The 68,529-nt window shown below is 59.0% G+C and overlaps 2 protein-coding genes across 2 annotated transcripts in view; both read left to right on the forward strand.

Annotated features, from left to right (window-relative positions):
• The first annotated feature begins 26,384 nt into the window (after nt 1-26,384).
• Nucleotides 26,385-50,718, forward strand: ARL8B (ADP ribosylation factor like GTPase 8B). Its single transcript, XM_056129656.1, has 7 exons — nt 26,385-26,587; nt 44,513-44,593; nt 45,822-45,895; nt 46,238-46,331; nt 47,565-47,632; nt 47,874-47,944; nt 48,853-50,718. The coding sequence occupies exons 1-7, from the start codon at nt 26,465-26,467 to the stop codon at nt 48,900-48,902; spliced, it is 561 nt and encodes a 186-aa protein (XP_055985631.1). The 5' UTR covers nt 26,385-26,464; the 3' UTR covers nt 48,903-50,718.
• Nucleotides 50,719-57,499: 6,781 nt separating this feature from the next.
• Nucleotides 57,500-68,529, forward strand: part of EDEM1 (ER degradation enhancing alpha-mannosidase like protein 1) — a 14,913-nt gene continuing 3,883 nt past the window's right edge. Inside the window, exons 1-9 of the mRNA XM_056129272.1 lie at nt 57,500-57,506; nt 57,740-57,913; nt 58,418-58,859; nt 61,857-61,929; nt 63,594-63,697; nt 64,482-64,653; nt 65,173-65,356; nt 67,266-67,561; nt 68,394-68,529. The exon at nt 68,394-68,529 is cut by the window's right edge and continues 35 nt beyond it. Coding sequence (XP_055985247.1) covers nt 57,500-57,506; nt 57,740-57,913; nt 58,418-58,859; nt 61,857-61,929; nt 63,594-63,697; nt 64,482-64,653; nt 65,173-65,356; nt 67,266-67,561; nt 68,394-68,529 — 1,588 coding nt within the window. The remainder of the gene's footprint in view (nt 57,507-57,739; nt 57,914-58,417; nt 58,860-61,856; nt 61,930-63,593; nt 63,698-64,481; nt 64,654-65,172; nt 65,357-67,265; nt 67,562-68,393) is intronic.

Here is a 68,529-nt window from a genome sequence, read left to right on the forward strand (position 1 = left end):
ATTATCTCATTCCTACTTTGGACAAACTTGCAGGCTATCGAATGTAGCCTGCCCACAGGGCAGATTAAATATTGATAGAAATAATTCATCTTGGGCTTGGAGAGATGGTACAGCAGGGAAGGTGCTCGCTGAGCACACGGTCGACCAGGTTCGATCCCTATCATCACATATGGTCACTCGACTCCGGCCATAAGTGACCATGAGCACAGAGCGAGGAGGAAGCGTTGAGCACTGCCAGGTGTGCCCCAACAAAAATCCAAATAAATACATAAATAAATAAGAAAATAAATTCCAGCTTAAAAGAAGTTTCACCTTATAGTCGAAGTGACATCTGCAATTGTTTGTTCACTGCAGCACTCTTTACAATAGCCAGAATCTGGAAAAAACCTGAATGCCCAAGAACAGATGACTGGTTAAAGAAACTTTGGTACATTTACACAATGGAGTACTATGTAGCTGTTAGAAAAGATGAAGTCATGAAATTTACATACAAGTGGTACTACATGGAAAGTATCATGTTAAGCGAAATGATTCAGAAAGAGCGGGACAGACACAGAAAGATCGCATTCATCTGGGGAACATAAAGCAACAAAATGGGAAAATAACACCCAGGAGTGGCTGAGATTTGTACCAGGAATTTTGCTCCATGAATGGAAGGCCAGCCACAGGCTCTAGGTGAAAAGGAAGCTCAGATAGAGAAGAGAGCACCAAATGAAGGGTGTTGTGAGGGCCCTCCCAGGGTGGGAGAAGCATGCTAAAAGTAGTCGATAGACCAAACATGATTGCCACTCAAAGCCTCTCTTGCAAAACACAGTACCCAAAAGAAGAGAGAGAGAACAAAGGGGAATACCCTGCCACAGAGGCAGGGTGAGACGGGGGGGATGACGGTTGGGGGGGGATGCTGGGACCCATGGGGATGGATGTCGGGCACTGGTGGAGGGATGGACACTTGATCGTTGTATAACTGAAACCCAAGCACAAAATTTGTAAGCCTATAACTGTACCTCTTGGTTTTTCACTAATGAATTAAAAAAAAAGAAGAAGTTTCACCTTGGGGTGGACAGCAGGCTCAGAGGATGGAGGTCTGCGCCTTATGGATTCAATCCCCAGAACCAACAGGTACAAATGAGCACTGTGCCAGGAGCATCCCTGAGCATGATGTTCCAAGCAGGCCTTAGAGGGTGACTTTCCTTAAGGCTGAGCCAGTGTCCCCTCAGGGCAGCCACCTGCACACCCAAGTTCCTCCCCACCCCGGGAAACTTGGCATAGAATAAAAAGCAGAAAAACGTCTCTAGCAGATGAGCCCCACTGGGCTGGACAGTGCCCCGGAGGTGGTGCCAGTAGCCCAGTGCCCCTGAAGGAATCCGGAGAATGCATCCTTGTTGGAGTACAAGGAGCTTAGGTATATCAGGTTGCACCCATCACAGTGCTCCCGAGTCATTCCCATTACTTTGTGCTCTCGTCCCCAACCAATTTGTAAGGTCGGATCCTTCTAGGACACTGAACTTGTCCTGTAAGTTAATATTGCCTTTCTCCTCTCCTTATGTCTTTTGAATAGTTTGATGCAATGTCCTTTTTGTAGAGATACAGGAAGACAATATTATGCTTTGTAACTTAGGATTTAGTTGGCTTTGAATATTATTCACTCCCGGGCATCTGCTTTCTCAACTTAAGCCTCAGTTGCTCTCACTTCCTAGCGCCCCCAAAAGCAGGGTCCCGACTTTCCAAGCAGTGGGACTGGATGGAACCAGGGCAAGCCGGTAAGTTATGTGCTACCCTGGCATCGAGATGGACCAGGCCAAGATGCCATGATTCTTAACTACAGATTAAGAGTTTGATCATAGGCAAATGCGGTCATGATCCAAAAGTAACGACGAGACTAGGACCCTGCTAGGAATAGGAAAGATATCTGGCCTGAGCACTGCAGTCTGAGATCGAGATGGATGGCCCTAGGAGAGCAACTCTATAAGCTTAAAGTATTTCTTACTGTGTCATACAAATGATGTATATTATGTATGCTTATATGTTGGTCGGACAAGGAGAGGAGAAACACACCCAGGGAATTCCGTTCTAGGGTGGGTTGATCTGCTAAATGAGAATCTATCCTAGAAGCAGCTTTCCCGGGTGTCCTGACTAGCTTGGATGAGACTGAACCTTTCTCCCCTTCAAAATAATTTCAGTATATTCTAAGAGGCAGTTTCCCTTTTGTCTCAGTAATCTCAGGTGCTAGCCAGGCCTGATCTTTGGGATGTAGATTCCAAGCCCTAGCAGACTGGTCTTTGGGTTGCAAATCCAAGCGCTTCTAGCTTGTGAAAGGTTTCAGTCTTGGTTTTGTATCTTCTTCCCAGAGACCAAAATTACTGGCCTGCAGATGTAAAGAAACAATGTCTGTTTTGCCACCTCAATGTTCCTTCTGTAACTCCTTTTGATGACATCACTGTATCGCGCCCTTTAGAGGTATCACGATCTATATAAGGGAGACTTCAGGGCTCTCTGGGGGAACACGTGCCTGAGAGAATGGGGAACAGAGGCTGAGAGAATCTGGAACACATGCCTGAGAGAATGGGGACAGAAGCTGAGAGAACAGGGAACACGTGCCTGAGAGATCCTGGGGCCTCCATGACGTACATTTTTTCCATGTAGTTAATTGCTACTAAGACCAACCGGCCTGGCCCTCGTTTCCTTCCTTTGCCTGACCATCGCCATCGACCTCCCTTGAGTGGGGAAACGGCCTGAGACTACCAAATGCGGGCGGCGGGAGAGATAGGCCGCTGCCGTCCCTTTGCCCGTCCTTTTTTTGTGTGTTTACACACATCCTGACAGGTGCCACTCTGAAGCAGGTCACACCTGAGGGTTATGCCCATTTTAAAGACAGAGAAACCAAGGTCCAGAGAAATCCTGTGGCTCGTCCGGAATACAGAACTAGCTGAGTATGAAAATGGACTTCAGGGGGTCGGAGAGGCAGCACAGGGGCGGAGGCGCCCGCTTTGCATGCAGCTGAACTTAGCCATGACCCTGAAGTTCTCTGCAACGCCTGGCCCTGAGTGCCACCAGGGGCCACAGAGCTAGCAGGAGCCCACGAGCACCCTGGGGGTGGCCCCAACTCCGCCCCGTCTGCCGCTGAGACCGAAACCCCGAAGCGCGAGCTCTCATGCCCCCCCCCCTCCGTCCCGCGAGCAGTGGGTCACTGGCAAGGGGAGCTGCCTGGGACGCTCCTGTCGTGTCCAGTGCCACTGACAGAGGAAGGAAGGCCGCTGCGTGTCCACGCTCTGCAGAGCTGAGCAGGCCTGAGGCCTGCACACAAGGACAGGGCGGGCAGAGGGGCAGCTCCGCCCACTGGGAAGATCATGGTGCTCGGCCCCATGATTGTGCATGATTGCCCAGGACTGTCACTGCACGGCCCTGCCTGGCTGGCAGGGTCACTGACCTTGCGGGATTGGCCAGGGCCACATGGTCTTGTGTGATTTAGCTTATGCCGTTACGTGGCCTTGTGTGATTGGCCAGTGTGAGTCACATGGTCTTGTGTTTTTTTTTAGCCAGTGCCGTCCATGGCCTTGTGTGATTGGCCAGAAGAGTCACAAGGCCTTGGGTAATTGGCCAGTGCAGTCACGTGGTCTTGGATGATTGGCCGGTGAAGTCACATGACCTTGTGTGATTTTTTTTTTTAGCCAGTGCAGTCACATCACCTTGTGTGATTGGCCAGAGGAGACATAAGTCTTTGTGTAATTGGCCAGTGCAGTCACATGGTTTATGTGATTTTTTTTTGGCTTCTTGGGTCACACTCAGCGATGCTCAGGGGTTCCTCCTGGCTCATGCACTCAGGAATTGCTCCTGGCGGTGCTCAGGGGACCATATGGGGTGCTGGGAATTGAACCTGTGTTGGCCATGTTGGCTGCGTGCAAGGCAACCGCCCTACGCGCTGTGCTATTGCTCCAGCCCCCATATGTGATTTTTTTTTTAGCCCGTGCAGCCCATGGCCTTGTGTGATTGGCCAGCAGAGTCACAAGGCCTTGTGTAATTGGCCAGTGCAGTCACATGGTTTGTGATTTTTTTTTTAGCCAATGCAGTCACATGGCCTTGTGTGATTGGCCAGTGAAGTCACATGACCTTGTGTGATTTTTTTTTAGCTAGTGCAGTCACATGGCCTTCTGTGATTGGCCAGTGTGAGTCACATGGTCTTGTGCGGATTTTTTTTTAGCCTGTGCAGCCCATGGCCTTGTGTGATTGGCCAGCAGTCACAAGGTCTTGTGTAATTGGCAAGTGCAGTCACATGGTTTATGTGATTTTTTTTTAGCCAGTGCCATCACATGGCCTTGTGATTTGCCAACGCTCTCCCCATTTTGCAGCCATATCTCTCCACCTGCTCTGTGCCATGGGAGGGCTGGGGGTGTGTCGGTGGTGGGGGACGCCCCCAAGCACAGGAGATATATGGAAAAATCCATTATTCTTGCCTGGCCTCTCTGACTGTAGCTCCTCTGTGTCGGAGGTCTGGGCCTCGTGATTTCATCCTTGTGGAACTCACGGGGCTTTGGGGAGGCCGAGGGACCCTTTCCTGGGCCTGGGGTCTGGGGAGGCCGAGGGACCCTTCCGAGACCTCAGTGGGGCCGGCTTGGGGCCTCGGGAAGAGTCGCCCTGTCCTGCCCCTCCACGGGCACCAGCGCGGGACGGCAGCCGGAGCCTGGAGAGACGCTCAGACAAGGCCTTTCAGAGTGTTTAGGAAGAAGCGTCTGCGGAGTGGGGAAACACACCGTCCTGGTTTACTCAGTTCCATCGCCGCATGCTGGTGTTACCTCCATCTGCTGAACGTGGAAGTTGTCTGAGAATGAGTCACCTGGCAGCGAACCCCTCCTGCACAGAACCCCCTTCAGCCTCCTCGCGTCAGCGTTCCAAGGAGCTCAGTGAGAATGCGTCATCCCCCCAAGTGTGATTTGGTGCTTCAGCCCCAGCCCCAAGGCATCTGCTACGGCCAGCACTGCCCTCGCTTGCTTCTACAGCAGGTGCCTGGACACGTGTGATAGCGTTTCTCAGTTCCGATGAGTGCAGGTGGGAGCCAGGCCCTGGCTCTCCCATCACCTGCTCAGGAATTGTGGAGACCTAGCAGATTCACCCCTGAGAAACAGCGGAAGCTTCTCCCTAACACACAAGCGTGCCGACCACTCCCTGAAGCACCCACACCCCTTTATCCTTGTGGCATGGGGTTCATGTGCAGTAGCTGAACTGGAGCACAACAAGAAGCCGTCTTCAGCCGGAGAGAGAGTAGAAGAAGTAAGACCCTTGCACTGCACGTGGCCTGTCCCAGTTTGAGTCCCCAGCACTGCGCCTGGTCTCCCGAGCACAGCCAGGAGTCACTCCTGACGGCAGGAATAGCCCGTGTACTGCCAGAGGCGGCCCAACGCCCCAAGTAAGATGAATGCCTCATTTGAGTTCACTTCGGTTGGATGGTTGGAGCGATAGCACAGCGGTAGGGCGTTTGCCTTGCACGCAGCCAACATGGCCGACCCGAGTTCGATTCCTCCACCCCTCTCGGAGAGCCCGGCAAGCTACCGAGAGTCTCTCGCCCGCACGGCAGAGCCTGGCAAGCTCCCCGTGACGTATTCGATATGCCAGACACAGTGACAACAAAGTCTCCAATGGAGACGTTATATTCGATATGTGTCATATTCGATATGCCAAACACAGTAACAACAAAGTCTCCAATGGAGACGTTACTGGGCCCGCTCGAGCAAATCAACTTACTTACTTACTCGGTTGGATGGTAGCTGGGCGACAGGAGAGGCGGAAGTGACCGGAGAGAGCCGGTCCAAGCAGTCCCGCTCAGGAAGATGGCAGTGTGGCACAGCCAACTGCCAGGTGAGTCCGCCTTCCCAGAAGACAAGCCACTGGCTTCATTTGTACCCCAAAAAGTCTTCCACAGGTCCCCAAATTTGAGAAGATGGTGCTTCAAGGCCAGGCGCTAAGCCATGGGCACACCTGGTAGGGGAGGGGGAACTTCCATGGCGGCTGCTGACGGACTCACAAGTCACAGCCGTGCATGAAGGCACATGGCTTCATCACAGTAGGACCGCAGCGGGGCCAGGAGCTGACGGGTGGGGGGCTCAGCAGCCATTTACACCTTCAACCTTGACTCTGTAGTAGGACCCAGGATGCCGTCATGCCTTGCTTGCCTGGAACCTGGGTTCGAGCCCCGGCACTGCAAAACGCAAACCAACCAACCCACAAGTGTTAAGCAACGGCCGCAGAGGATCGCTGATGTGGGGGCAGGAAGACCAGGCCAAACGGGGATGCTGAGAACTGTTTGCTGTGGGAGCCCAAGTTTGGGTTGTCACAGTCCTTCGTGGAGACATGCAGAGATGGACCAACCCACCAAGTGACCGCTGCGCGCCTGGTCCTCCTGAGGGAGAAGCACAACACGTGTCTGGGGCAAGAGTCCGACCAGCTGCATCACCAGGATTTCTGTCCAGTTTGGGGCGAGGCCTGCGCTTCATCCTCCTGGGGCTGCCCACCAACTGGGCCAGCCGGTGTCCACCCTTGTGAGCAGTGAAGTGGACCACTGCTTCCCGATGTGGACAGGGCGAGTTTGATCACCTGCTCCATGGAGAAGTTCATTTCCTCTAACAGACTCCAAAATGATGCTGTGATTAAATGCTTCTGCTAAGGCTTCCCATGCCAGTGAGTACTCACACAGAACTTCTAGCTCGTTCTTTAATGTTCTAATATGCAGGTGTCAGCGGGGGTGGTGGGTGGGAGCGGTAGGCGGGAGGAGGGCATTTGCACTGTCTCCCAAACGTATCATAAATGAATATATACTTTTCACACAATATAAATACAAGCCCAGATGGCTAAAGCCCCTTTTCATTGCAGGCATCTGTTCTGATGAACTTCCACGGACTCTCTGTGCCCTACGAGAGCAATCTACTCCTAGGATTGATATGTCCAGTGTCTGGATACACATGAGCATTTTTATCAAACATGGATCTAAGCTAATATATATTAATATATACATATTAGCTTAGATATATATAAATATCTATGTATATAATAACATATATTAGAGATCTCCAAGCCTGCTCGGATCGGGGCTGAGCATCCTCCACCCAGCTCCTCCATATTCCAGTAGGCAGGGGTCACACCCACCACCTGGCCCCCTGGCGCCATGTAATCCCATCAATGGCCAAGACCCAGAGACTATAAAACCCAGCTCCCGGAAGTGCACAGCCGCAAATGACATCTTATTATCTCATTCTTACTTAGGACAAACTGGCAGGCTACCGAATGTAACCTGCCCACACGGCAGAGTCTGGCAAACTCCCCGTGGCGTACCCAATATGCCAAATACCAGTAACAATGATGGGTCTCATTCTCCTAACCCTGAAAGAGCCTTGAATATGGCACTTTTTAAAAAATCTCAGGACTAGGACCAAGGAGATGTTACTGGGGACTGCTCGAGGCAATCGACGAACAACAGGATGGTCGTGATCGCGAATTATGTATCATATGTAATTATATGTTATTATAATACATAGATTCTATTACCGAGGCTAGAGAAGTATCTCAGTGGGCTTAGGGCAGGCTCTGCACACGGGGGGCCTGAGTTTGATCTTCAGCTTCGCATGGTCGCTGAGCACCCGTGGGAGTGACCCCAGACCCCACAGTCACAGAGTTGGGGCTGGTCCCCAGCACAACTGGATGTGGCCCCAATGTTAAAAAAAAATCATGCACGTGTGAATATTCATGACTGTGAGGGAAATCAGTAATTTTACCGTACTTAGATAGAAGGTGGGTGGAGCTTCAGAAACGTGGGTGTGTGTTTCTGAATACTGAAGCCACTGATGGACCATTTGATAAATTAAGTTTTCAGGTGCGGACGGAAGAGGGTGAAGAAGAAAGGCCCTTGGCCCCGGGGTCACTTGCTGGAGAGACTTTTCTGGCTGCGTAGTGGCCTCCCGGCTCCTTTGTCATTAATTAACTGGGTCCTTTCGATCCTGTTCCACTGAGCTGTGTGTCTGCCTCTAGTCGGGCCCCTGCCCTCTTGATCCCCGCAGCGTGGCAGCACGGTTTGGACTCAGGGAGCGTGAGGCTGACTCCGTACTTGTTCTTTTTACATTTCTCTTTGGCCCGTCTTGAAAGAAGATGACACAGACGCTCGAGAAACACTGACCGAATGTTCTGGCGCGTTTGACAGGCCTCACAGCGACACAGTCCCACGCACAAGCCCTTTTCCTCCTGAATGTGCAGACAGGACGGACTTTCCCTGGTACCTAGCTGTGGGCAGAGAGGCCCGCGCGCCTGACCGCTGCGTCCCCTGCTCCGCCACAGAGCAGCACCTGTCCCCGGGAACATGTGCCCGCCTGGTCCCTCACCGCAGAGGGACCCACGTGTCCCCCCCCCCACCCACCCAGCCGAGTGGCTCTTTCTGCAGAGCTTCAACAAAGCTCGGCTGGGCGCTGGGCACGTGCGCTGAGCCTCGAGGACAGCACTGCTGGCCCCAGAGGGTGTTGCGACGCACCCACAACACTCACCCGGCGCCTACAGGGTGCTGGTGTTCGCTGTGCAGGCGAGGTGGCCGGTGGCTGGCGCGACTTCCCGGGGTCCCTCGGCTGCCCGGGTCCGCCTGGGCTCCTGCGATCACAGACCAAGCGCTGGTCACCTGCCCAGCCCTCCTGGGCCTCCCGGGCTGCGCCCGACTTGATCCGTGATCAGCCGCCTCCAGGGGCGAAGCAAACGACCCCGACCCGCTGCAGCCCCGGGCGGTCCCCGGCACCCACCGACGGTCACTCCCAGCACCCACGGGTGCGGCCCAAACGGCCCCCGCACCCCAGAACCTTCTGGAGAAGAGAAGCCCGGCCGGCGGCGAGGCTGGCGGAGGGACCCAGAGGCGTCCCCCAAGGCCTGTCCCTTCCGGTCACCCAGACCCAGCGCAGGACGCCCGGGGTGGGCGACCGGGGCCACCCAGTGTCCACCCGGCGCGGCGCAAAGCAGCTCGCGGGGACTGCGCAAGACCGCCACGCGGGGGCGCTGGCGAGCACTGTGGGGCAGCTCCCGGCCAGGTGGTCTGGGCAGTGGTCAGTGCTGTCCCCGGCTCAGGGGCGGGCCGCTCCTTTGCAGACCCTGCAGCCCGCCGGCCGCCCCCGAGGGGTCACTCTAGTCTCGCGGGCCCGGAGGGGGCGGCCCCGCGGACAGCGACACGGGAAGGTGCCCGACTGGCCGCCGCCGACGTCACGGGGGGACAGGGTGACGTCACAGGGGACAGGCTGACGTCACGGCCCGCGTCCCCCAGGACCTGCGCAGCCTCATGCATATTCATGAGGCGGCAGGACGCTTCTGCAGTAGGGGCCAGCTGGCCGGAGGTCACGCCCTGCTGCTCTCCCCGCCGCTGTGGACCTGCGGGTGCCCGCGGGCCTCAGTGCACAGTGCTCTGAGGTTCCGCGCCGGCCAGTGGCGGCCGGTGGACCCCGCGGCGCCCCCGGGAGTTCCCCTCCCCCTTCTGAACGGGAGGGGCCGGGGTGGGGGGTGACACGGGGCTTCCCTCCACATTCCCGCTGCCCGCTCTCCCGGGTCTACCCACAGAAACCCCTCCTGTGACCCCAAGACAAGAGGGAGGGATACTGAGCACTGAGCCGGGAGTGGAGTGACCCCGAGCACAGATCCGGGAGTGACCCTGAGCACAGGGCCTGGAGTCAGCCCCGAGCACTGAGCCGGGAGTGGAGTGACCCCGAGCACAGATCCGGGAGTGAGCCTCGAGCACAGAACCAGGAGTAACCCTGAGCGCAGAGCCGGGAGTGACCCTGAGCACAGGGCCTGGAGTCAGCCCCGAGCACTGAGCCTGGAGTGACCCTGAACACAGGGCCTGGAGTCAGCCCCGAGCACTGAGCCGGGAGTGGAGTGACCCCGAGCACAGATCCGGGAGTGAGCCTCGAGCACAGAGCCAGGAGTAACCCTGAGCGCAGAGCCAGGAGTGACCCTGAACACAGGGCCTGGAGTCAGCCCCGAGCACTGAGCCAGAAGTGACCCCGAGCACAGATCCGGGAGTGAGCCTCAAGCACAGAGCCAGGAGTAACCCTGAGCACAGAGCCGGGAGTCAGCCCCGAGCACAGCAGGGGGAGCAGAGGGCCAGGAGGGAGTCCCGGACCCCAAAAACCAAGCAAAGCCGATGTTGGGTGACATGAGCCTGCCCCCCCCCCCCACCCGGCTGGTGGTGGTGACACTTTCTCATGCGGCACATCTCACCCGCGGGTGGTTTCTGGGGACTGATTCAGGAGGAGCGCGGTGTGACGCCCATCCTGTGGTGGGCTCCTCCCGGCTCTGTGCTCAGGGTCACTCCGTGTAATCCCATCTGAACCCTTCACCTCATAGATAAGGAAGCCCAGCCCGGCCGGGTCGCAGGGCTCGTCTGCGTTTGCAAAGGCGGCAGGAAGGGTCTGGGGTTCCTTCTGTTTGCTTGGGGGCCACGTCCAGCAGTGCTCCAGGGCCACCCCAGGCCTGCGCTGGGGTTGTTGCTCCCCAGGTGCCTGAGAGAACCAGGCGGCTCTGGGCTGGAACCAGGCAGGCCTCACGCGGGCAGAGCTCACGGGGGGGGGGGGGGGGGCACACGGTGTGTAAGGCAGGTACCCTACCCACTGTGCTGTCTCTCCGGCCCCCTAGGCTTCCTCCTCGTCTCTGTCTGTCTCTGTCTCTCTCTGTCTCTCTGTCTCTCTCCTCTCTCCCTCCCTCCCCCCTCATCCCAGACAGGCTTTCCTTCCCCTGCACAGCACTTCCACTCTCTGTCCTCTCCTCCCAGCCTTCTGTTCTGAGCCTTTGGACATCTCACCTTGGGACTGGGGTGCAGCCAGGGGTCTTGTGCAATGGGGGATGGCCCCAGGCAGAGGACAGGAAGGACAGGGCAGCACCAGGAGGGCAGGGGGCACTTCCTAAGGCAGGGAGCCCCCACCCAGGCTTGCCTCCGCCCAGCCCAACTTCAGAGCTTGATGGAGGAGGCTTTCAGGGGTTCTGGGAGCTCCCAACACCCCAACAGGACACACTTTCCAGGCTGGTCCTGGGCAGTTTCTGGGAAAGCACATGGGGGTGTGGGGGTAGGGGGCAGGGGCCTCCTATGCCCAGCTCCGGACCTTCCCCATGTCCCCCAACACAGGGCTTTGGGGCTTTAGGAAAAGGCGGGAGCAGGTGAGGCCCCTCCCTGCCCCAAAGGGACCCAGCCCAGACAGCTGAAAACCTCTAGAACTCCACCACATGGTGCTCAGGGCTGCTCTCCACACACTTGGGCCAAGCCTCACCCACGAGTGAATTCAAAGAAAACCCAGGTATGCGGGACTTGTGACTGAAAACTCCAGGCTCACCGGGACAGGGAATGGGTGACCTTCCCCCATCTCCCCATGTTTCTGGCAGCTTGGCTGTCACGCCACAAACCAGGTCTGCCTGGTGCCAGATAATCCCACCAACGTCCATAGTCCAGAGACTCAACAATGTCTCTCAGAAGGGAGCATGGATGACACGCCATAGCCATGCCTCCAGACCCCGCACCAGGCTGTTTCGTTCAGGGCAACCCGGTGGGGGCCAGGTGAGTTCTTCCTGCCCCAACAGAGCCAGCCCTTCCCGGGCAGCCGAAAACCTCCAGAACTCACGGCTGCTCTCCACACGCGCGGACAAGCCTCACCCATGGGTGAATCTATTCCCGGATCTACGTCTGATAGTTGACACCGCCATGGGCCAAGAGTAGCCCACCACATTGGATGGGGGTTAAAAAGCAGAAGGCAACGTGTATTTTCACAGACTTAGGTGTAAGCACACACGGCTCAACCTTTAGCAACATGTTAGTGATCTCTTACAGAAGGGCTTAATGACCCCTGGGCGAAATACAATCTTCACACACTTTCCTCTGAGAATCCTCTTTTGGATCATCTTTCAATGGATTATTCAGAACAAATAATACAAAATGCATTATTTCGGTTCTGCTTCGGGGGCAGGGGTTGGGGTTCGGGATGGAAACATCCAAAATATGGTGGTGGGAACGTGTAATGGTGGTGGGATTGGAGTTCGAATATTAAGTGTAAATGAATATTATAAGGTAAAGGTAAAGGTAAAGGCCCTCCCGTTGATCATCGATTTGCTCGAGCGGGCCCAGTAACGTCTCCATTGGAGACTTTGTTGTTACTGTGTCTGGCATATCGAATACGTCACGGGGAGCTTGCCAGGCTCTGCCGTGCGGGCGAGATACTCTCGGTAGCTTGCCGGGCTCTCCGAGAGGGGCAAAAGAATTGAACTCAGGTCGGTCATGTTGGCTGCATGCAAGGCAAATGCCCTACCGCTGTGCTATTAGAAAAAGAAAAAAGCAGGAATGTGCCCTTGCCCTGCTTATCCCCTGGTGGAGTTGGAGCTGACCTCATTCCAGGGGCCTGTGAGACATTTCGTTTATTCATTTACTTACTGTGTTGCTGGTGACTCAGTAGAGCGGGGAGGGAGGGAGGGAGAGAGGGAGGGAGGGAGGGAGGGGGCTGATGTTTCCACCTCTGCTGACCCACCGGACCAACGTCCAGGAAATGTCCAGCCTTGGCCAGTCCTAACCCGGCATGGTTTTTGTCCATCACCTTCCCTCAGAGAAAAGAGTTTCAGGAGGAGGCGAAACGGCCAAGCAAGAGAGTTTTTATTGACACTTAGAACGCAGTCTTTCCCTCTCGGAAAGACTGGCAAGCTACCGAGAGTATTCCGCCCGCACGGAAGAGCCTGGCAAGCTATCCGCTGTGTATTCGATATGCCAAAACCAGTAACTACAACTGGTCTCATTCACCTGACCCTGAAGGCTTCACCGACATGGCAGCACTGAGAAGGATGAGAAAGGAGAGGCCGACAAAATCTCAAGGCCGACCTAGGCTGCCACAATGAAGGAAGACAAAAATGATCGTCTGTACTTTCAATGCACGTACGCTAGCATCAGATGCATTCATCGAGGACCTGATGGTACAAGCGCGAATGATCAAGTACGACATCATTGGTCTGACCGAGACAAGAAGACACGAATCTCACCATGCTGTTTTCGACACTGGAGAAGAATTGTTCCTCGGAACATGCGATAAAAGAGGTGTTGGAGGCGTCGGTGTCCTTGTCAACACAAACTTGGCCAAGAGCATTGATTCATTCGAATGCCTAACAACCCGAATCGGACGTTTACATTTGAATAGATGTGGCTCACTGCCTGCAGTTTCTATCTTCGTTGTCTACGCACCAACATCTCATTATGATGAAAGAGAAATCGAGAAGTTCTACATGGAGCTAGAGAAGTTCTATAAAGAAGACCACACCTTCTACAAGATCATTGTGGGTGATTTTAATGCCAAGATAGGACCGAGAAGATCAGCTGAAGAACTTCACATCGGAACCCATGGCCTAGAATGGAACGAACAGGGTGAGAGACTGTCTGAGTTCATCATGTCGACCAAGACCATTCATGGTAACTCACAGTTCCAGAAGGCAGAATCTAAACGATGGACATGGGAGTCTCCCGGTGGACGATTCCACAACGAAATAGACCACATCATATTCAATCGACGGTTTTGCCTGACTGATGTCGCTGTTGTCCCAAAATTTCGAACGGGATCGGACCACCGTCTCCTTCGTGCAAAATTCTACTTCACAGAGCGGGGAGAAAGGGCTGCAAAGTTCAAAAAGAGAACTCCCAGAACGACCACCAACTGGGAACTCTTTGGTACTATTGCGGCAACATGGGAAGATGCCATTGTTGACAACATTGACGAGGAATACGATCGACTGGTTCAGCACCTCCATGAATGTGCGAGGAACGCCAAGAGAGAGATAGCTACAAAAAGTCGCCTATCTTCGAAAACTCTTGAGCTAATTCGCCAGCGTGGTTTGGCGCATGCCTCAGGCAACCGCAAGCTAACGTCCGAGCTTGCAAAGCAGTGCAGAGATGCGATCAAGGAAGACCTCAAAGAGAGAAGAGCAGAAGTACTGGTAGATGCGGCAGAAGCCGGGAAAAGTATTCGTAACGCCCGCCTGTCCTTCGCCAACTATAAGACCAAGATGACTGCCCTCCGATGTCCTGATGGATCCATCACATCCTCCAGAACGGCAATGGAGAAGATTATCCATGACTTCTACTCAAATCTCTTCGATAGCCATGTCCACTTGCCAACATACCAAATTCCACAGGATGGGTATGTCGTTCCCAACGTTCTCCCTTCCGAAATCCGACACGCCATTTCGTCAGTAAAGAAGCAAACAGCACCCGGCCCAGACAAGGTCAGACCTGAACACCTGAAGAACCTGCCATCAGTACTCATCAATACACTGGCTCGGCTCTTCACTCGCTACCTGTCTGAATGCAAGGTTCCATCTCAATGGAAAACCAGCAGGACCGTACTACTGTTCAAGAAGGGAGACATCCATGACATTGGCAACTATCGCCCGATCTGCCTATTGTCTGTCATCTACAAGTTGTTCACTCGAGTCATCCTGAATAGGATTGGCAGAACACTAGATGAAGGACAACCATGTGAGCAAGCAGGGTTCCGCAAAGGATTCAGCACCATCGACCATATCCACACGATAACCAAACTCATTGAGGTTTCTCGGGAGTTCAAGATGCCGCTCTGCTTAACGTTCATTGATTTAAAGAAGGCCTTTGATTCTGTTGAGACGGAAGCGGTCATTGAAGCCCTAGCCAATCAGGGCATTCAAGCCCAATACATCAGGATCCTCCGTGAGCTGTATTGCGGATTCACTACCAGGATCTCACCATTCTACAAAGAAGTGATCGTTGATGTCAAGAGAGGGGTGTGGCAGGGTGATACCATTTCACCGAAACTCTTCAGTGCCACCCTCGAGAACATCATGCGACGACTGGAATGGGAAGGAATGGGAGTGAAGATAGATGGTCGGCAACTACACCACCTCCGCTTTGCTGATGACATTGTTTTAATAACACCAAACATCAGCCAAGCGGCACAAATGCTGGCCGACTTTGACCGTGAGTGTGGAAAGGTAGGACTACAGCTGAATCTTACGAAGACAATGTTTATGAGAAACAGCCTTGTTCCTGACGCCCCATTCGCTCTCAATGGAACGACCATCTCCGAATGCAACAGCTATGTGTACCTAGGTCGAGAGGTCAACATGACAAATGACCTGGCACCCGAGCTGCGCAGGAGGAAGAGAGCGGCTTGGAACGCCTTCAAGAACGTCGAAGAAATAGCTAAGAGGACGAAGAACCTCCGGCTCCGGGCACATCTCTTTGATTCCACTATTCTTCCTGCATTAACATATGCCTCAGAGACCTGGGCCCTACGCAAACAAGATGAGAACGCCATTCAGGTCTCCCAAAGAAGAATAGAAAGAGCTATGCTTGGAATATCACGTTTCACTCAAATGAGAGAACGAATCCGGAGTTCTGACATCCGTCGACGATCAAGGATCAGGGACGCTGTCTCATTTGCCAAGGTGTCGAAAATCAGATGGGCTGGTCACGTAATGAGATTTAAAGACGACCGTTGGACTAGAGCTGTTACTGATTGGATTCCACGGGATGTCAAGAGACCGCGTGGCCGCCCACCTACCAGATGGTCAGACTTCTTTGTCAAGGTCATGAACGATCGGTTTGAGGCCCTCCATGTTCCCGGAGCGAAGAGATGCCATTGGGCTACACTAGCACGCGACAGGGACAAATGGAGACGTTACTGGCGCCCGCTCGAGCAAATCGACGACTAACGGGAAGTTAAGAACGCAGTGCAGAGAGAGAAGTGTGTGTTTGAGACAACGCAGCCTTCTCAAGAGGGAACTAGGACAGCAGAGATACAGACGCCAGCAAGCGAGATAGGGAGAACTCGGGCTTCCAGGGGGAGCTTCATAAAAAATCGCGTGACGATTCTTACAAATGGGTTTTCCTGGAGTTTTGCGTACAGAAAAAAGTCATCTGATGGGCAGGGTGGGCATTGCCTCGCACAAAGTCCACCCAGGTTCCATCCCCAGCACCCCATGTGGTCCCCGGGGCACTGCCAGCACAGAGCCAGGAGAAAATCCTGAGCATCACCGGGCACAGCCCCCAAACCACAACAGGAGTATCAAGTGGGACATTGGCCGGTGTGTCGCAGGGGAGCGTGAGGGCTGACCACGGTCCCTCACAGTCTCATAGATTCTTCCAGAGCTTCTCCCTTCTCTGGGGTGCCTCGGTTTCTCTTCTCCAAAGAGCTCAGGATCTGTGTTGCCAAGGGCTGTCTGTGTCTGCACAGCCTCGGATGCTTCAGGGCTGGGCAATCTCTGCTGATCTTTGATTCTTTCACAGAAAGTACGTTTCTAGGCCCTGCCTGTCAGCCTGCGACTCACTCACGCTGTGATAGGTCAGGGTCGAGCTGAACTTCCACTTGCCCTGCACCCTAGGAGTGAAGAGACGCCTCATCTTCATGTACTGTTTATTTTTGTTGTTGTTATTGTTTTCTCGGTGTTTTTTTTTTCTTTTTGGGTCACACTCGGCGTTACATGCTCAGGGGTTACTCCTGACGGCACTCAGGACTTACTCCTGGCGGTGCTCAGGGGACCATATGGGATGCTGGGACTCGAACCCGGGTTGGTCGTGTGCAAGGCAAACGCCCTGCCTGCTGTGCTGTCACTCCAGCCCCTCATCTTCATGTACTGTTGCAGTGATGGGATATCAGGAACATGGGCAGGAACTGAGCGCAGGGAGGAAGCGGTGGCGGGAGCTCTGAGCGTCCCTTCTGGGAACCGGGCAGGGAGGACGGGGTCACCGATCCTAAATTACGACTCAGAACAGGACAGAGGGACCCCCAACCCACCTGGTTCCGGGTGGGAAGGGGGCGGGACCACCGAATCAGTTATTAATCATCATCTCTAGGGACCTGGAACAGGACGTGTCCACCACAGAGATTCCCAACAACAAGGTCCCCCAGGCCCCGTGTGTGCCCCTGCCTCAGGGTTCCCCCGTGGATGGTGGGGAAGCAAGCAGTGGAGGAACCCCAGTCATTTTGTTTCGTCAGTGCTCGGTTTGCCAGAAAAACTCCTACCACAGTGCTCCTGCTCACGGCCTCGACTTCAATAATGTCATTTCTTTATTGACATAAAATAATTCAATCTTGCTTTCTCGCTGAAAGATGGTTTTGGCGTGAGCGAGCCTACTGTCTGTTTTTAACATGAATGTCCCATTTGGGGCCGCATCTGGCTGTGCTCAGGGGTCACTCCTGGAGGAACTCGGGAGGCTCTTATGGTGCCCGGGATCTAATTCGGGTTGGGTGCGTGCCATCCATGTGCCCTCCCCGAGGTGCTCTCTCGGATGTGCCCCTAACGGATGTCTCTCTGTTAGCAGAGAGCCACGGATGGAGAAGGGCCCCCACTGGCACAGTTACTTGATGCAAGGAACCCCGTACTCCACGGCATCAGGAGAGCAGGACGCGAGGGGACACGAGGCACGGGGACGCGAGACAGGCAGGTAGTTGGGGTCAGGGGGAGCCCTGGCGATGAGTTCTTGGGACTAAGAACCAAGAACGGGGTCTGAAGCAGAGACTCTGCCGCCAGCCCTGGGGGCGTTATTGCCAGCCCCTCTCTGCGGCCACAGGGCTGATGAGACTAACTGCAGCACGGCAGGCCCAGAAGAGGCCGGAGCCTTCCAGAAAAGCTCCAGCGGGAACAGAGGGTCGTGATCAGGACAGGGAAGATGGTCAGCTGCTCCCTGCTCCCTGCAAACCCCCTAGCAACACGCTGGCCGGGGGGATGCGGGCGCAGACTGGGCACGTGTATCCGTCAAGGAGGACAAAGGGAGACTGTGCATGTGGTCTAGCCTGGACTGCTGTGCGCCCAGGCTAGACCTCCTGAGCTGTGGACCCTCAGCGAGCACCGCTGCCCATCTGGGGGTGGCCCGTGTCTCCACTCTGCCTCTGGAGAAGGCCGTAGTGCATTACACAGTCTCTCTGTCTCTGTCTCTGTCTCTCTCTGTCTCTCTCTCTCTCTCCCCCCCACCTCTGTTTCTCTGTCCTCATGTAGCTACATAAAAGCTAATTTACTCTCGAAATTCTTTTCTGTGAGGACAAGACAACGGAGCTGAAAGGCTGGAGAAGGCCTGCCTCTGACTTTCCTCTTCCACAAAGAGCAGTTCCTCACTCCGGCCCGAGTCCATGGTCCCCAGGAAATCGGAGGTGGGGACCCTCCCCCGGGCCCCGCAGAGCAGGCGGCCTCAGGCGCGGGGCTGCACCGTCCCACCGTCCGGGCTCATCACAGGCTCTCCAGCTGGGTCCCTGAGACGGGGTGGGAGTGAGGGGTGGGGGGTGGGGGTGCAGTGATTCTCTGGACACTGCCGCCTCTCCCCTCCCGAGTCACCCGGGGAGTCTCCGCCGGCTTCAGACTCTAGTGCTCAAGCAAATGGTTTTGTTGAGTGAAAGCAACGGAAAACGTCATTTAAAAAGAATAACCGGGGGCTGGGGGGAAGGTCAAGAGGGGACAGTGCCTGTCCCGCAGATCCCAACCCCCCAGGCCCCCCAGGAGTGATCCCTGAGCACCCTCGGGTGTGGCCCCTGCAAGGATAACATTGGTTTGTCCTTCCTCGTTTGCCACAAGGAGCTTAGGGTTATCGGGTCACACCCATCACCGCTGGAGCGATAGCACAGCGCAGGGGGTTCGCCTTGCTCAGCCAGCCGGGTTCGATTCCTCCGCCCCTCTCAGAGAGCCCGGCGAGCTACCCATGATGTGTTCGACATGCCAAAACACAGCAACAACAAGTCTCAACATGGAGACGTTACTGGGCCTGCTCGAAACAATCAATGAACAATGGGAGGACCCATCGCAGTGCTCCTGAGTCACTCCCATTTCTTGTTTATTTGTAAGCTCTTTCTTTGTGCTCTGCTTCCCCAACCGTCTATCACCTTTTCCCCCTAACCAGACTCTGTTACCTTGTAAGGTCAGATCCTACTAGGACACTGGACTTGTATTCATAAGTGAAATATTGCTTTTCTCTTCTCCTTATGTCCTTTTTACTTCAGAGCAATGTCCTTTTCGTATGGACACAGGAAGACAGTTAATGCTGTGCTTTTGTAACTTGGGAGTTAATTGACTTCGAATGATATTCACTCCTGGGCGTCTGTTCTCTTGATTTAAGCCTCAGTTGCCCTTACTTCCTAGCACCCCAAAAGCAGGGTCCCGACGAGGGACTGGATGGACCCAGGGCAAGCTGTGAGCTACCCTGGCATCGAAATGGGCCGGGCCAAAGCGCCACGATACTCAACTCTAAGTTGAGAGCTTGATCATGGACAAATGTTGTCATGATCCAAAAAGTAACGACGAGATTAGGACCCTGCTAGGGTTAGGAAAGATTAATCTGGCCTGAGCACTGTAGTCTGAGATCTATAGCGAGATGCCCCCTTAAAAGCCATCCTATAGGCTTAATGTATCTCTACTGATTCCATACAAAATGACTAATATTTGTATCATCACTGTCATCCTGTTGTTCATCGATTTCCTCAAGCAGGCACCAGTAACGTCTCCTTCGTCCTAGCTCTGAGATTTTAGAAAGTGCCACATTCGAGGCTCTTTCAGGGTCAGGAGAATGAGACCCATCCTTGTTACTGGGTTTTGGCATATCGAATATGCCAGGGAGTTTGCCAGACTCTGTCATGTGGGCAGGACATTCTAGGCAGCCTGCTGGGTTCTCAAGAGGGCTGGAGCGATAGCACAGCGGTAGGGCATCTGCCTTGCACGCAGCCAACATGGCCGACCCGAGTTCGATTCCTCCGCCCCTCTCGGAGAGCCCGGCAAGCTACCGAGAGTATCTCGCCCACACAGCAGAGCCTGGCAAGCTCCCCGTGACGTACTCGATATGCCAGACACAGTAACAACAAGGTCTCCAATGGAGACGTTACTGGGCCCGCTCGAGCAAATCGATGATCAACGGGAGGGCCTTTACTTTACTTTACTTTTAATAAGAGATCCGGGAGCTGGGTTTTATAGTCTCTGGGTCTTGGCCATTGATGGAATAACACGGCACCGGGGGCAGTTGTTGGGTGTAACGCCTACATACTGGAAGATGGGGGATCTGGGTAGAGGAGGCCCCAGTCCCAATCCGAGCAGGCTTGGAGATCTATGTCCTGGGTCCCGCACACCTGAGCTCCTCTGCTGGTTCCTTCATGTGTGAGGCTCATCGGAACATGCGGAGAGTGGTCTCAGCATGGCTGTGGCTGGGTCCGGAGGTCTTCGGCTGCCGGGGCTCTGCTGAGGGGGGGAGGGAAACTCAACCTGCCCCCCAGGCTCAGGGACAGAGACTCTGCACTGTTCTCTGTGCTGACTAATGTTATGTATGTTTATGTTTGTTGGACTAAGGAAAGAAGAAACACACCATAGATGGTATTTGGCTCTTGGGTGGGTCATCCTGCTGAATGAGAGTTTGTCCTGGAAGGAGCGTTCCCTGAGGGTAGGACTTTCCCTCTGTTGAAAGTATGACCACACCTACGTGTAATCCTCAACCCCTCCTGCTTTGGGATATAACTAAGCCTGTAAGGGCAGGCAGGGGGGTCTGGAAGGAGCATGGAAAAGAGTGAAGGGGGAGGAACGGGGGAGGAGTGAGGGAGGATCGGGGATCAGGAAGAGAAGGGAGACGAGATTGGAATAAGCTGCAACTGACACCGACCGCCTGGCCCTCGTTCCCTCCTTCGTCCCCCCATCGCCTTCGGCCACCTGTAAAATCTTATCACGCCGAAGGTTGTATGTTCACGGGCTCACTGGACGGCACTGTTTCACCGCCTGCGTTCGGTGCTCTTGAGCCGCTGTGTGTGGCCTGGATCGGAACGGCTGTTGGCCAAGGGCAGACGGAAGAAAAAACGGGGGCCAGGCTGGTCTATATCAATAGTAGTTTATTCCAATCCTCTTCACTCCTGTCTTTCTCTGCCTCCTTCTCTCCTGTGCCCCAGTCTTGGAAGCTCTCTCCTTCTGGCTCTGACTCTGGATCTCTGGAGTCCGAGCTCTCTCACTTCTGACCCCTTTTCCGAGCTTACGTCTTAGTTTATATAGCAGTCACATAAGGCGGTGACATAAAGGTGGGTTGAATACTGACGAATCAACAAAGAGAGGTAAGACCACTCCTCCAAGAGATTAACTCAAGGATAAAATCTCATCTACAGAGATTACTTCAGATTACTAGGAGATCCACCCAAGGGTGGGATCCCCACAAGGGTGTGTTCTTCCCTCAGTTAGTAATCTACTTAAATAGTTGTAATAAATCTACTTCTAATATTTCTAGCAATGTCATCCTGTATGAGCACAGTAAGAGATATAAACTTCGTTTGGTTCTTCCTGAGAATATCTCACTATACATTTCGCAGTCCTCAGGCCAGGTTAATCTTCCTAGCTCCAGCAGGGTCCTAGTCTCGTCGTTACTTACTTTTGGATCATGACAGCATTTGTCCATGGTGGGGAAGCGGCCGGAGACCACCAAGTGCAGGCAGCGAGAGTGGCAGAGCCGCAGCCTTTCACATTTGTTTTTTGAACACACAGCCCCCAAACAGCAGCAAGAGCGACGCCCACAAGATGTTTGAAACCAGTTTATGACTAACTTCTTCCCTGTGTGCCCAGCAGCACGGACATCTGGGAGGCCAGTCCCCGGGTGCCCGCAGGTGTGGCCCCGGCCCTCGCTCCCCCCCTTGAGTTTCCTGGGTCTTCCCCCAAGTGCTGCCCAGCACGGTGAGGGTCAGTCGGGGAAGCCACAGCCTGAGGTCTGAGCCAAGGTCGGGCAGGGCCGGGTCCTGGAAGTCCGGGAGTTGGGGCTGTGCCCTGGGTCCCACTGACAGTGTCCTCCCTGACTCCCTGCTCACTCCCTCCACCTCCCCTCCCCTCCCCTCCCCCTCCCCTCCATGTCCCCATCTCCTGGTGAGCTTGATGCAGGGCCAGGATTTAAACCAGGTCATGGCTGCAGGTGCGTGCCAGACAGGTGCCTTGGTGGGTGAGTTTTTTTTTTTTTAACGTGGGAGTACTGCTATTTATTCGGCCATTGATTAAGCTGATTGAATCGGGCATGAACTCCACATTGCTTGAAACATTTTTTTAATTTAAAATCTGTGAGATAGACCCTTACAAAGCTGTTCATAGTTGGGTTTCAGTCATACAGTGGTCCGGCACCCATCCCTCCACCAGTGTACATTTCCCACCCCCAGTGTCCCTCAGCCCCCAGCCCCCACCCCCATCCTCCCTCTATGGGAGGCACTTTTCTTTCTCTCTCTCTCTCTCCTTTTCCTTCTGTGCAATACAGGTGCCAAGAGGTTATGGTGTTTGTTCAGGGAATTCTGTGTTTTTTATCAGGACAGTAAGGCTGGAGAAGCTTTTCAATTGGGTGGCAGCTTTGCGGTGTGGATGTGATGGCCGAGGCTTCCAGAAGTACAGGGAGGTGGGGGGAGGTAGCCCATCCCCACCCTGAGAAAGCCTGGAGATTTCAGTCACAAAACCCGCAAACCTGAATTTTCAGCAGATTCTATCTTGGTGAAGTCTGTCCTGAGACAGTGGAGTCAGGCTGGGGGTATGGAGGCAATTTTGGACTGTGGACGCAAGTGGCTGCTGGGGGCTCTGCTTGGGCGGGCACCAAGCCAACCTGCCCTCCTCCAATTTACTTACGTCTATTCAGCCAAGCACGGGTCCGAGATTAACTGGGCCTTTGATCTCTTTTGAGTTTTATGGGTCTCTGAAATAAGGAGAGCCCGGCAAGCTACCGAGAGTATCTCGCCCGCACGGCAAAGCCTGGCAAGCTCCCCGTGATGTATTCGATGTGCCAAGCACAGTAACAGAAGTCTCACAATGGAGACATCACTGGGCCCGCTCAAGCAAATCGATGAACAACGGGACGACAGTGTTTGGACAGACAGGACAGAAATAAGGCCAATAAATGAGCTTGCATGCCTCAGTCAGAGGTGGTTTGTGGGTATGGCTCCCACATACCTAATTTTGGCCATTTAGTTTCTTTGTAAACTTGGCCCCAAGTTGTTGGGGTCCATCCAAAGGCACAGCGACAATTTTGGGGTATCAGGGAGCCTGAAGGCACCATCAGGCTGCCGATGCGCTTGCCCTGCAAGTACAGGTTGACCTGCTGGCAGCTCCACAGCCCCTGGTTTTTGTTTTTGTGCCACACCCGGCTGTGTTTCCAGCTTTCTCCTGGCTCAGTGCTCAGGGGACCATTTGGAATTCCAGGGATCCAATCCGGGTCGGTGGTGTCCACGGTAGCATCCTGCCCATGCCTCTCCCTTGGTCCTGTCTCTGCCGGCCTCTGCTGCGAGGGACGCCTGGCACCAATGCCAGCTGGCACCCCCAGGCTGCCACGGCCCAGTCTCCACAAGGCCACTCCCCCAGTTCTGGGGTTAAGGCTGCAGCGGGACTAGGGGAGCCCGGGAAGGTCCCTCGACCTGCAGCCACCCTTCCCCCCACCCCCACAACATCTGGCTCTTCCTTTCCCCCTGCACTGTTGGGGGGGGGGCGCGGCCACATCTTGCGGTGCTCAGGGTTACTCCTTGCTTGCTGCACTCAGGTAACTACAGGGGGTGCCGAGGATCGAACCCAGGTCAGTCGTGTGCAAGGCAAGACCCCCCCTGCCCGCCTCACCCCCACAAGAGCCCCAGCCCCTGCTTCCCCAGAGTCACCTCTTCCTCAGTGAGCATGAAGCCCTCCTGCACCCAGGGCTGCTCTGATGTCGGTGGGGCCCACGGGCGACTTATGTGAAGTGGGGAGGAGAAGGACGGTCACCTTCTCCTGATCCACCTCTGCCACCTGGGACCCAGGGTTACTGGAGTCTTGTCTCGCCTCGCAGAATTGAATTTCAGGAGTAGACAAGCAGTCAAGTCAATAGATTTTATTTGGAGGGGTTTTTTTTTGAAAGTGTGGAGAGAGAGAGAGAGAGAGAGAGAGAGAGAGAGAGAGAGAGAGAGAGAGAGAGAGAGAGAACAACGTGCTCAAGAGAACACAGACTTCTCCAGGGGCAGAGAGAACCCCGGACACATCCCAGCATTAGACAGGAAAGCATGAAGGTACACATCGCAAGAGGGGAGATGCAGGCAACACCTGTGCTCAGGTGACATGTTCAAGGTGGCTTTTATAGGCTCTTCTCGGGTTGTCTTGGTCCAGAAGTTCTGGAGTCTTCTCGGGGCTGGATCACATTTTGATCAGATTAAGGGAGAGGTTCGAGGGTTTGAGGAACTTCAGGGGGAGGGGGCCCAAGCTCCTCAGAGTCTGCTGCAGGTCTTACCAGGTCTGTTTTCTGTATCCACTGGGTGGATCAGTCTTAGGATTTTCCTCCCAGAAGTTCTGTTGACCTGAGTTTCGTTGCCCAGACTTGCCAGCACTCGTCCAGCCTCGGGTGCTTCTGAGGGGGCGGTCACCCCTAAGAGGGAAGCCCCTGAGACAGCAGCTGTTTGCTGTTTTCTAGCGGGAAGCCCAGAGGCTGGGACCCAGCAGGGGTTGAGTTGGGGGGGGGGGGCTGCTGCTCTGTCCCCGCCCGCAGCTGCTGGCTCGACCCCCGATACCTCACGCAGCTGGGACTCCCGAGCACAGAGCGTCAGCGGGCGTGTGCGCTCACAGCAGAGCCCTGCATCCATACGTCGGCCTGGCTTATGGTCACAGCACTCGGGGCCTGTTCTGGTGTAGTGCCAAGGGTCACCCCCAGTGGTCTCAGGGTACCCCCCAGTGAGTGCCCTGTGGGGAATGAAGCCAAGACTCAGCCCCTGGGCCCTCTGAGCCCTCTTGATGGCTCGCCTGAGTTACTAGGATGGGGGCCCGGGGCCCCGGGGTGGCTTGAGAGACCAGAGCACACATGCGGACCCCAGCCCTGGTGCTGCACAACCCCTCACTGTCCCCCAAACCGCAGGAGTGGCCCCTGGGCAGGGAGCGGAGGGCACCGCCCCGTGTGGCGGGGGTCATCGCGCGTGGCCCTGTGGGACGGGGGGCCATGTGAGTGGCCCTGTGTGTGGGGGCGTGCCATGTGTGACCCTGTGGTATGGCACCTACTCTGCAACCCTGTGGCCTGGGCTGCCGTTCCTGGCGCTGCAAACACCAGGACAGTGTGCACAGATCCACCCCTCTCTAAGGAGCACTGTGAGGAAGAGCCTGGAGCCAGCTCAGGGAGGGTCCTGGCTTCAATCCCGGGTGCCACACGCTCTCCTGAGCACCCGGTGTAGTCCCCACCAATCCCCCCAAGGGCATAATGGTATCAAAAGTTCCCTGGAGGAGGGGCGAGGGAGGAAGAGCTAAGGGACGTGGGCAGGACCAGGGGCGGCACTGGGGGTGAGGGCAGGACCAGGGGCCCGGCCCGACCCCACCCGGCCCGACCCGCTCCCTCCTGGTCCGCAATCCCGGGCACGGAGCCTGGTGGCGAGAGCTGTCGGGAACCCCCAAGCCCCCCTGGGCATGGCCTTGGTGTCCCGGGCCCCGCAGGCCCCGCTCACTGTCATGTCTGGGGTGCCCTGGGTGACAGGTGGCCGGTTCCAACCCCCGGAAGGGTATCAGTTCGCTCTGGGCTCCTTCGTTGGTGCCGTCTCTGTCCTTCCACAAGACCCCCACGCAGAGCCGCACCTTCTCACTCTCCCGGCTCGGGCTCAACCCCACCTGCTCGGGGTCTGCGCCTTACAGGCAGGTTTGAAATCCTGGTGTTTCACCACTATGAGGGCACAGAGGACTTCCTCCTTCTTCCCTCCTTTCTCCTGGCTTGATTTTTCTCACCAGCTGGTGATGGTCAGGGGTCGAGGGAAGGGCAGCTCCGGGCCAGGAACGTTCCTGAACGGGCTGCTCTCTGCTCCTTCATGTGTGCTCTTTCTTGGGGGTCATACCTGGCTGGGGGGCTACTCCTGCCTTAGTGTGGGGGGCGGTGCCAGGGTGTGAAGCCCAGGGGCCCTGGAGAGCACGTGCTCCGGTCATCTGCCCGCATCCCTTTCCTTTGAGTGTTTATGGGGGGCGGGGGGTGTGCTCTGCGCTTAGCCCTGGCTCTGGGCTCAGGGGTCACTCCTGGCGGTGTTGGGAACAGGATCGGGGTCAGCCACACGCAGGGCAAGGGAGGTATGTGGACAGACGCTGGACTGACGCTCAGGCGTCCTGCTCTTTTTGACAACCGCGTAGCATCCCTCCACGCAGAGGGGGCGTCGAGTCCGCGCGTTCTGCTGCCCTGATCAACTCGGGCTCCCGACTGCGGCCACCCCCCAAGAGGCCTGCCCCGCCTTGGCCCTGGCCTGTCCTGGCCCTGGCCCTGGCCCTGGCCCTGGCCTGGCCCTGCCCTGCCCTGCCCTGCCTCGCCCCGCCCCGCCGGCAGGGGCCGCTGCGCGCGGCGGGCGCGGGCCGGGCCGGGCCGGGCCGGGCCGCTCTCGCCGGGCGCGGCGCGCGGGGCGGGCGGTCACATGACGGCGGCGCTTCCGGCCCCGGCGCCGCCGCCGCCCGCCGCCGTGTCCGCCGCGTCCGCCGGCGCCGCCAGCCGTTGGCCCGGCCCGACCCGCCCGGCCGCACGATGCTGGCGCTCATCTCCCGCCTGCTGGACTGGTTCCGCTCGCTCTTCTGGAAGGAGGAGATGGAGCTCACGCTCGTGGGGCTGCAGTACTCGGGCAAGACCACCTTCGTCAACGTCATCGCGGTGAGGCCCGGCCCCGGGGCCCGCTCCGGCCCGGCCCGCTCCGACCCGGCCCGCCCCGGCCCCTCCCGACCTCGCCCGCCCCGGCCTGGCCGCACCGTCGGGGGCTCCCGGGGGGCGGTGGGTCGCGACGCTGCCGCTCGGCCCCCAGCCCGCGCTGGACACGCTGCCCTTGGCCGCGCCCCCCGCCCCCCGTCCTGCCCACGGACGTGTTTCCCCCCTGGACATGCCCTCGGCTGCATCCCCCTCTCCCCCTGGACGCTGGACGCTGGACGCTGCCCGGGCGGCCTTTCCCCCCCCCCCCCCATCCTGCCCACGGACGTGTTTCCCCCCGGACCGTGCTCTGGACCGTGTCTCCTCCTCCCCCTCGGCCCTGCCCTCGGCGGCTTTCCCCCCTGGACATGCCCTCGGCCGCATCCCCCTCTCCCCCTGGACGCTGGACGCTGCCCCGGCGGCCTTCCTCGCCCCCGCCCCCATCCTGCCCCGTAGCCGGTGTCGCCCGGCCCGTGCCCCCTGGGCGCCGTCCTTGCACCCCGCCCACACCGCCTGGCTCTGGCTGCTCCGTGCCCGGCCGGGGGCGGTCGGACAGGTCAGGCTGCAGGTGGGAGTCCGGCCCCCAGCAGCAGGCGCCGAGCTTGTGACTCTGAGTCCCAGCCGGGAGTGAGTGAGTCGCGCAGGGAGGGAGGGCGGTGGTCCAGCCCCGGCTGGCTCGGTGGGTGGGAGTGCCCGGCCCTTCCGAGAGCTCAGGTCAAGGCCCGGGTGCAACCCGGGATCGGGCCACCCTGGCCGGCCGGCCGGCTGGCTGCACAGGGCAGCCCGAGGGCCAGGCAGCTGCTCTGATGCCCCAGGCAGGGCCCTGGCGGGAGGGGCCGGAGCTGCCTGCCGTGGGCCAGGCTGATGGGTCCTGGAGGGTCTGAGGCTCTGTGTGGGTCCGGGACAAGGAGCCGGGCCTGGGACCCGCTGGCCACTGGCCACGGGCAGCCTCTGGGCATCCGCTGCTCCCGGCCCCGCTGTCAGGTCGTGCTTCTGACAGATGTCAGGGGCCCCTGGACGCGGGTGGCGGGGGCTCCGGGCTCCCTCCTGGGACCCACCTCCGGATTCAACCTATGGGGGGTTTCTGGAGGTGGCGGGTCCAGTTCCTCACCCCCCTGGCACCTTGTTGGTTCTCGTAGCAACAGCAAAACGTACAGACGTTTGTTAACTTGTCCGCTCCCGGGCTTGGGTCATAATGAGGTGGGTAGGTCCTGCCGGAGGAGAAACAAAGCAGCTTTGAAGTCGTAGCCTGTCGGAGGCGGAGACCAGTCAGATTCAGGCCTTCTCTTCGAAACCAGGGCCCTGACCGCCTCTGCGATCCTGGTGGAATGTTCTGAGGATGGTGGCGGGTTGGTCATGAAAGGGGATTTCACAGAGTTTTAGCAACTTAGCCGTAGCGTCAAAATCGGCTGCGGGGTCTAAGTGATAGTCCAGTGGCCGGGGTGCTGGCCTTGCACATGGCCAGGCCGGGCTCGGTCCCCGGCATCTCGTAGGGTCCCCAAGCGCAGCTAGGAGTAATTTCTGAGTTTAGAGCCAGGAGTAACCCCTGAGCATTGCCGGGTGTGACCCAACCCCCTCTGCCTCCAAAAAAAAAAAAAAGAATCAGCTGCTTTAGTTGTATTTGTGCTTTCTAGACTCGAATACAGATTTGCCGTTCGCCTTGTTCGGAAGGGGGCCGCTTCCTCAGGGCCAGGCCTCGGGGAGGGAAGCTTCCTTTGGGGAGGATCATCAGCGTCTGCAGAATAACTGCAGGGAAACGTAACATCAAGGAGGGTGCCGCGTGTAGGGGAACAGAGAAGAGGAAGGGGACCGGGAAGGGTAGGGCTGGGCCTTCACGTGTCGTGGGAGAGGGGAGACGTGTCCACAGCACAGACTGGACACTGAAACAGGAGGTCCGAGCCGCCGCCGTCCAACTGGTGGGTGTGGGTTGGGGCTGGCGGGGGCGTCGGAAGAGTAGATGCTGGGGACTCGCCATGACTTTGTGGATCGTGGCTCTTTAATTAGACTAAAATGTATTTCTTTGAAAAAGAATTTCAGGGGCTGGAGCGATAGCACGGCGGGTAGGACGTTTGCCTTGCACGCAGCCGACCTGAGTTTGATTCCCAGCATCCCATAAGTTCCCCTTAGCACCACCGGGGTAATTCCTGAGTGCAGAGCCAGGAGTGATCCCTGTGCATCTCCGGGTGTGACCCAAAAGGCAAAAAAAAAAAAAAAAAAAAAAAAGATTTTGGAGATGTCCTTCATTTGAAGCTGAATTAGTTCTTTTTTGGGCCTGGTCCATCCTGAATTAGTGAGTGGTTCAGTCACAAAATGCACGTTCTTACAGTTTTAGTACAAATGATCACATCGGTATATTTTACATATAAGACGAACCTCTCAGGCTATAGAGCGGGGTGGAGTCACGGTACAGTGGGCTGGGCGCCTGCCTTGCGTGAGGCCGCCCTGAGTGCCATCCCCAGTACCACCACCTATGGCCCCTGAGCACAGAGCCAGGGGTCGGCCCTGTGCACCAAGGGTGTGGCCAAACCAAACCGAAGCGTGTGTGGTCATGAAGGTCCTGGTCAGGGTCAGGAGTGAGGCCGAGGGCCTGACGCCCATTGCGCAATAAGTCATGTGTCCCGCATGTGTGATGTGTGTTGAGCAATCCTCAGCGAGATGCCTGGAGGCAGACAGGGTGGTGACTTCATGCTTCATAGGGTTTACCAGGGTGTCGTCAGAGATGTGTCCTTTTAAAATGTTAAAAAGAGGGGCTGAAGAGATAGTACAGCCGGTAAGGCGCCTTGCACACTGCAGACCTGGTTCGAGCCCTGGCATCCAATATGGTCCCTCAAGTACCCCCAGGAGTGAGTCCTGAGCACAGAACCCAGAGTAACTCCTGAGCATCACAGGCCTGGCCCCAAAAGAAATTTAAAAAGGTAAAATGGGTAGTTGTCTCAAAAACTAACTGCGTTTTCTTGGTGTTGATGAATTAAGGTTAATCCAAGGGGAAGTTTATTCCAGCTGAGGGACTGGGGTGGGATGCTTAAAATTTAAACCGTGAATCGTTTTTATTTTTTAATGTATTTGTAGGTTTGGGGACCATACCTGGCCGTGCTCAGGGATCACTCCTGGCGAGCTGGGGGACCATATGGGGTGCCACAGGGGCCCGACCCGCTGTGCTGTCACTCCAGCCCCAGTTTTGTGAAATTACAAAAAATATCTTGCGTTTTGGGGTCACACTCCGTGCTGCTCCGGGCTCCTGCTGGCTTGGGATGCAGGGCCGCGCCTGAGGTGCAGGGGGCCCGCAGTGCGAGCGCTTGAATCCGTGTCGCCCACACCCTGGCGGACTCTCCTGCCTCTGGCATCAGGGATCACTCCTGGCGGGCTCGGGGACCATTTGCGTTGCCAGGATCCGACCTGGTCAGCCGCGTGCAAGGCACAAAGGCCCTACCTGCTGTACCGCCCCGGCCCTGCAGTCATCCCTGGGGCCTTATTCAGTAGTCCTAGTGCCCCGTCACTCACAAACGTGGCCAGGAGATGGTTCGGCTAAGTGGAATTCCGAAGGGAAAGGAAAGACTCCGTTGCAGAGGCAACGTTGGGACCTAGGGCTGGTTGCTGTGGACTTGCCGTGTTGCCTCTGTGTGTCGTTCAGGTGAGAGTCACGCAGACCTGGACCACACGGGCCCGGGCCCGGGGACTCTGAGAGTGTGATCCTCTCGGTGTTTCCCCTTTGTTTTTGCCACACCCGGCTGTGCTCGGGGCTTTCTCCCGCCTCTGACCTTGGGGATCACTGCCGGCAAGTTTGGGGAACCATATGAGGTGCTGGGGGTCGAACCCAGATCAGTGGCCTGCAAGGCAAGTGCTGAATATCGCTCCAGCCCTGGCCTGGGAGTTTATAGTCCTTTTAAAAAAAAAAAAAACTCTAGTTATTTTACACGTATTAATTAACTCTGGAGATATGTGTGTATATCCATAGATAGTATATATAATATTTTGTGTTTGGACACTGAACTGACCAGCATTGTACTGTTGAGCTGTACTTGTTTATTTGGGTAAAGCAAGCAAGCTTTTGTTCCTTTGTTTTGATTTTTGGTCGGGGGCCACACGTGTGCTCAGGAGTCATTCCTGATGTCCTGGGAGACCATTCGGGGCTGGCGCCTGGGTTGATCGGATGGTTTATCCCTCTGGCCCGAAGCAGGAAAGTTTTTATTGAAATTTATATATTCTTGTTTGTTTGGGGCGGCCACACCTGACCATGCTCAGGGCTAACTCAGACTCCCCGCTCCAGGATCACTCCTGGGGGACTCGGGGGACCAGATGGGGATGGCCCTGCCCCCTTTACTGCGTCTGCTGACCCTGGTGAACCTTACTTAGAGAGCTGGAGGGAAGAGAAAGGGAGAAGTGCGTGTCGGGAGAGAGCACAGCACTGCTTCTGCAGAGGGATGTGGGGACATCTCGGGAGGCGAGGGGCGGGGCGTGTCTGAGAAGATGCAGTGGGGATGCTGCCTGCTTGGGGGCATCTGCCGTGGGGGGGGGGGGGACTCTGGCTCTGCCGAGGGATCGCTCTCAGGAGCTTCTCGGGGCGACTAGCGCAGCATCAAACCAAGACAGCGAGAGGAGGCTCTGCCCTCCTGCCCTCCTGCCCTCCTGGCCCCCGGCAGTGGTGAAGATGTTGTTTGATCAGACTGCCTTCTTATGACTTCGGTTTGTTCGGGGGCCACATCTGGCAGGCTCAGGGGTCCCCCTGGCTTGGAGCCGCGGGACCTTGCAGGGGCGGAGCCGGGCTGTGGCCGGAGAGCCACCGGCTGGGCCCGGGGCTGCGGGGGCTGAGTCACTTTGGGGGAGCAGTGGCAGGGCGGGCTGGGGCCTGCTGCTGTGGCTCAGTGTGCAGCGGGGGCCTCCCCAGCCGCCCCCCCCAATTCCGTGACGCAGTCCACGCCCTCCTCTGTTCGCCGAGGCGAGTGTGTTGGGAAACCGTTGGCGTCGGAATGCGTCTGGATCACTGACTTGTTTCACAAGCTAAAGCACTGTTGAGGGTTCTGAGATGAAGGGGTAGTCCCTGAACGTGGCTACACAAGGCCCGGTGAAAAAGTTTCTCGAGCGCAGTGCCCCCTGCCCCCTCTCGGCTATCAAAGTAATGCAGCGGCCTTAGTCGAAATTTGAGACGTAGTATTAGGAGGAACCATTTGTCAGCGCCAACCGCCTGGCCCGGTTCCAGAGTCGAAGGTCTCAGTGAAGCTCGTACTTTTCTGGGAAGCTGCTCGGGCTCTGCACAAGAAACGCATTCCTGCTGCTTCACACGGCGGCGTCGCGGTCCCGGGAAATGCGCGGGAGATGGATGGAGACCGCTGAAGCGTCCCATCGTGAGGCGATGAGCCAGTTTGCTCAGGGCCAGCCCAGTATCTGTGCCATGATAGAGTAAGTTAGGAAAGCATTGAAATGCTCTAGGTGCCCCAAACGGCGCATGTCGGAAAGGAAGTGAGCCAGGACAGAAAGTTTACACGGTGCCAGACTGCAGCCGTGATCCCTCCTGTGGGATAGAAGCTTGGCAGAAGAGCAGCCCAGGGCCAGGCAGAACCGGGACCAGGGCTGCAGCGGGAAGCTCGGACAGGATGGTGGGGGTCGCCGGGACGTGCTGGGGGTGCCGGGGCTCCGTGCGTGAAAACCTGCATTGATGTGTCGGTGCCGTGGAGCAGTGGGAGGGCGCCTGCCTGGCGTCCTGTATGGGGACACCCCAGCCAGAGCCAGAGCCAGGGCCAGCGCCAGGGCCAGCGCCTGGGCCAGCGCCTGGGCATCGCCGGGGGTGGTCCAAAAGCCAAACCATGATCAGAATACTTTTCAAGTGGAGGGGCTGGAGGCGATACGGCAGGTAGGGCACTTGCTGGCACGTGCACCCCGCGTGCCCCCCTGGGCACTGCGGGGTGTGGCCCCAGTCTGCTAGCCAGGCTATTCGGAGTTAAATGGGAACTTCTCCAGTGTGCACATTTTGGCAAGTTATTTAAAACAGCCCCCCCCCCCAAAAAAAAAAAACAAAAACACAAGCCTCTTTGTAGCACTGTCCTCCCATTGTTCGTTGATTTGCTCGAGCGGGCACCAGTAACATCTCCATTGTGAGACTTGTTGTTACTGTGTTTGGCATATCGAATAGGCCACGGGGAGCTTGTCAGGCTTTGCTGTGTGGGCAGGATGCTGGATGTCCTCGGTAGCTTGCCGAGCTCTCCAAGAGGGGCGGAGGAATCGGACCCGGGTCGGCCGCGTGCAAGGCAAGCACCCTACCCGCTATGCCGTCGCTCTGGCCGAGCCTCTTTGTAAAATGGGGAAATAGTAGCTTCTGCCTCCAAGTGGTGCGACTGGTGAAGACTCTGAAGGCTGATTTCTAAGGCAGAGGGAGGTGCTTCCGGAGCACGAGCTGAGTACTTCCTGAGTGCTTAGTTTCTGGAGGGCGTGGGCTGTCTGTCCTGCACCGGTGTGTCCAGGTGACCTCAGGTGCGTAGCAGTGCTCGGGGGACCCAGAGCCACCCCTGTTGCTGTCTGGCCTCCTGGCAGCTTGATTTAGTGATTTAGTGCGGGGGGGGGGGGGGGCTGGGGTGCTGTGCTCCTGGGAGCTCGGAAACCACCCAGAGGGGTTGGCCTCCAGAGTGCCCCAGCCTCGCTTAGCTTGTTTCCCGCGAGGAGACTGTTCTATGGTTTGGGGGCCATGCCAGGCAGTGCTCGGGGGAACTCCTGGCGGGCTCGGGGGGGCATTTGGGGTGCCCAGGGTCCACCCCAGGTCAGTTTTGTCCAGGAAGTTCCCTGCCCACTGCACTCCGGCCCCTCAGATGCGCGTGTGAATGGGCGAATAGCACCGCTCAGCTTATGTGGGAAGATAACCTCTGAAATTCTGTTCCTGTCTGTGTCGGGATGGGGGTGGAGCCGGCCCTTTCCTCCCCACCCCAACGACACCCCGAGTTGCCACCCACGAATGGCCTCTCTGGCTCCTGATCAAGCTGCTTAACGGCCATGATCCCAGAGAGTCAGGAGCAGATCTCGGAACCCAGCCGATTTTGGCAGAAATCCCTCCAGATTTAAGTGTTAAAATTTTGGAATTCCAAAATCACATGGCCACTACTGCGGCCACGCGACTTCATATGTTATTCATAACCAGCAGTAGAAAACAAAATGTCTGCTGTTGCTTTTTCGGCAAATCTGAGTGTTGGGGTAAAAGCCCAAATAATAATGGTGGGTCTGGTGTCGAAAATACTGAATGTGATCAAAGGAGAGAGAGAGTAATGTGGAAATCATCTGCCCCACAGGTAGGGGGAAGATGTGGGGTGGGGGTATACTCGGGTTTTTGGTGGTGGAGAATGGGCACTGGTGAAGGGACGGGTGTTTCATTGTATGACCGAGACTTAAGCCCGAAAGTTTTGTAACTGCTCTCACGGTGATTCGATAAATAAAATTATAAAAAAAAAGGGGGGGGAAGTAAGGTGGAATTCATGCCTAATTCAGTGAGCCTAATTAATGGCTGAATAAATAGCAATACTCCTACAAAAAAAAAAAAAGAAATGAGCCCGCGTGATAACTCCTGGGAAGTTTTGCAACGTGCTCAAATTTATTGCATTGCATTGAGCCGGAGCAGAGACGGGCGGGCTGGGAGGAGTGCCCTCCTGTTGCAGGTTGGTGTGGGCATTCTGGCTGCCTCTTGGGCCGGGGGCGTGGAAGTCAGAACCTCCCTGGTGGCTCTCCTCACCGGCCGTGGGGCCGCGGGCGGCGTCTCTCCCTGCCGTCTGTGTATGTCCGGGAGGATCTTGCCGTGTGGCTGTGGGTGACTCCTTGGGCCGCGGGTAGGGCTTTAGGCCTCGTGAGAGGAGTCTAAGGGCTCCACTCGGGCCAGAGAGGAGGGGAGGCACCCTTCCTGTTGGTTTGATTTAGGGGTTGGGGGCATGGAGCAGAAACCTCCCCACCCCCCGGGGAGGGGCTGGGAGGCCACACTGGTTTGGGAACCCCTCCCTGCTCTAGAATTTAGGGGCCTTGCTGGGAGCTGGCCCAAGGGCTTGAGCCTAGGCTTGAAGGGCTGGGGGAAGCCTGTGAGCCCCTCTGGGCATAGCCCCAAATCCCAGTTGCGCCCCGCCCCCTTGAATTTGGTACTCTGCAAATATATGTTTAGGGTTGTGTTGTTGTTGTTGTTTTGTGGGGGGGGGCAACCGAACTGTGCTCAGGGTCAGTGATCACTCCTGGCTGTGTTCAGGGACTCTCTCAGGGTGCCGGGGATCTAGCCTTCCCTGAAGGATGGACAGACAGTTGGCCCGTAGGTAGAGGGGGAGAGTGTTCTTCGCCACCGGTTGCCAGCAAAACACAAATCAGACCGACGCTGAGACACTTTCTCATTCCTGTGAGAACAGCATGTATGAAAGAGTCTGGAGACCCCTGCTGGAGGGAATGTGGGGGAAGGGCACTTCCTCTCACTGCTGGTGGCCCTCTGAGGAGCAGTCTGGAGATGACCTAAAAAACTAAGCCTGGAGCTTCTGTGGTGCTGGGATGCCACAGTTTGGTCTTGCTCCCAAGCACGCAGGATGTCTGCTCGGCCGTGTTCACTGTGGCGCCTGCGGGGTTGTCAGGCCAGCAGCAGCAGGTGACCGGGTGTCTTGGTCAGCGGCACCCACGTGGGGCGCGACTCGAGGTGTGGGAAGGTGGAGTCTTCAGGTCACCGTGGCCTGGGTGGGGCTGGCAGAGGACAGGTAGTGACGCCCTCGCCCACCTGTGCTCTGTAGAGACCCAGAATACGGGGAGAGACGGCAGCGAGGCCGACTTGGGGGCCTCTGCAGAGCAGAGCGCCGAGCAGTGGGGGACGGGCCAGGAAGGAGGGGCCTGGGGTGCGCAGAGGACAGTGACGGAGGGTCCTGGCCGCTCGCGGGGGTTGGGCGGTAACTACTGCTAAGGATCGCTTCCTAATCACAGCGTGCGGTGTTTTCACAAGGCAAGTTGTATTTCCTTCATCGTGATGAGCACATCCTACCCGGCTGCTGCCTTGTTTCGGGGACTTCTCGTCCTTAGCGACTAAGAATGTTCTCCACCCCCCAGCACCCGAGCCGGGCTGTCTTGGTTGATGATATTTGTGTGCGTGTGCTGATCTGTGTCTGGGACACTTGGCCGCGTGGAAGGGGCCTAGTGTGGGCCCTGTGGGCAGCTGCCAGGGGGACGTGGTCTGGGTGCTGTGGCTTTGTGCAGTTTCTCTCTGAGGAGAAGGCACGGCCGATGTCGTTTCTGCGCTTTGGAGAGAGTATTTGGGCCGGGAGTGGTGTTTTCTTAGGTTCCGTTGCTGGCTCTGTGCAGGATACAGCGTGTGCTGTGGGTTCTGCCGGACTCTGTGGTGGGCGATCAGCAGAGACCCCCGTTCATCGGGACCATGTGGGCGTTACCAGAAAGCAAGCCAGGAAGTGGCTGTGCCAGACACCGGCCCCTGCAGCGTGAGGACACAGAGGCTGTTTCTCGACAGATCCTCCTCCTGGGTTGGGATCTTCCGCTTCCTGTCCCGGCCCACACGGCCTCCAGGAAGCCCTTTCGTGGAGCTGATGGGCCGTCGGTCATGGTGTGACGCTTTGCACACGGTGCTGTGTGACGCTGTTGGCCGCCTCGGTGGGGGAATCATTGGATTCTCAGAGGAAAGAAAGGCGACGTGTCCCTTTCCCTGGCGGGAATGCAGTGCCTGCTGTCTGAGATGTGTCGGACCTGACCAGAGGCTTCCTGCCCATTTCCGTCTCAGACAAAGCTGCCCTGCCTGGAAGCCGCCGTGTGCTTGTTGTCTTGTGGGCTTCGTGCGGGCCGGGGCTGAGACTCTGACGCTCTCTCAGCCAGGGCAGTGGCCACCCTCCTCCCGCTGCCCCCCAGCCTGCCCCCAGCGGTGGGCTCCGTCGGCATGTCAGCCCGTGCTGAGGCTCTCTAAGGCACTCAAGGTGAGGGCTCAGTCCCTTGGCACGGCAGCCGGAAGTCTGAGAGCGGGACGGAGCAGACAGGTGAGGCGTGTGGCAGGCGGTGACAGATAAGGTCAGGGGACAACCTCTGAGGAAAGACCAAGGAACCCCCAGGGGAGATGCAGGAGCCCTCGGGGAAACAAGGCGAAAAGTCTGGAACAAACAGGCTCCGGAGAAGGAGGGACGGAATTCGAGAGGAGCAACGAGACCCGTTGGAATCGCCGGAAAACGGGAAGGCAGAGCCGGGCAGAGCCGCAGAGAACGGGCAGAGCCGAGGAGCGCGGGCGCCCGGCTGCGTGGGGCCCCGGTTAGAAGCCTTCCACGACACTGTCCTCAGAACGACACGCACAGAATTGAAGGCAGCAAAAACAAAAGAAACTTCGGTACGGAGCGCGTCCCATCGGGGCTTTCCCAGTTGGGACTTCACAGGCCAGGAGAGAAGGGTGGGTGGAGCAGAACCAGCCAAGCCTCACTGAGCACGTTGCCTCGAGTACTCTGGCCAGCGAGACTCGTCCAGGCTTGCAGGAGCAACACAGAGCGTCACGGACAGGCCGCAGCTCGGGAATTCACAGGCTCGAAGCCTTTTTGTCACTCACCAGTGCTTGGGGACAGTCCCGGGTGCTGGCGGTGGAACCCAGCTGGCTGCGTGCATGGCGAGCTCCCTCCCTGCTTCACTCTCTCCGACCCCAAAGCCGTTGTTGTCAGAAGCGTTAAAAGATTCCTGCCATTTTGCCTCTTATGTGGCATTTGCTCAGGGTGCTTGTGGCTGTCCTAGTAGAGGTACTAGATCAAAGAAGATCCGTTTATTCCTGGCTTGCTATGGTTTCATAGGTTTTCAATACTGAGTTAATGGTTTTTATTTAAAATTAATTGTGGGGCCAGAGCAATAGTTCAGCGGGGAGGGCGTTTGACTTTCGTGCCTCTGACCTGGATTCGGTGCCTGGCCCCCCAGGTGCCCCCCCCCCCCAATCCTGAGTGCAGAGCCAGGAGTCAGCCCTGAGACTGCTGGGCGTGGCCCCGGAACAGCAACACAGGTGTTGTTATGTCTGATTACTACATGCTGCGTATAATGGTGGGGGTCGGTCATGTTGGACACTCTGGGCCCTGCCCGTGGAAAGTCAAACGCCCCAAAGAGAATTTTTGCTGGGGAAAAGAATCCAAACGCCGCCCACTGTGGTGTGGTCCGTGTGTCTCTGGATTCCGGTGCTCTGGGCCTGCCCGGAGGTTTTCAGTGCCCCTTTCCCCCCGCGCTGATGCCCAGACTCGGGGGCCTTCGGTCTGCCAGTGACGAGTGAGCAGGGCGGATGCGAGGTGTGTGGGTGAGGTGGGCCTTGGGGGCGAGCCCCCCTCCAGCTGTGCCCCGACCCCCCCTTTCCTTCCCAGAGGCAGGGACAAGCATGTGCCACGGCCGAGCTCTTTGCTGAGACAAGAAGTCAACACATAACATCACATTATTAATTAAAACTTTAAAAATGGGCCACATCTGTGTCAGAATAAACCTCAAAGTTGTACACAAAGCCCTACAGATTTTTGTCTGCATGTCTTATACTCTTCTTTGTACTCTTCTTTGGTCTCCCAAAGAAGAATAGAAAGAGCTATGCTTGGAGTATCACGTTTCACTCAAATGAGAGAAAGAATCCGGAGTTCGGACATCCATCGACGATCAAGAATCAGGGACACTGTCTCGTTTGCCAAGGTGTCGAAAATCAGATGGGCTGGTCACGTAATGAGATTTAAAGACGACCGCTGGACTAGAGCTGTTACCGACTGGATTCCAGGGGATGTCAAAAGACTGCGTGGCCGCCCACCTTCCAGATGGTCAGACTTCTTCATCAAGATCATGAACGATCGGTTTGAGGCCCTTCATGTTCCCGGAGCGAACAGATGCCATTGGGCAACACTAGCACATGACAGGGACAAATGGAGACGTTACTGGCGCCCGCTTGAGCAAATCGACGACTAACGGGAAGTTAAGTGATTAAGTCTTGTACTCTCAAATGCTAAAGCAATGCACACTTGATGGCAGTGAATAAGAAATATTTATTCACTGTCACTGCCCTCCAGTTGTTCATTGGTTTGCTCGAGTGGGCACCAGTAACATCTCACAACAAATTGTGAGACTTGTTGTTACTGTGTTTGGCATATCATACACGTCACCAGTGGCTTGCCAGGCTTTGCCGTGCAGGTGAGATACTCTCGGTAGCTTGCCAGGCTCTCCGAGAGGGGCGGAGGAATCGAACTCGGGTCAGCCGTGTTGGCCGCCTGCAAGGCAAACGCCCTACCCGCTGTGCTATCACTCCAGCTTAAAGAAATTTACTTGGGTCCTGGTCAGGGCTAGGTGGAGCAAAGCCCCTTGCCCCTCAGGAGCGTTCGGGGCTGGCCGTGTTCTGGGCTGGAGTTGTCCTGTGGGCAGGAGACTGACCGAGGGCCTGGACGCGGGCGGTCAGCCAGGGCTCGGTGCGTGCGTGGCGGCTGCCCACGGCTTCCTGGGAGCAGCGGTCCTGGACTGCCCTGGATGTGCCGGCCCCAGGCTGCCATGCGGGGACCCTGCGTGCGCGTGGACGAGTGACCGTAGGGTAAATGCCTGGAGCTTCAGGGTCCCAGCCCACCGTCCCCCTCTCTAGTGGGGCGGGCGAACCCACGCCCCTGCCTGCCAGACAAGGTGGCCCTGTGGAGGAGCGTTGCTGCCATCCTGCGGTGGTGGCGGTCAGCCCCCTTGATGCTGGCTGGGCGCTGTGGGGCTGGGGACTGCCCCTAAGTGACGGGGGGGGGGGGGGGGGCGAGCACGCTGCCCTGGCTATGTGGGGAGTGGCCGGAGCAGAGGGGCCCTGGGGAGAGGAGGGCCACGCCCACTCGGCTCGGGTGCCAGAGAGGTTCTTAGGGACCCTGACTTGGTCGTTCCGGGGGCCTTCCACGTGTCGCAGTGGAGAAGGACCGGAAGTGGCTGGGGGCGATGAGGACAGCAGGGCGATGGACAGAGGGCAGGCGCCTGCCGAGCACGAGGCCGGCCAGGTTCCATCCCGGGCACCCCACGCAGTCCCTGAGGAATCACCTCTGAGCCGAGCCAGGAGTCAGCCCTGAGGTGTGGCTTCAAAGGACCAAACCCATACGTGGGATCAGTCCCTTAAGTCCACCCTCCTCCCTCGTGCCCCCTGCAGCCCACCTGTCCCTTTCCTGCCCCCTGGCAGTGGCGCCCGATCTGCCGACACACTTGTCCTCGTCAGGAGTGCGGGGCTGGTCTCAGACACCCCAAGGCTGCCGCAGCCCCTGTGTGTGTCTCGGCCTCAGGGGTGGCTGTGCCTCCCGTTGGGGGCTGCGACAGGGGGGCGGGGGCCAGTGGGGCCACGGGGCCGGCTGCCTCCCCGACCCGGCTGTGCGCTCTGGTCTGAGGAGCCTGAGTGCGTTTTCATTCACCGTAGAAGGAGCAGTGGATGTCGGAGACCGGGTTCGGGCCCGTGTCTGGGGCTGATGGCCGGGAGTTCCCTGCGCGCGTCCTTTCCCTGGGGTGGGGTGAGGCTGATGGGCCGGTGTGCAGAGTCTGTCACCAGTTCCTTTGCTCCCTGGCCTGAGGCAGCTGCTGAGTGCCGGCTCCCGGGACTCCGAGTGGGTCTCTGGATCCTGCAGGTGCTGGTCTAGGCAGGAGGGTTGGCAGTCCCGTGTGCCGGGCCCTGGAGGGCAGCGGCGGTGCCAGGGTGCCCAGCTCTGCACCTGGAGCCGAGCCCGGGGCCACCTGGCAGTCGGGCAGTGTCCAGGCAGGGTTCCAGCGGGAACTGAAGCCAGGCCACCGTCCGGAGGATGCCAAGGGGCCTGGGCCTGTGTGTCGTCTCAGCGGGCGATTTCTGGAGTCCGAGGACCCCAGACCCTGCAGGCCCTTCGCTCGCTTCACTCCCGGTCACCCACCCGGGCACGGGGAGCCAAGGTGCCAGTTGTCCCAGAGTGGCCGTTCTCCTTGGTGCTGGGTGGCTGGCTTTCTGCAGAGGGTCTGGGGGGCAGATTATTTGGAAAGCAGGTGTCGCCACGGGCAGGGAGGGCGCCTTAGTCGGGGCCTGGCCCGGGCCGCAGACGGCCCCATGACTTCCCACGGGCTTCGTCTCGCGCGCGGTTTCTAGCCACTTCCTGTCCCCTCACTTGCCGCGGTCGCCCTGTGTTCTGCCTAGCAGTGTCGGGGGTCTGGGGCCTTGCGAACGACGTTGGGGCAGACTGCGCACTTAGGCTGGCCAGGCGGCGTCCTCTCGTTTCTGGGGGGAGGCTGTGTGGGACTGACCGGGGCAGCCATCTGACCTGGGCTCTTCCTTTCTCGGGGCTGGGGGAGTGCGATAGTTGGGCACTCAGGGCTCTGCACTCAGGAGTCACTCTTGGCGGTGCTGGGGGACCGTACGGGATGCCGGGGGTCGAACCCGGGTCGCCGTGTGCAAGGCCCTCCCTGCTGGACTATTCATCACCCCGGCCCCAAGGAGATTCTGTTTAGGGAAGATTTTGCATCGGAAATTGCTAGTCGAAGTTCTCTAGCAGAGACCAGTTCAAGTGTCTCATCTTCCAGTTCTGTTGTGGTCGATTATGATTTTCAGGGAATTTGTCCGTTTCATTGAAGTTGTCAGATGCGTGTACTTACAGTTGATTAGTCTTTCCTTGGTGATAACCCTTGGTGACTAAGACGTTGATTTTTGTCTTTTTTGGTTTCCTTTGTAAGTTTATCAGCGTCAACGTCCTTAGAGAACCGGGCTTCGGTTTTTTTCACCTTTTCTTATACGGGCCTTGTTTTGTGTTGCTGCTAATCGCTCTCGCTGTTTCTTTCTGCGTGTCTCAAGTTCGTCTTGCTCTCCTGCCCCAGCCTTGAGAGGGGATCGTTGGTCGTCTGCACTGTGAGCTGAGGCAGATGGCAGCGCACAGCCTAGAGGAAATGGTGGCCTTCAGGATGGCCACCATGAGGAGCCACCATTTTCTGCAGACGCAGCAGAGGCTCTTTTCCTTGCTGCAAGGCTCCTCCCCGCTCTCAGTCACACAGCAGCGTCTTAAGGTGCCTAAGCAGGTCTTGAGTGTGTGCGTGTGCGCGCGTGTGTGTGCGTGTGCGCGCGTGTGTGTGCGTGCGCGTGCACTGGGGGCGCAGGGGCGGTGGAGGGAGCTGTGCCTCCCGCTGTGGCTTCTTCAGGCTCTGGTCGAAGGTCGCTCGGGCAGTGCTGTGGGACCACATACAGGCCTGCCATTGGCCAGGGCTTTGCGCCTTAATACCTGTACTCTATCCTGAATCTGCGGTTTTGAGAACCGTCTTGAACATTGTTTGCGTTCAGGAGTGACAGCTAAGTATCCTAATCACAGTGTCCAGACCGAAACACAGACTTAAAAGGTGCCCATCAAGATGGCAGGCTGGGTGGGGGTGGGGCTGGGTTAGGGAACCTGGGGACATCGGTGGCGGGAACAACTTCAAAACCCAATATGAATAACTTTGTAACTCACGGTGCTTTAATAAACAAATTTTATGGGTCCGGAGCCATAGTACAGCAGGTGTGGGTATTTACCTCACCCTTGGAGGACCCGGGCTTGGTCCCCGGCACCCGATACGGTCCCCTGAGCCCCACCTTGAATGATCCCTGAGTACTGAGCACAGCTGGGTGTGGCCCAAAAACAACAAGATAGCAAAACCATTTTGGGAAGAAGAGTTGTCTTTGTCACGGAGTCCCGTGGGGTCCCGGCACTGCGTGTGTTCGGACTAGGTCTGCGTGGCCCCTTCTGTGCTGCCCCCTGGAGGCGCCGTGTCGTGGCTGCTGGGGTGTTGGGGTGTTCATGAGTCTCCGGGTATTTGGCTGGAGAGCTGGGGGCCCTCGGGCCCTGCCTGGCCGCCCTGCTCCCCGTCCGCACCATGTCCACGCCCGGAGAGTGCTGGCAGTGCTCAGGTGTCACCCCCGGTGGGACTCGGGGGACCATACGGGACGCCGGGATCCAACCCTGGCAACTTCGTGCATGCAGCCACCCTGACCACTGCCCCCTCGCTCTGTCCTGAGTCAGTTTGTTTGAGTTCGCATTGTTGCACTTCTGTTGCTATCATGTTTTGGAAAAAAAGGCGTGTCCTGCCCACTGTCCATGCTCAGTGCCCGTGGCTCCCCTCCCTTCCGGCTCTTGTTCCGAGCCCAGTTCTGGTTCCAAGCCCCTGACATGAGTCGCATGTCCGCAGACATGTCCGTGCGGGCGGCAGAGCAAACTTCGGTGAACACGATCCGAGCTCTCCGCCATACTCTCCTGGACGGCGGGCAGCACTTGGGCACTTGGGGGGACAGAGCGCCAAGTGCGCCCACGGCCAGCAGCTCGGGAATGCCTGCGTGGCCGCCGAAGGTCACCGCACACAATTGGCGAGTGTCAGGCCTGAAAGGGCTCCTGTGTGAGCCCGTGGGTCCCTTCCCTCCATGGAGGAGAGGGGCGGTGGGCGGTCAGTGGGAACTGGCCATGGCGCGTGCTCCTGAATGCAGCCCATAGGAACTTGCCACGCCCAGGGTCTGAGCTCAGGGATCACTCCTGGGGCTTGGAGGACAGATGCGGTGCCAGGGGTCGAACCCAGGTCGGCCACGCGCAGGCAAGGCCGCACCACAGGGCCAGCACTCTGGCCCCCGACTGAGGGCTTGAATGATGGGAGAGAATCGACAGCCTCCAGTAGCTGCTGGATAAGGCCGGATCTTCCCAAGTCAGTGCGTTTGTTTTAATTCCAGTCTGTGTGAATGGAATTTTAATTTCCTGAAATGTATTTGAAATGCCAGTGATGGAATCGAGACAGTTTCAGAAACATCCCAGATTCTTCTTCTGCTGTCCGCAGTGATACGTAGTGGAAGCTTCAGGAATTCCTGGTCTTCATTTAGGGATAAGCATGGGAGAGGTTAGAGCAGTCTTTGCATGGAGTTGTGAGGGAATGTGCAAATACACACATATATATAAATGGATATGCACATTTTTCAGTGCGTGCAGCGATCACTGTCATCCACTTGAAAAAGAAATTCAAATTCCAGATAAACACTTTAAATTTTTGAAAAAATCATTCAGATACTATCACAGTCTCTTGTAGTCTCATGACTAGAAGGTCAGAATTTTTAAAATAGTAGACCTGCTTCAAAGGCCTGTGGCCTGGAGATGGTTCATAGTCATGGCACTTCCTGCTGACCCTGATCCCTGATCCCAGGTGCTCCCTGAGCCCCACCAGGAGTGATCCTTGAGCGCAGAGCCAAGAGTGAGTCCCCCCGAAGAGAAGCACAGTATGTATGACGGAACAGTCGAACAATTGGCTTCTTACAGGACAGTAGCAGACAGATGGGCTCTTCAGCAGGAAACACGGGCCGGGGCGGGGGGGGGGGGGGCGCTGAGGCGTTAGGGGCACACCCAGAATGTTCAGGGCTTACCCCTGACTCTACTCGGGGATCACTCCTGGCGGGGCTCTGGGGACCATGCATACGGGGTGGTGGCCTTTTGCTCAGCTGGACTATCTCTCTGGCCCCTGGCAGTGAAATTTTAAGTTATTGTTTAAGTAATTTGAATGCTAAAAAGGTACAATTTTAAAGTTCTTATATTTTGTCACTTTTGATTTTCTTGTACTTTGTGGAAATGTGTGTATGGTAGGGGAATCCATTCATTTTTATGGGTAATTGTAGTGTTTTGAATTTTTTTTTTTTATCTTGAAACATCAAAAGAATGGCCTCTTTCAGTGGCACCGTCCATCTGCGCAGATCGGCTTTTCCAGAATCTTGGCTCTGAGGCTGGTGTCACACTCGGTGGCGGGGTGCTCTGCTTCCGCAGCAGCCCCGAGTTGGACCCCAGATTTGCAGGGGTAGCCCCTTCTCCCCAAACAAAAACACAACCAGGAGAAAACAATGAATGACTGTAGGGTTGGTTTCGCAAAATAATCGTTTTCACCCCTGAAAAATTATTTCTTCAAGCGACGCTAATGTCTTGACGCGGGCGAGACTGACTCCCTCCTTCTCTCGTCCAGTCAGGTCAGTTCAGCGAGGACATGATCCCCACGGTGGGCTTCAACATGAGGAAGGTGACGAAGGGGAACGTCACGATAAAGGTACGTGACGCCCTGGCCCTGCGCCCTGGTCGGCGCCACCGACATTGGCGGGTCGTTCGAGTGCTCAAGTCGTGAGCGGGCGGGCCCGTGTCCACACAGATCCAGTTACAGACCCAAGACTTTCGGTTCAGAATGTGTAAGCATTGAACTGTTAGGTGTCTGTGAGTAGCCTGGCGTACAGAGTGGGGGAAGTGACAGTCCAGGGTTAGTCGTTCTAGGAAGTAAAAATCTCTTCCCAGAGCATTTGAATGTGTTCCTGTTACTTCCCGAACGTGTTCGACAGACTCTTTGTTAGGATTCATCCCTTTGCTTCCCTGCTCCCCGCCCCTTTCTTTCTCTCTCTTCTGATTTCCGTGCCAGGGAGCAAACCCCGGGTCCGGCCTGAGGGTTTGTTGCTTGCCCTGCAGCCCAGCCCTTGGTTTTGTGTCCTCCGAGCATGGTGCAGTGCCTCGAACCCTTACCGTTACTGCCCTGTTGTGACGCCTGAGGCTGCTCAGTGAGTTCTTCCCGTAGCTCCTCTTTGGAAGCTCTCATTCATTCTGCATCTGTCTCTTGGTACATGTTGCTGGTGTCTGCGGCTCGAATGCCTCCTGCAATCAGGTGCATTGGCCAGGGCTTGGCGTCACTGGCCGCTGCTTGATGCCCTCGAGTGGAGCAGAGCTGCGTCTGGGCAGGGCATCACTGTTGGGGTCTTGTTTGGAGCTACACTCGGTGAAGCTCCGGGCCGGTTCCTGGCTCTGCACTTGGGAATTACTCCTGGGACTCTGGGAGTGTGTGGGATGCCAGGGTTTGAACACGGGCTGGCCGCACGCGAGGCAAGCACCCGCCCCACCGTGCTCCAGCTCCAGGCTCTGGCCGCAGCACCCTGTTCCGTAGGGGCGGGCGCTCATGCCTGGCCAGAGCAGGACTTGCTAAATCCAGAATGAATTGTTTCCTTGGCGTGCATCTCTGGGCGATGGATTGATTCCATTAACTGTTGGCTGTGCTGGAGGGCTCTGGCCCCGCCCCAGGCTCTGCAGATTCCTTTAAAGCTTCCACTTTAGAGACGGACTGGCCAGTGGACAGAGGGGTAGGTGTAGGGACCCCTGTGAAGCCTGGGGGCTCCACCCCACGGTCCCCAGCCTTGCTTTCCTGGGCAGTGCCCTCTGCCTGGGATGAGCCCGTGACCAGCACACGTCCTCCCCGCCCCTCTGCCTGCCTTCACTGAGTCGTCTGTCTTGTTTTCAAGATCTGGGACATCGGCGGCCAGCCCCGGTTCCGGAGCATGTGGGAGCGGTACTGCAGAGGAGTGAACGCCATTGTGTAAGCGCCCGCCCGACCCCAGCCCTTCACTGCACGCAGCACCCCACCGTGGGGCTTTGGGCGCCGTGGGCCCAGCGCTGCCTGGCGCTGGCCCTCCTTGGTGCCGCCCGGCGCACAGGGGACCGTGCTGCGCTGTCATGCCTCCACTCCCAGGAATGGGACGTTGAAAGTTAGACTTCAGATGCTGAGCTTTTTCTTCTTTTTTTGACTTAGGACTTTATTTTGATGAGTAGTGCCAGTAGTGTAAGTCTTAAGGAAATGGACCATCTGCCGTCTTAAGCACAGTCATCAAAACTAGTTACAAGGACACACTCTGATTGCTTTATTGTCACTGTTCTTAAGTTACATGATAGATGCTGCGGATCGTGACAAGATAGAACCTTCTCGAAACGAGCTCCACAATCTTCTCGATAAGCCGCAGCTGCAGGGGATCCCAGTAAGTATGGGGAGCTGCTCTCCCCTGGAAGCAGACACTGCACGGGCTGTGTTGGGCTCCCTTAAAGCGTCTTCGGTCGGGCGGAGAGACGGACAGCTTCAGGGCCACGGTGCACGGTCTCCTGGGCGCTGCTGGGGGCACACGCGAGCACCGGCCACGTGGACGCCGGGGGGCCCGGGCAGCACCCAGGCCCTGCCTGCTGGGCTGAGGATTTCCTGGAGCGGCCCATGGGCCCCTGAGCTGCTTGGGGTCCCCTTCCCAAATGTCTTCTCAGACCGGGCAGGGCATGAGGCTGAGTGACCCTTGCAGGAGGCCAAGTGTCCCCCCTGATGCGCACCGCGCCACATGCCCTGTCTGGGGCCGGGGTGTGTGGAGCTGACGGCCACCCTCAGCCCAGCTCCCAGGGCAGAGGGGCGGGTGCCTGGTGGGGGAGAGACGTGAGCCAAGTTTGAGGGTGGCAGAGCCTGACCTCAGGAAGACAGGGAGAGGCGGTTCCTGACGGCAGCGGGGCAGGAGCGGACAGCCTGGCCACCTCAGCGGGCCTGGGAGGGTCCCTGGGGAGCTGGGCTCCACGTGGTGGATGCAGGTGTTTGAAGAAAAATAAGCTCTTTTGACAAGGACTCTTAGGACAGGTTTGTTTTTGTCCATTTGTTTTGCGACCTAGCGGGTAGGCCAGGGTCTGTGCTCAGGAGTGAGGGACGTAGGGCCAGCACCTAGTCCTCTCAGGCCCCTGCAACTCTGGTTTGGTGTTTGTTTTTGGGGGCCAGTTTGGGCCACACCCGGCAGCACTCAGGGGTCACTTCTGGCTCTGCACTGAAGAATTACTCCTGGTGGTGCACAGGGATGCCAGGGATGGACCCTGGGCAGCTGCATGCAAGGCAGATGCCCTACCCACTGACTGCCACTCTGGCCCCAAGCCAGAAGTGTTAAGAGTTTATTTCTCTGTTCTGATAAAGCCATAGATGATTAAGGAAGGAAAGGGTTAAGACTTGCTTCCCTCCCCTTAGTCGCTGAGATCACATTTGCACTGCGTTAAAGATGGACCGGAGACTTAAGGAGTCCTCGTCCTTGGTCAGCTGCAGCGTTTGTGAGACGGGAACGAGCAGCGTCGGTTCCTCAGCTGTGCTTGGCTTGCGAGAGCAGCTATGTTGTGATTTTGACGTGCACGGGTCTGAACGGTCAGCCTGTGTCTTCTTAAGGTGAAAGTCACTCTTGACTGTGTTCTCTTTCAAGGTGCTCGTCCTCGGGAACAAGCGAGACCTTCCCAACGCCTTGGATGAGAAACAGCTCATCGAAAAAATGTACGTGTGCGTGACCGCGTGCAGGAGGAGAGGGTCTCCGCTCTCCACTCCACTCCTGGGCTCAGCCTTGTCCCGTAGTGACGTCACGAGGATAGCCTGTGGGCGGGTCGGGCCACGGGCCGTCCCGAGCCATGCACCCTCCTGTGGGCATAACCGAGAAGTCGTGTCTTAGAAGCGAAATAGGAAAATCTTTGATGGAACTGCTTGAGCGCAGGCTTACTCTTGGTTCTGCCTTTTCTAGGAATCTCTCTGCTATTCAGGATAGAGAAATTTGCTGCTACTCAATCTCGTGCAAGGAAAAGGATAATATAGGTGAGGCGCGTGGGCGCTGGGCTGCGGCGGTTCCCATGCTGGGCCTCACGTCTCTGCGTGTGCTGGGCCGTTCCTGTCCCTGACGCTGTGTCTGGGGCGCTCCTGCTGTCGCCTCTCTTGGCAGCGTGGTCGGGAAGGCCCCGTGGCCATGTGGGAGACCAGGATGGATGTGTGTGTGGTTTGCGTGAGGAGAAGGGGTTGACCCAGAGGGTAGAGCCTGTGGACAGTCCCAGCATCACGCCGTCCACCCCAGGACACTCAGCTGTGATGTCAGTGTGGTGGAAGAGCCCTGTTTCCACCGTCCTGAGAGTCGTGCACCTGCCGAGTGAAACCCAGACACCCTCATTCTTTTTCTGGGGGGCGGGGCGCGTGGTGGGAAGGAAGCCCCTTAAAAAGTCATTTGTGTCTGTATGGTAGCCTGCCTGTGGGAGGAGATTTTGTTTTCATGTTCGGGTAATGCAAGGGCTCCCTGAATCCAAGAACTGTCTGCATTGTTGCTGCCTCATCACGGAAGCTCGTGCCGCTGCTGGGGTTCTGGGCGGGAGGCACTGGCCCTGGCCCGGGGAGACCCCTCCATGTGGGCCGCCTTCACACCAGCCCTTCTGGGCGACGGGCCGGGGTGTTTGGGAGCTTCCCCTGCTCTGCGTCTGGCCGCTGAGACTGCGGGGCTGAGACCACGTTCGTCTCCTAGGCTCGGGGCCGAGCTTTGAAGAGCCCTCGGTGCAGTGCTCGGCTTCCTGCAGCCTCACCGACTTTCCCGGCTGATCTCAGCGCCCTCGGCTTGGGCGGCCACCGGGCGGGCCCTGTTGCTGAGGCGTGGTGCCTAGGGGCGGTGCCCAGGGCCAGTCGGGGGTGCTGTTCCGACGCGCTAGGGTGCCCTGACACCCTCTCTGTGCCTCTGCCCGCAGATATCACTCTCCAGTGGCTTATTCAGCACTCGAAGTCCAGAAGAAGCTGAGGCCGCGTCTCCGGCCGCTGCTTCCCGCTGTGCTCCGGGCACCGTCCGTCCCTCTGAAGTTCTTCCAGAATATGGCCCTTCCCAAACCCAAGAAATTGCCTTTTTCAGAGTTCCTTTCTCATGTGCGCTGCTGAAGATGTGTACCCCTCGTCCTCCATCCTGAGTCAGCTAGAGTTGTCGCGATAAAGTCGGCACACAAACGGCTTCTTACACTTACTCGTCTCAAACAGCGTGTAGGGCTTTTTTGAAAAGAAAAACGTTTTGACCATCTTAAATCAAGAAAATTGCTTCTTTCAGTTCTGGCCTTTGGGGCCAGCTTTTTATATTGGTTTCAGTAACTGTCTCTGGTCCTTCCCCGTAGAGCCCAGCGGCTCCCACTGACACTGACTTGGTAGCGCATGGAGTTTCTTGTGCCGCACACACAGTATTTAGAAAAGCTTCCGCCTGACTCCTGGGGGCAGGAACTTCATGTTTCTGATCTCCCCGATGCATGTGAACTGTCCACTTCCGCCTTGGGAACCAGCCGAGGGTCGCAGTCCGCTCGCGGCGGTTGGGCCGTCCCCCGCCTGGGGTCTGGAAAGGGCCCACGGCGGCGGGGAGCCGGGGAGCGAGGCATGCGTTTTCTATCTGTCCAGATCATTACTCCTGTATATTTTCTCTCTCTTCTTTTCTGGTTCACCACACTTTCTAAGGGACTGGGAATCGAAGATTTTCGCAGAAGCTTTCATGAATTTAGAGCATCCCAGCCCGTACAATAAACCTGTTACGAACTTGGGACCGCGCAAAGCCCCGTCTGTTCTCGGCCCTCGGCTCTGTGCTGCTGCAGCTCGCGCTCTGGCCGGCCCTGACGGCCAGCCCCGAGGCGACGCTCAGCTGGGAGGCAGGACTGGGAACCCCCCTGATCCTGGGCAGCAGGGTCGAGACGCCCCTAGGCCCGTGCTCTGAGGGTCACCCTGAGGGTCTGCACGGGATGGGGACCCCACGCGCTTGTCGCTGTGTCTGTGATACAGAGGCCCCCGAGAACAGTGACCAGGGCTGCCGACGCCAAGGGCTCTGCACGGCCGTCCGCTGGCTCTGCACCCCGTGTGCGATTCTGTGTCCCGGTCCGGCAGTGCTCCTGTGGCCAGGCCATTTCCAGGTGGCCGCGCTCCCTGAGGCCCAGGGCGGGCCGTTCCTCCGGCCAGCTCCATTTTAATTCCCGGACTGCTGCGGCCTTAACATCCCGCACAGACTCGATTTCCCTGGCAGAGACCCAGTTGGATCTCTGCTCTGACGTCCTCCTCCTCGGAGCAGGTGCACGCCCCGTGTGTGTGTGTGTGTGTGTGTGTGTGTGTGGAGGGGTGAGCTTGTCCTGGGGGGTGCGTCCAGCCCCACTCGAGCCCCGCGCCCGGCAGTGAGGGGGGGCAATCGGCTTGTGCTGGAAAGAGGGGCTGGCCCGGGCGCACCCGGGGGCCACAGGGCTGTTGAGCGACCGCGTTTGTCTCTGCTTCCCAGTCCCAGCATTTCCCTGTGCATAACCTCTGCATGTGGAATCTTAATAGTTACTGAACTTTGTAAATATTGGAATTTTTTATTTAGGTGGATGCATTTTTGTCTGTTGACTGCTCTTCTCAGCTTTATTCAATAAACTTGCATTCTGAGGGTTGTATTGACGATTTCACTTAAAACTGTATCATCATGGAAGGTGCTGACCGGGGAGGGGGCTGGAAAGAGTTCTCTTGGGCAGGTTCCGCAGATTGCTGGGAAGAAGCAGCTCAGCTCTCGAAGAATTGGGTCTGTGGGCTAGTTAAAATAGAAATAAACTTTTAAAATACCACCAGCACGGCCGTTGCGATTTTTTTTTGGGGAGGGAGGGTTGGAGGAGTGGTGGAGGGAGATGCCATTTTGTGTGTCATTAGAGTGTATCCTGATGTCAGATGAGCTCTCTAAGGGGAAGCAGCGAGGGCCTTAAACATCTCACAGTTCTGCTGATTGCAGATGTATAAATCACAAATAAACCGAAGTCACAGCATCTGCCTGCTTATGGCTTCAGTTCGCGAACAGGAGGAGTGAGTCACAGCCACGGTGACACTTCCCCACGGCGCCTGTTTCACGTGTCCTTAGTCCCAGGGTCCCCCTGGGCCTTGTTGCTCACACATGGAGGGGTCCCCCGACGATATTCGCACGGGCGCGGCCGGGACCTCCCTGACTAGGGCCTGCGGGCTGTCCTGTCGGTCAGGACAAGGCCGAGGGTTGGACCCGCTGTGCCAGGGACCAAAGCCTGGCGTGTGCCCTGGACACAGCACTGCCCCCTGCCCCGTAGTGGCACCTCTTTTAAAACAAAGGTGGTTTCATTTAGGCTCCATGGTTTAAAATGGCGCCCCTGCTAGATTTTAAGGCCCACAGTGTTCCAACAGCAGTGGCACCATCAGTGCCCCCGAGTTTCCTCCTCTCCCCCATCAAAGGAACTTCTTTATTTGTTAGATTTGTTTTGGGGCCACCCCTGGTGATCCTCAGGAATTACTCCTGGCTCTGCACTCGGCGTTACTCCTGGTGGTGCTCGGGATGGTGTGAGGATCAGACCTGGGGGGGTCAGCCGAGTGCAAGGCAAGAGCCCGATCCGCTGGACTCTCTCCAGCCTCAGCGGCACCTTGTTAAACATTTGGGTCTAGAGAGAGATTGTACAGAGAATAAGGTGCCCTGAATGCGTCCGGCTTCAGTCCAGTGCCTGGTACCGTTTTCATCCCGAGTGCAGAGCCAGCCAGGAGCAGCCTGTGAGCCCATGAGCACCCCCCGTCCCTGCCAATAAAACCCAATATACATCTACTTGGAGTCGCAGTTTTCTGTCTTTTCACTCAGCTTCGACTTGGCGGTCCTCTACCCATTACGGTATAGCTAAACCTTGCTGGCCAGTTGGACGCATTCGTGTTTCTGAAAAGGCCAGAAGTTTGGAGGACATCAAATTTAAATTCTGTGAATTGAAGGAACCAAACTTGGTCAAGAAATCTGTCCCTCTTGGGGCTGGAGAGAGGAGCCCTTACCGTCCAGCAGGGTAGACACTTGCCAGGCACGTGGCCACCTTGGGCTTGGACCTGGGTACCACATACGGCCTCTGGACCCTGCCGAGAGTGACCCCTGGGACTGCTGTGAGACTGCTTTGGGCTGGAGCGTTCAGCAGGTAAGGCGCTTGCCTTGCACTCGGCTGAACCTCCAGGTTTGATAGCCGGCATGTGGCCCCAAACCCAAAACAGTGGGAAGAATTTGGCTCTTAGGTGCCTTCCGATGAGGGAGAAGAGGAGGGGTGCAGGGAAGGAAAGGGAGGGGCAGAGAGAAGTAGGGCCGGAGGGAGAGGGAAGAACGTGAACAGATTTCCAGAGTTCGTCTGGGGGTGGGTCGCATGCGTGGACCGTGGCTCGGCACCTGTGGCCGTGTGGCTGGCTGCCTGGGTCATCTGCTCCCCGCGACAGAACCCTGTGGGGGATTGGGTCATCCCGGCCTCGGGGGGTGGCGTTGAGGAGGGCTGGAAAGAAGCCCACGCCATGCCCGCGCCCCAGCCCGCTGTCTGGTGGCAGGGAAGACAGCGGGGCAGGGGAACGTGCCCCTTCCCAGGCCCAGCGGCCGTTTCCTGCCGATGACTGCCCTCCTCGCAATGCCTCTGCAGACTCGGCTTCCAGCACTGCCTCTGGGGGCTGGAGGGTCCCAGGGGAACCTGCCTGTCAGCAGCTTTGGGATTCATTTATCCATCCCCCTCAGGAGCACGCGCTCCGGTGAGGTCATTCCCGCTGCGAACTCAGGAAATGCTGATTGTCCCACGGGATCGGCACGGGGAGGAGGCCCCGTAGCTTCAGTCGACCAGACTCAGCTCCTGGATTCAGGATCGAAAAGAGTTGTTGGTTTGCCGTGCTGGTGTCAGGACCAGAGAGAACACAGTGGGCCAAGAGGAACACCCGAGTACTTTGGGGGGAGGCCCCAGATGCCCTCCCCACGCCTCTCCCCCTGCCAAATGTTGATTGAAGGCTCGGGGGGGGGGTGCAGCTCCACCATGGGGCCAGCCCCAAGCACCCCGAACCTCTGAAGGAGCACGGGCAGCTGGCCCTGACAAGGGCCCTGAGCAAAGTGAGCGGTGAGTGGCTGAGTTTGTTCAGACGAAGGGCAGGGGCTGGAGTGATAGCACAGCGGGGAGGGTGTTTGCCTTGCATGAGGCCAACCCAGGTTCGATTCCCAGCATCCCATAGGGTCCCTCAGGCACGGCCAGGCGTAATTCCTGAGTGCAAAGCCAGGAGTACCCCTGAGCCTCGCCGGGTATGACCCAAAAAAGCAAAAAAAAAAAAAAAAAAAAAAGGGGCAAAAGAGTCCAGAAACAACTTCCTCCTCGAGGCAGGTGGGGTGGCCAGCAGAGGGGCAGTGGTGGAGATAGCCAGGCTCCGGGACACTCCGTGCTGCTTCTGTCGGAGCATCCCAAGCCAGAAAGGTCACTGTGCATTGGGACGGAGTGGCAGCCTCAGTGACAGAGCCCTGAGCCTTGGAAGGCGAGCCGGCGGAACGGCTTCTCGTGAAGAGCGTGCAGCTGCCCCCTCGACTTGGGGCCGAGTGGCGCTCGAGTCGTGGCTTGGTTCACAACTGCTGTTTGCTGGGTGCGACTAGAGTGTTCTCACCGCTCGGAGGAACTGAAAACATGTCGGGGAGAAACTCCCGGAAAGTGGAAGAGTTGGGTTCTGCTGCTGACGCGGCCCCTCTGCCACTCACGTCGCCTGCTGTTCCCGGCAGCGTCCCGCAGAGGATGGCCGTGGGATGCAGCTGAGGCGCATCGTTCCTAGCTGCACGGTCTTGTCTTCAGGCCTTTTTCCAAGGTGCCGTCTTCAGCCAGTGGCTCCCTCCCCAGAGCCAGTCAGCGATGGCAGGAAGGAGGACTTGGGGCTGGAGCCATAGCACACGGGGAGGGCGTTTGCCTTGCATGCAGCCGACCCAGGTTCGATTCCCAGCACCCCTAGGGTCCCCCAGCACCACCAGGAGTCATTCCTGAGTGCAGAGCCAGGAGGAACCCCTGTGCATTGCTGGGTGTGACCCAAAAAGAAAAAAAAAAAGAAAGAAAGAAACTTGCTCTTAGCAGCCAGCCTTCGCTTTCTTCATCCTTTTGAGGAGGCTTGAGGACCAAAGGCCTGAGCGCCTGGGTTCTATTCCTGCCACTCTATGGTCCCAGAGCACTGCTGAGAGTAAAACCCAAACCCAAACCAGAAATGGTTGCCTGCACCCTACAGCTTTGGAAATGTCCGGATTCCAGAATGTTGGTACCTGGAAACTGCTGTCAGCCTGTTGATAGTGAAGTGTTTTTTTTTTTAAGTTTCATTTTTCATATTTTTGGCTTTCTGAGTCACACCCAGCGATGTAGAGGGGTGACTCCTGGCTCTGCACTCAGGAATTACTTCTGGAGGTGCTTGGGGGATTATACGGGATGCTGGGAATTGAACCTGGGTCAGCCGCATGCAAGGCAAACACCCTCCGCGCTGTGCCATCGCTCCAGCCCCGTGAAGTGCTCATTAAGGGGTGGTGTCTGCGGACAGCTGAGTCAGGGTCGCACACAGACTCCGTTCTGTCCCTGAACCCATCCCTGGCGCCAGCCAAGCAGAGCCACACCCAAGATGCCCCTGAAGGTGCCGGGGGGGCACGTTTGCTGGCATCCAACCCGGGCACGGTGCTTGCCAAGCACATGCTCCTGTCAACTGAGCTCTCACTGGCCCTAAGAAGCTTCTTTGTTTTTGGTGGGGCTCAGGAGACCATCTGGGGTGCCAGGGATGCTGGTGGGCCCTATGCCAAGCAAGGGCTTCACCCTCTGTACTACTCTGCAGCCCACGGAAACATGTGTTTAAAGGCAGTAAAGTACATGTTCGTCAGCTGACCAACAGGTTTCAACCACTGGTTTCAGTTGCCAAATGCGACTAAAGAGTCACCTGGTGGACAGCAGACACAAGGGCCAGGAATATTGCCCCATAGTTGGCAGCCTGCCTCATGCACTGGGGGAGAAGGCAGCTGGGATAGAGTCACATTGGCACTAAGTCCATGATGGTTGGAGGGATCGCTCGGGATGGGAGATGTCTGCTGAAAGTAGATAAAGGACCAAACGTGATAACCTCTCGGGGTCTGTATTGCAAACCATATGCCCAAAAGGAGAGAGAGAGTATGGAGGAAATTGTCTGCCATGGAGGCAGGGGGAGGGCTGGAGGGGGGGGGTATACTGGGGACATTGGTGGGGAATGTGCACTGGTGGAGGGATGGGTGTTCGATCATTGCATGGCTGAAACTCAAACTTGAAAGCGTTGTTACTGTATCTCACGGCGGATCAATAAAAAAAAAAGTCACTTGGTTATTTTTGTTTTGTTTGGCCACACCCAGTGATGCTCAGGGCATACTCCTGGCTCAGTGCTCACGGATCAGGCCAGGGAGTGCTTAGGAAAAGGTGGATCTACGGAAGAAACTCGGTGTGGCCACATGTGAGGCGAGGGCCTTACCCACCTCGGCCGGCTCTCTGGCCCCCAGAGCGAGTCGCTCTCTGGGGTGTTCTCACCAATCGGAGGTTCAGTCCCTGATGGTAGAGATAGCAGAGACCCATCCAAACTGGCGACTCCAGACATGTGGAATCAGGCGAGTTTTCAATTGTTGTTGGTCTATGTTCAGTTTCGCTCCTGGCCCTACTTCGAGGTTTTCTCCCAAAACAGTGTTTTGGAAACTGGAAGGGCCTGGCCTCATTTTCCCGTGTTCCTGGGGGTGTGTGTGACTCAGTTGCTTTCCTCAGTTCTGGTCTTCAGAAGCTCCCGGCCGAGACGTGGTAAGAACCCTGCACTTGTAGCACTGGTGCAGGCACATCATTCGCATGAAACGATCCAATTCTTACCAGTGCCAGTGGGAGTTCTGGTCTTTCTGTTTTGGGGTCAGGACTTCCTCCTGGCTCCGCACTCAGGGCTCACTCCTGGCAGTGCTCAGGGGCCGAGGGGGATGTAGGGAAGCAAACCTGGGCTGGCCACATGCCAGACAAGTGCCCTACCCACTGTATTCTTGCTCGGAGCGTTTTCTTTAAAAGTAGCCTTATTGGGGCTGGAGCGATAGCACAGCGGGGAGGGCGTTTGCCTTGCACGCGGTCGACCCGGGTTTGATTCCCAGCATCCCATATGGCCCCCTGAGCACCGCCAGGAGTAATCCCTGAGTGCAGAGCCAGGAGGAACCCCTGAGCATCGCTGGGTGTGACCCAGAAAGGAAAAAAAAATTAAAGTAGCCTTATTTCAGAATGGGGAGAGTAACTAACTGACCACGAGCGAGGGACCCAGTGCAGGGACCCATGAGGCCAGAAGGTGGCAGAGCCTGAGCTGAGCCGCAGGACTCGGGTGGAGACAGTGGGCACTGTCCACTGTGTGCTGAGGAGGAAACAGGTGCAGGAAATCGGTCCACGCTGCCAACACCTGGAACTCCTGCTTCAGAGTCCGGGTTCTGGGTGTCGTCTCTGCGGTAGGGACTCTAGGTGGTTTCCGGCAAAAGTACATCTCGGTATCTTCCTTTCAGTCCCCTGAAGCTCCTGTGAGATGCCACGTGGAAAGCCCCACCACAAAACGGACCTCATGGACTTGCCAACAATGGGTGTTGTCCGAGGCTTACAGTCCTGTTTACCTGGAGAAGGCCTGGTGGGGTCTGCAGACCTGGCCGAGGACACTGCATTTCCTTGGGATTCGGGTCACTCTGAGAAGGAAGCACTTCCCTGGCCCTCCCCTGCACCTTAGGCTGTGCCTTGCAGGAGACTGAGTCGTTCTGTGTCTCCACTGAGGCTTGGGAAGGGGAGTGAGGCCAGCCTAGTGACTGACACCTGGGGTGGCAGACGGTGGCCCTTTTCCGGCCAGTTGTTCCCGGCCCAACTCCTTTCTGGCTCCTGGAACGCACTTAGACGTGTGTCACTGACCGCCATTCGCTTTTCAGAAGTCCACGTCTGTCTCTGGTCACGGGAGTTTTGTTTTTATGGGCTTGTGCCTAGGGTTTGTCAGGAGCAGCAAATCCCTCCCTTGTGTCACAAGTGGAAACTTCAAAATTAGGCGGAAAAGCTGGACCCTGAGCAAACTCTGCCTGCTGGAAGCCTGGGTTTGATCCCCGAGCACTGGGGGGTGCAGCCCTCCCAAACCTCTTAGGTTTTACCAAGCTGCAGCTCAGCAGATAAGGAACCAGGCAGTCCCGAGCTGACTCTCCACACCCGGCAGCCGAGTTTGTGCTCCTGCAAGGCTTATCCTCTGCATCTCTCAGAGTGGAGAAAAAGCAGAATTTTCTTGGCCAGACTTGGCCTCATGCTCTGCTTAAGACTCTTACTGCTTGGCTGACTCCTCACCAGGATCTAGGGAGGCAGGAGGGCAGCCAACCTGAAGGGCTTCTCAGTCAGTGCCAGCTGCTGTCAGAAGCCGGTGCCTGTCACGCCTCAGCAGGCTAAGGCCGTGCCTCCATCCCCCTGACTCACTTCTCTGCATGCGGCCAAGGCCAGCTGCAGGCTCCCGGCTCCCAGCTCCCGGCCACGCAAGCCCCAAGCCCGTTTCCCAAGCCTTTCAGGAACCAGTTTAACAGGCCCAGGGCGGGAAAGAGGGCAGACCCGAATGGACGGTTTCCAAACCGGGAAGAGGAGCCGAAGCCCCAGGAGGCGGAATGAGGGTCCAAAGCTTTGCAGAGCTGGTGCTGGCAACCCCCTGAGGTGGGAAGCAGGTGCAAGGGGGGGGCGGGGGGGCGTGACCCCTGTGGGCATCCGGGCAAGCCGCTGAGCGTGCAAGAGCACAGTTCAGTATTATCTCCCGGACCCGCCAGGCGCCGAGAGCCCCCCGCGAGCCCTCGTCTCCCAGGACCCCGGGTCCCCCCGGCCCCCCACGGGGCGCGCAGAGACGACGCAGCACTCCGGCTCTGCGAGGCCCCCCGGGCCCAGCGGCCGCAGGGGCTGCCCTCCCGGGCCTCCGGGCGCGCGCCCTCGGGCCGGCCGGCCTCGGGGGCGGACGGGTCGGGCCACGTCCGCATCCGGCGTGGGGCAGCGCTCCGTGCCGCGCGCCCATTGGCTGCAAGTTCTCCGCCCGAGCCCCGAGCGGCCGGGGCGCGCCACGCCAGCTCTTCCGCGCTGGGGACCGCCCGGGGGCGGGGCCCGGCGAGGGGCGGGGCCCGGGCTCCGGGGGCGGGGCCTCGGCGGCGCGGCGGGGGGCGTGGCCGGCGCGGGGCGGGGCCCGGGCTCCGGGGGCGGGGCCTCGGCGGCGCGGCGGCGGCGGGGGCGTGGCGGGGGCGGGGCCGGCGCGCGCAGCCGGGGCGGGGCGGCGGCCGCCGGGGCGGGGCCGGGGCGGGGCCCGGCGGGGGCGGCGCGGCGCGCGCCGGAGCCCCGGGCGGCGCCCCGCGAGCCGGGAGGCGGCCGGGCCAATCGCGGGCGGGAGCGCGCGGGGCGCGGGGCCGGGCCGGGCCGGCCGGGCCGCGGGCCGGCGGGGCCGGGGGCGGGCGACAATGGGCCGGTTCCGGGCGCGTCACGGGGGAGTTCCTTAAAGGGGCCGCGCGCGGCGGCGGCGCGGGCGGGCCCGAGGCGCAGGATGCCCGCGGGCCGGCGCGGCCATGCCCTGGCGAGCGCTCGTGCTGGCGCTGCTGCTGCTGCGCCTGGGCCTGCACGCGGCGCTCTGGCTGGCGCTCGGCCCGGGCCCGCCGCCCCCCGGCCCGGCCTGGCCGCGGCCCCGCCCGGCGCCCGCGGGCCCCGCGCGGCCGCCGCCCCCCGCCCCCGCCCCCGCGGGGGGCGCCGTGGGGCGCGGGCCGCGGGCGCGACGAGTACGAGCGGCGCTACGCGGGCGCCTTCCCGCCGGGGCTGCGCGCCCGCATGCGCGACCGCGCGCGGGGCATGTTCGTCTTCGGCTACGACAACTACATGGCGCACGCCTTCCCGCAGGACGAGCTCAACCCCATCGACTGCCGCGGCCGCGGCCCCGACCGCGGGGACCCGTGAGTGCGGCGCGGGCGGGCGGGCGGGGGCCCCGGGACCCCCCCGCGCGCAGCCCCTCCACGCTCACCCGGGGCCCGGGACCCCCCCCAGCCAGCCCCTCCACTCTCCTCCCCCGGGCGCCCACCCAGCCCCTCCACACTCTCCCCTTGAGCCCCGGGACCCCCCACGCGCAGCCCCTCCACGCTCACCCGGGGCCCGGGACCCCCCCACGCGCAGCCCCTCCACGCTCACCCGGGGCCCGGGACCCCCCCAGCCAGCCCCTCCACTCTCCTCCCCCGGGCGCCCACCCAGCCCCTCCACACTCTCCCCTTGAGCCCCGGGACCCCCCACGCGCAGCCCCTCCACGCTCACCCGGGGCCCGGGACCCCCCAGCCAGCCCCTCCACTCTCCTCCCCCTGGGGCCCGGGACCGCCACCCAGTCCCTCCACTCTCCCCCCGGGCGCCCACCCAGCCCCTCCACACTCTCGCGGGCCCTTACACTCTTGGGAAAACCCCACAGGCCCCTAACTCTCCCCCAGGAGCCAGGGACCCCCAACAGGTCTCTACTCTCTTCCCCAGGGAACCCCCCCTCCACACACACACAGGCCCCTCACCCCATTACCCCGCACAGGCCCCTCCACTTTGTCCCAGGAGCCCGGGAACACCCCCCCCAAACAAAAGCCCCTCCATTCTCCCCCAGGATCCCCCCACAAGCCCCTACACTCTCCCCCTCTGCCCCCCTTCCATCCATGACCTCGCAGTCCCCCAGGAGCCTGTGACCCCCAGATGCCCCCCACCCCCGCCTTGCACTCTACTGGTCTCCTGTTGGGCCCCCACCCCCACCCCCTTGGGCTGCCCAGAGGGAAGTTGTGCTGGAGCCCTGGGTGTGACGGGCTGGACTGGACCCGGACGGAGGGCATTTGAGGGGGTTTTCTCGGTGGGCCCAGGCTCCCTGGTGTGTGGCCGGGCCACCTCCTGCCTGCTGGCCTTTGTCTGGGCGTGGCCGGGTGTGACAGTTCGAGGGCTGAGGTCAGGCCTGCTGGAGCACAGCAGCGTGGAGGGCGGCACTGGGGGCTCGGGCTGCCCCCGGGAGCTGGCAGCCGCGGGGTCTTCCTGCCCTCCCCTCCCTTCCGCACCTCTGGGAGTGCTGGGCCCAGTGACAGCCCCTGACCCGGAGCCCCAGGGCGCAGGGGCGGCTCTGAAAGGCCAGGCCGTCCGACCCCTGAGGGTAGCTCAGCGGGCTGTGCAGGTGGCCCAGGTGGTCCTGGCAGATGCGCCACGCGCTCTTGTGCGCGGGGCCTGACCCGCCTGACGGAACCAGAGCCAGCCCCGTGTGTGTCCACCTGCGACTGCCCGCGGGGTTCTGTGCCGGCGGGGCCGGCTCGACGGAGCAGGTCCGTGTTCCAGGCCGTCTACGGGAAAGTGACCGCGGCTCAGGCCCTCGGGAAGCCGTTGCGGTCTCTGCCCACCCCTGCTGGCCACTGAGCTGCGGCTCCTTTCCTCCTCGGACTCTGTCGATGGTCCCCTGGCCCGTCCCCCTGGCCGGCTGGCCCTGTGGCATGTGGAGCCTGGTGCTGGGGGCTGGGGGGTCTCTGCCTGCCCCCTCCTGGGCCCTGGCACAGCCTCGGCGTCCAGGCTGTGTGTCAGGGGCTCCCGGTGCCCCCGGCTCAGATTTGGGGTGAGCAGGGCCTTCAGATGGCAGCAGGGTTGTGGTGAGCCCTGGGCTGTGCAGAGGAAGTGGGGGGCGGGGTCTGGGGGCCCCTCCCCCTTCCTGCCGCAGCTTGCCCTGCCCCCAGACACCCAGACACCCGCGGAGCTGAGCACCTGCTCTCGCTGGCTCCTCCTGCAGGTGTCCGGTCCCTCTGGGCGGCACTTGCTCAGCGCCCCCCAGAATGGGCAAGCAGAAGCCAGTGTGGCCAAGAGGAGAGAGGAGGTGGCAGTGGCCCGTCTCGCTAGTTTGTCTGAAAATGTTCCCGGCATGGAATCTCAGACCCTAGACCCAGGCTGAGCTCCCAGCACCCAGTCAGTACCCAGCACCGTGGGACGCACCGGGGTGCGTGGAGCTGGCCGTGCAGTTTGTTCCTGTTGAAGTGGGAGGATTCGGGCCCATTGCTCGGAGCTGTGGAGGCTCCTGGGCCCGAGGGTGACTGCAGCGGATTTGAAGGGGGCTGCAGAGGGGCGAGGCCTCTGGCCCGTTCCCTCACGCCGCTGACTCTCAGGGGCATCTTAGTTCTTATTCCCGGCGTCCGTAGCTCCTCTCCGGGTCTGCAGGCACGACCCCGAGGGTCCCCAGCCGCAGGCTTCTTGATTTTTTAAAATTTATTTGTTTATTTTGCTTTTAAAATAAAATAAACCCAGTGATGCACAGGGCTTCCTCCTGGCTCTGGGCTCAGGAATCACTCCTGGCGGTGCTTGGGGGACCCTATGGGCTGCTGGGATTCGAGCCCAGGTTGGCCGTGTGCAAGGCAAACGCCCTCCCCGCTGTACTGTAGCTCCAGCACCCCAGACCGTTTCTTATCCTGCCCGCCACCCTGCGGAGTCCGAGCCTCGGGCGTGAGCAGCGCTCGAGCAGTGTAGGTGCTGGGACAGGTGGGTGTCCCCCAGGGCCCCTGTGACTTGGATCCCCCCAGGCAGGCGAGAAGTAGGTCCTGCCCCGGCCGGAGGGCCTCCTGGTGGCTGGGTGACACCCGGCTGCCCAGCCACCCTTCCATGTGATGGCCCCCGCCAGCCCCTGGGACTTGCTCTGCCCTGCTTGTCCTGGTGGTTTGGGTGTCAGAGATCTCGGGCTCGGCAGAGAGACGGATTACGTTTGCTGAGGAAACGCCGCCAGGGAGGGCAGAGACCCTGGGCACGCTCCCGGCTCCCGGCTGTGCCGTGCCGGCCACCCCCATTCTTGCTCCCTGCGGTCCGGGATGGGTTTCCGGCGGCTGCTGAGTTTCACTGTATTTTAGTTTATTTTTTTCTGCTCTCTTGTGAAAACAACGTTCCCCTGTTTCATCCTCTCTCTTTTTTTCCAGTTCAAACCTGAATATCAATGATGTCCTCGGGAACTACTCCTTGACGCTGGTCGACGCGCTGGACACGCTGGCAGTGAGTGTCGGGTCTGCCTGCCTGTTGTCCGCTGGACTCGCCCGGCCGCCCCCGGGGAAGCAGCTTGCCCAGGAAGTCTCATGGGGCCGCCGACCCAGCCCTGGCTCGCTCTCAGTTCCTCCGTGGCCGCGTCTGCCAGTCAACCGCGGACGGGAGCAGTTCCTCCCTCTGAGTCCCTCGGAGACCCGCGGGTCTCACAGAAGCTCACAGTTTGCGGTGTCCACACTGGATGCCCAGCTGAACCCCGGAGCCTGCCTGCGTCTGGGGCCCACCTGGGGACTGTGGACGGATGCATTGCTGGGCTGGTGCTGGCCGTTACCCGTGGCTCCCTGGCCGAGGCAAGGGGACTGTCACGGCTTCCTCTCTGCCGTGGCCCGCGGTCCACGCAGAGAGGGCCGGCCGGCCGAGTCCACCCCGGTCTCCTGGACTGGAGAATTACCGGAATGTGGGTGACCGCAGTGCTCAGGTCTCATCCCAGCAGTGGCCGGGTCCGGCGTCCCCTGGGGAGGCACATGGCCGCCCCTGCCCACCCCAGTACGCCGAGAATGTGCCCTGACATGCCCGTCCAGGTCCTGCTTGCCTGGGCGCCCTCTCTGCTGTGCACCTGAGGGCGGCTGCCCCCCTCCCGGTTGGACCCCAGCAAGACCCTCTTCCCCGAGCTGGAGGGGTCTGCGTGGGGGTCTCGTGGCTGGGGCTTGTGCATGGCCGCCCGGAGCACCCGGGACAGACATGTGACGCCCCCGTCTGTCCCGTCCAGGCCCCGTCTACGCTCCGGGTGCAGGAGGGCCCCAGAGGAAACGGCCCTGCCCCGGGGCTTCTCGGCAGAGGGTCGCAGCCGTGCTCCCCGTGCTATTTGGGGACGTTTCTCCCGAGCTGCACCAGATGCAAGGGCGACCCTGCGGCCTTGGACACAGGATCTTTTAGAAGATCGGCCCGAAAGGGACCCCGGGCCTGCAGCCATTCCCACCCTCCCTGCGTCTTTGTGGTGCTGTAGACCCGAGACGTGTCAGAGTTTGGAGACACGGAAGCGTGTCGGCACGCCTTGCTCAGAGACGCGGAAACCACCAAGTCTGTGACACTCATTGCTCTGTCCCCTGAGGCCCGAGCCAGGTGCCGGGCCTCTGGGCCGCATTTGGCCAAGTTCACGCAGGGCGCAGAGCACTCCGCGCCGAGCACAGGCCCAGGTTCCATCCCACAGTGCTCCCTGAGCACCCCTGGGAATGACTGTCAGGCTCCGCCTGGCGTGTGGCTCCAGAACCGGCCAACGGAACCCCAGGCCGGCTGGCTACTGGCCTGTCTGGGTTTGGGCACCGCTGTTTCTCCGTATTCCCCTGAGGTCATGCCGGCGTTTCTCAGCCTGCTTGGGCCTGTGGACGAAACGGCAGATCCGTTTCCCAGGGAGTTCCTTCTCCCAGAATTCCGCACCCGAGCTCAGTTTCACGCCTTCACCGGGATTCGTTTCTGCTCATTTGGAAATCGGGGGGGCCGTGTGCTTGGCTTGGGTGCCCTGGACTGGAACTCGGGGCGGGCAGACGGGCCGGTGCTGGTGTGATTCTGCCCCGCGCCCACCTCCCCTCTTGCCACACGCAGATGCCCGCGCGGGGCCGTCTGGGACCCCATCTGCTGCCGACACCGCTCACGTTCCGTTATTTCTCTTTTCCCAGATAATGGGGAATTCCTCCGAGTTCCAGAAAGCCGTCAGGCTGGTGATCGACACCGTCTCCTTCGACCGAGACTCCACCGTGCAGGTGTTTGAGGCCACGATAAGGTACCTCGCCGGCGGCAGGGACGGACGGAGGGGGGGTGGGGCCCTCCCGGGAGGCCGTGGCCAGGCGCGCTCTGGTCTCGGTGCCGCCTGCACGGAGCCCTGCAGGCCCCTCCTGGGCGCTCGCTGGTCTCTCACTGGCCTCCGCCCCCTCCGCCTTCGGGCCCCTCTTTGTTGGTGCTTTGGTTTGGGGGCCGCACCCTGCAGTCAGGGGTCCTGCCCTGGGGGACCCTGTGGGTGTCCTCCCCGCTTGCCCGGCCTCACCCTGCTCGGGCCCTGGCCCCTTCTTGTATCGGCCCCGTCCCACCCCCAGATTTGTGTCCCACGACGATTGTTCCTCTGTCCATTTGGGCTTCCAGAAAGCGCCTTTTGCCCCGAAAGCTGCAGAGCGTGTGGAGCTGAGAGCGGGGCCGGGCGGGGGGCTGGGGCCGCCCCTGGAGCCCCAGGCAGAGGCAAGAGTCGCCCCCCGCCCAGCCCCTGCCCCCAGGGTATGGCCCGGGCCCCCCTGAAACTGCCAGTGCCATGAGCGCTTCTGTTCCGGAGCACTGGAGAGGCCTGGGGCTGGGCGGTGGCGCCCGCTTGGCCCCCCACTTTCCCGGCCTCACCCCGGTGGGGACTTGGTAGCCAGGAACACGGTTGCCTTCGCTTTCTCCCGGGGCCCGTGCCCCCAGTCCGAGGAACTGTGACTCACCGGGAGGGCTCTGCATTCCCCATTCCCACTGCGGGTGTCAGCGCCCCCTGTTGTCCGGCCGCGGCGGCGGCCTTCACTCCGGTGCCTCTGTTGCAGGGTCCTGGGCAGCCTCCTCTCCGCACACAGGATCATCACCGACACCAAGCAGCCCTTCGGGGACATGGCCATCAAGGACTACGACAACGAGCTGCTGCACATGGCCCACGACCTGGCTGTGCGGCTGCTGCCGGCCTTCGAGAACACCAAGACCGGGATCCCCTACCCGCGGGTAGGTCCCCTGCCGAGGGGGCGGGGGCTGAAGTTTGGGTGCTCGTGGGGCCCCGGGGTGCATTCACTGGCCTCTTGCCGAGCCCCCCATGTCCACCCCGAGCGGGGCCACTGCCGCCTGCATGGAGTTTGTCCCAGCTGTGGGTCCAGGTGCGGCCCTGTCAGCCTGTCGCTGAGGGGTCGCGCCGCCCTGCAGCTGCATGGCGAGGTCTGGACTAGGGGCAGGGGGACGCGCGGCCTCTCACCTGTGCGCCCTGCTGGCCGGGCTTGGTTCAGTGCTCGGGGCTGACTCCCGGCTCAGTGCTCAGGGCTCCTTCCTGGCTCTGTGCTCGGGGTCACTCCCGGCTCAGTGCTCGGGGCTGACTCCCAGCTCTCTGCTCGGGGCTCCCTCCCGGCAGTGCCGGGGAACCACAGTGGGTCCTGGGGATCAAACACGGGTTGGCCACAGGCAAGGCTGCTGCCCTCCCTGCCGTCCGGTGTTCCCGCCCCGGCAGTGTCTGTCTCTGCCCCGTGTCCGCAGGTGAACCTCAAGACGGGCGTCCCCCCTGACAGCAACAACGAGACGTGCACGGCGGGCGCGGGCTCCCTCCTGGTGGAGTTCGGGATCCTGAGCCGCCTGCTGGGGGACTCCACGTTCGAGTGGGTGGCCCGGCGGGCAGTGAAGGCCCTCTGGAGTCTGCGGAGCAACGACACGGGCTTGTTAGGTATGCTGGCACCCGAGTCCTCTCCGTCCTCCTCTGCGGGCTGGGCTGGGCGCGGCTGCCCTCCGGGCCGGACCGGCTCCCAGAGTGGCCGAGGGGACAGCTGGACTCCGGGGGCCGTGGTCAGGCCCCGCTCACTTCGCACCGGGCCACGCTCCTGTTCCCTAAGGACTGCGGGGGACCGGGGAGAGCACGGGGACCCAGGTTCTGACCCCCCCACCCCACGAGGCCCCCCGAGCCCCTTCAGGAGTCAGCCCTGCGCCCCGCGGGGCGTGGCCTCCCCCAAGCAAAGGTCCTCTGGATCCAGGAGGCAGCTCAGAGGCAGGAGCGCAGCCTCGTTGGTTCTCCTTTGTGCGTCTTGATTCTGGGCTCTACCTGGCGATGCTCAGGGCTTGCTCCTGGGCCTGTGCTTCTGGGCCACTCCTGGACCTGCTCAGGGAACCACAGGGGGCTGAGGCTCGAACAGGGTCGGCTGTGTGGAAGGTGTCAGGCCCGAGGGCGCTGCTGCTTGCTGGGCCCCGGGCTTCATCCGGGTGCTTGTGGTCCCTGAGCACGAAGCGGAGAGGATTCCTTGAGCACCACCAGGTGTGGCCCCCAAACAAGAGATGGCCACAAAGCTAGTGACCCCCGGTGGGTTTCTGCCCCGTGGTGCTGACAGCCAGAGCGAGCGCCCTCGTGAGGTTGGTGCCCAGAGGCCACCTGGGGGCGCTGCAGGGACCCCTGCGGAGACGATTCTCTTGTTTGACACCAGCACACTCAGCCATCGGAGACGCTGAGTCTGTCCCTGGGGGTGTCCCGGCAGCTCGCCAGCTCTGCTCCATCACCCCCAGCCCAAGGCATTATGGGGCGCCCGGGCTGCCCCGGGTCAGGCAAGCGTCCGTGTGCGCATCTGCCGCCTGGCGTGCAGTTCCTGATTCACGCACCAGAGACCCTTGATTCTTCTCCGGGTCAGCACTTGTATTATTATTACTGTTGTCATTGGTGTCACACCTGGTGTGGTGCTTAGGGCTGACTCCCAGCTCTGTGCTCGGGGCTCACTCCCGGCTCTCTGCTCAGTATCACTCCTGGCTCTGCTCAGGGCTGACTCCCGGCTCTGTGCTCGGAACTGACTCCCAGCTCTGTGCTTGGGGCTGACTCCCGGCTCTGTGCTCAGGGCCACTCCTGGCTGTGCGCAGGGCTCCCTTTTCTTTTTTTTTCAATTTTATTTCAGTTTTATAAAGCTGTTTGCAACAGTTTATTACATTTAATATTCCAGCACCAATCCCGCCGCCATATTTCAAATGCTCCTCCCCCACGCTCTGAGCACGGCCTGTATAATTTATGCTTGTTGTGAGTAATCTGCTAGAAATGATCCAGACAAGGCTTCCTTCTAGGGCCGTGTGTTGGTTTGCCCCGGGAGCCAGGCAGCCCTTGTCTTGGCATGTCAGTGGAGGGGTCGGAGGCGTCGGGGATCACTCCCCGCAGTGCTCGGGTGCCGTGTGGGTGCCCGGGGTGGGCCGTAAGCCGCGTGCAGGGCAGGAGCCCGCCATGCTGCCGCTTCAGCCCTGAGCAGCTGCGTGGTGCGTTTTCCTTACGAAACCCTGCATTGAGGCTCACGGTCCACGGTCCGGTTCCTGGTGGTTTCCCCGGCGCGTTATTCCAACACACCCGTCCCCGCTGGACCCAGCGTCCCTGCTCAGGTCCCCCTCCGAGACGGCGAGTGGCCCCAGCCCCCCTTCCCTCCCAGCCCGGTCGTGGGGTCGGCCTACGCCATCCGTCCGCCTTCGGCTTTGGTTCTCACGCTTCCTTCCCGAAGAGCCTTTTCAGCAACGACCCCCACTCGGGGGTGGCAGCCCTGGGCAGGCGCGCGCCCCCGCGGGTCAGAACGGAGCCGGGACTCTCGTGGGCTAATCCGGCTGATCTCTGCCCGCAGGCAACGTCGTGAACATCCAGACGGGCCACTGGGTGGGCAAGCAGAGCGGCCTGGGCGCCGGCCTGGACTCCTTCTACGAGTACCTGCTCAAGGCCTACATCCTCTTTGGCGAGGACGACGACCTGCACATGTTCAACGCCGCCTACCGCAGCATCCAGAGCTACATGCGCAGAGGCCGGGAAGCCTGCAACGAGGGTGAAGGGGACCCGCCGCTCTACGTCAACGTGAACATGTTCAGCGGGCAGCTGATGAACACGTGGATCGACTCCCTGCAGGCCTTCTTCCCGGGACTGCAGGTGCCGTCTCGCCCCGCCTCAGCCCGGGCTCCGGCCAGGCTGGCCGGATGCTGCCCCGCCCCGCCCCGCCCCGCCCCGCCCCGCCCCCCCCGCCCCTGCAGTCTGGGTGCTGTTGGGGCTGGTTTGTCTCTGCTCGTGCTCGTGGGTAAGAGGAGAACTGGGGTGAGGGACTGGAGATGGCCCGGTGGGCTGCAGAGCAGGGGGCCTGGGGACTGTTTGGTCCCCTGGGGACCTCCAGAAGCCTTCCCCGAGCACTGAGCTTAGAGGAGCACTGAGCACCGCGGGTGTGAAAACCAGCAACAAAATAGGCATGCTGCAGCAGGGGTGAGGGAGTGATGGTCCCAGCAGGGGTTGAGTTAGGGTGAGTCCCAGCAGGGGTGAGGGAGAGTGAGTCCTAGCAGGGGTGAGGGAGTGATGGTCCCAGCAGGGGTTGAGTTAGGGTGAGTCCCAGCAGGGGTGAGGGAGAGTGAGTCCTAGCAGGGGTGAGGGAGTGATGGTCCCAGTAGTGGGTAGGGAGTGATGGTCCCAGCAGGGCTGAGGGAGTGACGGTCCCAGCAGAGGTGAGGGAGGATGAGCTCCAGGAGGGCTGAGGAGTGACAGTCCCAGCAGGGGTTGAGTTAGGGTGAGTCCCAGCAGGGGTGTGGGAGTGATGGTCCGGGAGTGTGAGCCCCAGCAGGGGTGAGGGAGAGTGAGTCCTAGCAGGGGTGAGGGGGAGATGGTCCCAGTAGTGGTTAGGGAGTGACGGTCCCGGCGGGGGTGAGGGAGGGCGCATCTGAGCAGGGTCCCGCGTGCTTCCTGGGGGTCGCGTGTCAGTGCCGCTGTGCGCCCGCAGGTCCTGATTGGGGACGTGGAGGACGCCATCTGCCTGCACGCCTTCTACTACGCCATCTGGAAGCGCTATGGGGCCCTCCCTGAGCGCTACAACTGGCAGCTGCAGGCGCCCGACGTGCTCTTCTACCCGCTGCGGC

This window comes from Sorex fumeus, unplaced genomic scaffold (assembly GCF_029834395.1).
Source record: "Sorex fumeus unplaced genomic scaffold, SorFum_2.1 ptg000072l, whole genome shotgun sequence".
Lineage (NCBI taxonomy): Eukaryota > Metazoa > Chordata > Mammalia > Eulipotyphla > Soricidae > Sorex > Sorex fumeus.

What these genes read in the sequence shown, in the direction of transcription:
- ARL8B (XM_056129656.1), top strand. Translation starts at nt 26,465, where the DNA reads ATGCTGGCGCTCATCTCCCGCCTGCTGGACTGGTTCCGCTCGCTCTTC. An exon ending in AGAGGAGTGAACGCCATTGT is followed by an intron (nt 45,896 to 46,237) that starts GTAAGCGCCCGC and finishes ACTGTTCTTAAG; the next exon opens with TTACATGATAGATGCTGCGG. An exon ending in CAAGGAAAAGGATAATATAG is followed by an intron (nt 47,945 to 48,852) that starts GTGAGGCGCGTG and finishes CTCTGCCCGCAG; the next exon opens with ATATCACTCTCCAGTGGCTT.